The sequence below is a fragment of the Budorcas taxicolor genome, chromosome 8, assembly GCF_023091745.1.
Source record: "Budorcas taxicolor isolate Tak-1 chromosome 8, Takin1.1, whole genome shotgun sequence".
NCBI lineage: Eukaryota > Metazoa > Chordata > Mammalia > Artiodactyla > Bovidae > Budorcas > Budorcas taxicolor.
This window is the reverse complement of record NC_068917.1, coordinates 97,842,263-97,914,351: the sequence shown is the minus strand read 5'-3', so window position 1 is coordinate 97,914,351 and position 72,089 is coordinate 97,842,263. Positions and strand designations below refer to the sequence as shown.

Below are 72,089 nucleotides of genomic sequence, written 5' to 3'. Positions count from 1 at the left end.
AGGAGCCTGGCAGGCTACAGTCCATGGGATCACAGAGTCAAACATGACTGAGTGACTAAGTATAGCATAGCACAGGGAATCGGTAGTTCTCGCTTAAGTAGATTAAAGCAGATGCAAGATGTTAGCGGAAAACATATCTTGTGAAAGAAGCTTATTGATTACTTTCTTCTCATTGCTTAGAGTTTAATTTTGGTAAGTCTTTTGATACTTTTCCTTTCTTCCCTCTCTCTTTCTTCCTATCCTCCAGAAATAACAATGAAACCTAGATAATCTTTCAGTGTAGGAAGCTAAATTTAAAAGGGACCATAAAATTTCATTTTTCATTACTCCCTTGTTATAGTTATAAACACTTAGTTAAAAGCTTTCCTTTTCAAATAGGATAACTTCTTTTCTAAAAGAAGTTTAAGGAACTTCATAATGATATTTTGAAAATTCATCTACTCTTGCCTTGATGAGACTGTTGTCATGTTTAACTTGGCAGATTTCCTGGATTTAAAAAATATTTTTTAATATTGGAAAAAAATCTATTTCAGGGAATTTTGTGAAGACTGCTTTAATAAAGAGTAGTTTCTTGGTGTTATGATGAAAAATCTTTCAATCCTTTATCTTTTTGTTTAATTTATAAATTTAGATATTTGAAAATTTTAATTAGTAAGTCACACAAAATATTGTCTTGTTTCCTCAAAAGAAGAAAATGAACTAGCTTCTTCGTCAATGTCACATTTATCTATTTTCATTTAAATGCCTGAAAGAGTTACCAAGTTTTATCTAATCATGTTGATATTTCAAAGCCTGAGTATTTGTCACCACATATTATCATTTATTTTTATAATTATGAGACATTTAGTTTCTTCTTATATTGGGTACAAACTTGATAGCATTTTTTTGGTCAGAAATATTTCTATGATTTATATAATCACAAGTGAAGATTCTTATCACTATGTCACCTTTTAAATTTCTTAAATCTTTTGGAATGGTCTTGCCATTGGACAGCATGGCAAAATGATTTTAACTTCTAGTTTTGCAAACATAGTGTATCTTTTGTTTTATTTTACTATTACATTGTAAATAGATGTGATCTAAATTTCTTTTATCAGTGAGAGTGTCAGTGGTATAATACAGAAAGTAGAAGGTTAGTGTGAAATTGGAAACTGATTTTCAGCTCAGACTCCAATCAAGATACAACTCTTTGTAGCAGTAGAATTGTATCAATTATTAATCACCCAAAGTCAAAAAATCCAATCAAACAATAATGGATCATGAAAGAATACACTTCCTAGAGTCCTAGCACATAGATTTTGATATAAAAAGAGCTTCATCATGAGGGAAAGAGGAGGGAGAGAGGGTGGGAGTAAGAGGGAGGGGGAGAGAGAGACAGAATGTTCTATCACTTAAAAGAAGTTTAATTTAAAAATGAAAAGAAGTGTAGCTTTGCTTGAACATATGATGTAGAATAGTGGGGAGAGGTAAAAATTGGCTGAAAGATGAAGCTGAAGAGTTGATAGGGTCTAGATCTTGGATAATTTGAAGGTGATTTTAAGAATTAAAAACTTTTTTTTTTTTACTGCTTTAGTGAAGTATGATTGACACGTAAAAAGCTGTAAATATTTAATTTGTACATCATAATGTGTTTGCAAATCAGTATATACTCATAAAACTAACATCACTATCAATACCAGAAACGTATTCATCACCTGCAGTTTTCTTCTGCCCCTTTTGCTTTTTTTTTTTCTTTTTCCTTTTGTGGTAAGAGCACTTAACACAAATTTTAACCCATTCAGTAAAATTTTTAGTATTCAACAGGCTTCCCAGGTGGCTCAGTGGTAAAGAATCTGCCTGCCAAACAGGAGACAAGGGTTTGATCCCTATGTCTAGAAGATCCCCTGGAGAAGAAAATGACAGCCCACTCCATTATTCTTGCCTGGGAAATCCCATGGACAGAGGAACCTGGCAGGCTACATACAGTTCATGGGGTTGAAAAGAGAGTCAGACATGACTGAATGACTAAGCAGCAACAAGATAATATTTTTACTTGTAGGCCCTATTTTGTACAGTGGATCTCTATTACTTGTTAATTCTATGTAACTGAAACTGTATACCATTTGATTGATACCTTCTCATTTCCTCCTTCTTGCAGTTCCTGGTAACAATCATTTTATTCTTTGCTTTTATGTATTTGACTATTTTAGATTACATAGTATTTGTCTTTCTGTGTCTGGCTTATTTCACTTAACATAGTATCCTCCAGATCCATTTGTGTTGTTACAAAAGGCAGGATTTCTTTTTTCTTTTAAAAGGCTGTGTAATACTCCATTGTATGTATACATCGCATTTTCTTTATCATTTCATCTGTTGATGGACATTTAGGTTGTTTCCATATTTTGGCTATTATGAATGATGCCTCAGTTCAGTTCAGTCGCTCAGTTGTTTCCAGCTCCTTGCAACCCCATGAACTGCAGCACGCTAGGCCTCCTTGTCCATCACCAACTCCCGGAGTCCACCCAAACCCATGTCCATCGAGTCAGTGATGTCATCCAACCATCTCATCCTCTGTTGTCCCCTTCGCCTCCTGCCCTCAATCTTTCCCAGCATCAGGGTCTTTTCCAGTGAGTCAGCTCTTTGTATCAGGTGGCCAAAGTATTGGAGTTTCAGCTTCAGCATCAGTCCTTCCAATGAACACCCAGGACTGATCTCCTTTAGGATGGACTGGTTGGATCTCCTTGCAGTCCAAGGGACTCTCAAGAGTCTTCTCCAACACCACAGTTCAAAAGCATCAATTCTTCGGTGCTCAGCTTTCTTTATAGTCCAACTCTCACATCCGTACGCTACCACTGGAAAAACCATAGCCTTGACTAGACAGACCTTTGTTGGCAAAGTAATGTCTCTGCTTTTCAATATGCTGTCTAGGTTGGTCATAACTTTCCTTCCAAGGAGTAAGTGTCTTTTAATTTCATGGCTGCAATCACCATCTGCAGTGATTTTGGAGGCCCCCCCCCCCCCAAAATAGAGTCTGACACTTTCCACTGTTTCCCCATCTATTTCCCATGAAGTGATGGGACCAGATGCCATGATCTTTGTTTTCTGAATGTTGAGCTTTAAGCCAGCTTCTCACTCTCCTCTTTCACTTTTATCAAGAGGCTTTTTAGTTCCTCTTCACTTTCTGCCTATAAGGGTGGTGTCATCTGCATATCTGAGGTTATTGATATTTGTCCCAGCAATCTTGATTCCAGCTTGTGCTTCCTCCATCTGATGCTTCAATGAACATAGAAATGCAGATGTCATTATGAGATGGCAGGTTTCAATTCCTTTGGATATATACCCAGAAATAGGATTGCTGGATGGAATGGTAGTACTGTTTTTTAATTTTGAGGGAAATCTCTGTGTCATTTTTTATAGATGGTACACCAATTTACACTTCCATCAAGTGTGTATAAGGGTCCCCTGTTTATCACAACCATGCCAAAACTTGTTATCCTTTGTTTATTTGATTAATAACTGTTTAGCAGTTGTGAGGTGATATCTCATTGTGTTTTTAATTTGCATTTCTCTGTTGATTAGTGATGGTAAGCATGTTTTCATATACCTGTAAGCCATTTGTTTGTCTTCTTTGGAGGAGGTGATTATCCATTATTTTTACTAATTTTAAAATTGAATTGTTTGTGTTTTTTTCTTATTATTGTGTTGTAGCAGTTTGTTATATATTTTCGCTGAGGGCCTCAAAGGCACAGATATGAACCTATGTTTTCCATAGCACTTTGGAACATCTGTAAACAGACCTGAAAATATGCTATAAAAAAAGAGCAGTGTGTAGAGGCTTTCACAACACAATACAAAGTGCAGTTATAAATATACACCCTAGAGTTTGGAAACTGATATTTCTCTAAATGGAGGAAAGAATTTTAGAGAAAAATAAAAAGTGCAGTGCTGAACAAGGACATAAAATAAGAAAAGAGGGTATAAAATGCTATGAATGAAAGACTTAGAAGACAGATGCTTAGGTACAACTTACAAAATAAAATGTTATTTCAACAGTATTGGCATGACTATACACACATTTTTTTTTTAAAGATGGTTAAACATACTTTATTAAAAAACTGTAATTAATAATTACAAAGTTAATCAGGAAGAACAAACAAGTAAGAATATTAAAAAAAAAACTGAAAAATAAGAGCTCCTGAGAGGAGCCACTAGACTCATCTGATAATAAAGTATACTATAAAGCCTCTATAAATAAAATAGAATGATAAGACAGACCAATAACAGAATATAAAATCCAGAAAGAGACCCAATTTCATATGCAAATTTAGTTTAAAATAAAAGTGGCAAATCTTCAAATCAGAGAGGAAGATATGGGCCTTGTTGTTCAGTTGCCAAGTTATGTCTGACTCTTTGTGATCTCATGGACACTCTGTGTCCATACAGCATGCCAGACTCCTCTGTCCTCCACTATCTCCCAGGATTTACTCAAATTCATGTCCACTGAGTCAGTGATGCCATCCAACCATTTCATCCTTTGTTGCCCCCTTCTCGTTTTACCTTCAATCTTTCCCAGCATCAGGGTCTTTTCCAATGAGTCTGCTCTTCACATCAGCTGACCAAAGTACTGGAGCTTCAGCTTCAGCATCAGTCCTTCCAATGAATATTCAGGGTTGATTTCCTTTAGGACTGATTAGTTTAATCACTGTGCAGTCCAAGGGACTCTCAAGAGTCTTCTCCAGCACCACAATTCGAAAGCATCAGTTCTTGTGCACTCAACCTTCTCTGTAGTCTAACTCTCACATCCGTACATGACTACTTGGCTTACTGAAAAATTATACTGGGATAACTAGAGAGCCATAAGGAAAAAGGATAAAATTGGATCTATTCTTCATGCCATAAATAAGGTAAATTCCAACTGAATCAGTAATTTAAATGAAGCAAGCAAGCAAACATTTATCAGTACAGGAACTATTGGCAATTTCCTCTATAACCCAAGAATGAGGAAATCTCTCCTGTGACTCAAAATCCAAAAGAAAAAAGGGAAGATAAATTTAATGACATAGAAACCTTTAAAACTTGCATGTCCAAAAAAAAAAAAAATAAGCAAAGTAAAAAATACAAGATAGAAGACATTAACATCCTGTCTAGAAGCTTGAGAATGGAACAACTTGTCCTACTAGACACTAAGGCATCTATCTAAGACTACTAGGATCATTGAAAAGCAGCTACACTCCAATTAAAAAAAAAAAGGACAAAAATAGATTACTGGGATCTTGTCAGATTGAATGGTCTCAATCTACAATGATGGGATAATTACAGTCAATGAAAATATTAGCTGCAGTAAACTGAAATCCATCAAATATCTTTAAGTCCAGGGGTTCATGATTAGGTTAAAGGAAAAACAACTGGTCATTATTGAAGGATGCTAGTGAACCAATTCATTATTTTGAAAAATGGTAAACAAAGGGAAGAATTCATGTATTTTATTCAGCTTTTCCCATAAACACTGGACCTCAGCATAACCAAAGAGTAGATAGAAGGGGCTTGTATTCTCTATAAAAATATTCCAGCTAATAAATGGAGAATGAATGTTAGGACATCATCATTTTGCAACCGTTAGTGAGTTAATATTTCTAGGTATTGATCATAAGTGGTGGGTGGTTAATACTCTAAAAGAGAGAACCAGACCCTAGGTGCTTTCTGATTAAAAAAAAAAATCAACAAAATCACACAGTGGGAAACTCTTCAGATCAAAGGATTCAGTTTCTTCAACAAATAAGTAACAATAAATTAAGAAATAAAGAGGAAACCTACAAATTAAGTCAATGGAGACACCTAGGGAATAATTGCACTGTATGGTCCTCTTTTAAATGCTGAGGCAAAGAAGCAATGCAAGAAAAGGGTACTTATGAGACAACTGGATATATGAACACTAACCTGATATTTGATTATATTAAGAAACTATAACACTGTAGGTACAATAACAGTATTGTGATTTTAAGTGTACTTATTTTTTAGAGACATATAATGAGATGTCACTGATGAACTTTCTTTAGTCAAATTTAACTCATCAAAATATTATCTGCCTTGAAATTATATAAGTGGAGAGAAATGGGTGAGCATAAAAATGAAACAAGATTGGCCATGAGTTGATAATTGCTGAAGCAGATAATGAATGAGGTGAGGTGAAGTCGCTCAGTTGTGTCTGACTCTTTGCAACCCCGTGGACTGTAACCTACTAGGCTTCTCTGTCCATGGGATTCTCCAGGCAAGAATATTGGAGTGGATTGCCATTTCCTTCTCCAGGGGATCTTCCCGACCAGGGATTGAACCCGGGTCTCGCGCATTGAAGGCAGACGCTTTAACCTCTGAGCCACCAGGGATTGATCAGATAATGAATAATGAGGACTTATTATGCTAGTAATGGTGTACTGAAACTGGCTAAGACCTACTCAGGAGAGCCTATTTTTTAATTTTCAGGAATTCTGACACCATTCTGGTATCTTGAAATTGGCCATGGTGGAAGTATTTCCATCATGAAAATCAGCACATGGCACAAATCAGCTCCCTCCTCCAAGAGTTGGATGTTAAAATGCTTATGAGCACACCACTGCTATTCTACTTTTGCATGTGCTTTTTATTATTTTTTCTTTTTTAATATAAATTTATTTAATTGGAGGCTAATTACAATATTGTAGTGGTTTTGCCATACATTGACATGAATCCACCACGGGTGTACATGTGTCCCCCATCCTGAATCCCCTTCCTACCTCCCTCCCTATCCCATCCCTCTGGGTCATCCTAGTGCACCAGCCCCAAGCACCCTGTATCATGCATCGAGCCTGGACTGGTGATTCTTTTCACATATGATAATATACATGTTTCAATGCCATTCTCCCAAATCATCCCACCCTCGCCCTCTCCACAGAGTCCAAAAGACTGTTCTATACATCTGCCCTTTTGCTGTCTCACATATAGGGTTATCATTACCGTCTTTCTAAATTCCATATATATGTGTTAGTATACTGTATTGGTGTTTTCCTTTCTGGCTTACTTCACTCTGTATAATAGGCTGCCGGGAGCCAGTGTGAGGAATCCCACCCGTGACAAGGTCATGTGGTAGAGGCCTGATGGGCAAGGCAAGTCAGGCCTCAGGTTTTCCCCCTGGTATTTCCTGAGCATGTACCCCAAAAATAAAAATCTGCCTGCCTTATTGTATTGTACTTTTCCACTCTTCTGACACTCTCTGGAAAAAGTTAATTCAGGGCTTCAGTCTCCTGCAAAAGAATGTCTCAGCTTAAAACCCTCTCTGATAGCTCTCTAATGTGCCTAACAGGTTCTCCCGGACCTCTTACAGCTTGTGAATTGCTTACAGCCCCCCAGCCATGAGAGGCACAAAGCTTAAAGCATCTTAAAGATACAGAGCCTTTTTCTAAAGAGCTAAAGATCATATTGGTGACAGGATTTCACTGTTGACTCAATGATTGCTGCCAGGCCTCCATATTCTTTATCTTTTAGGCACCTGGGAGGATGTTAATCAATGTAAACGGGATATGGAAAAAGATATATAATAGTTTTGATGATAGCAACACTAGACTTTTGAGTTAATTACTTTTCTTTTGTTATAAATCACTGTACTCTTTTTACTTGCTATAAATTGCTGTATCTTTGCTATGTAAGAATGTAACTTTATTTAGTACTTTCTGAGAGTGGCACCAGACTTTGAGAAAAACAACACAAATAAGTCTTCTGGTTGACAAACCCTTATCAGAAAAAAGGCTGTAAAATGTTAATTGGCCCTTTTGGCCGGAAGATGATGTAAATCACCTAAGACTTGAGTATACAACTAGGTATGCAGAGAGAAAGCCTGGTTTTGATAACAGTCTGGGCTGCTAACGCTGCATAATTTTGTATTACCCATTGATCTCTATGTACAATCAAAAAGGTATAAAAGGCCTTTCTAGACAATAGAGGCCAGGCCAGTCATTGGAAGGACTGGTTTCCCCCGTGTCTCCTCTTTACTCTATTTTCTGGCTGAATTCCCATCTGGGGTGTGGAGGCCCGCCATGTCTACTTACTTGCCCCGGCTTCTAAGATCCACGAGAGAGGGAGCCCAAGGTGGGGCACCCCCAGCTATTCAAGAGGACGCTGGCGGCCTAATGTAGATGGTGCAAGTTCCTTGTCTGGAACTTTATTGGCTTTCCACATAAACCAAGTTATTCAGAATCTTTTCTCCACTTAATTTTCCTACTACACTATTTCTTCCTAATCTAATCTTCTATTTATAAATAAATAAGTTTTTTCCTCGCCTACTCCGTCTCCCCTTCGAATCATCCTGGATCCACTGGGGCTGGACCCTGGCAATAGGCTCCAGTTTCATCCACCTCATTAGAACTGATTCAAATGTATTCTTTTTAATGGCTGAATAATACTCCATTGTGTGTATGTACCACAGCTTTCTTATCCATTCATCTGCTAAGGGACATCTAGGTTGCTTCCATGTCCTGGCTATTATAAACAGTGCTGTGATGAACATTAGGGTACACGTGTCTCTTTCAGTTCTGGTTTCCTCGGTGTGTACACCCAGCAGTGGGATTGCTGGGTCATAAGGCAGTTCTATTTCCAGTTTTTAAAGGAATCTCCACACTGTTCTCCATAGTGGCTGTACTAGTTTGCATTCCCACCAACAGTGTAAGAGGGTTCCCTTTTCTCCACACCCTCTCCAGCATTTATTGCTTTTAGACTTTTGGATAGCAGCCATTCTGACTGGTGTGAAATGATACTTCATTATGGTTTTGGTTTGCATTTCTCTGATAATGAGTGATGTTGAGCATCCGTTCATGTGTTTGTTAGCCATCTGTATTTCTTCTTTGGATAAATGTCTGTTCAGTTCTTTGGCCCATTTTTTGATTGGGTCACTTATTTTTCTGGAATTGAGCTGTAGGAGTTGCTTGTATAATTTTGAGATTAATTCTTTGTCAGTTGCTCCATTTGCTATTATTTTCTCCCATTCTGAAGGCTTTTTCACCTTGCTTATAGTTTCCTTTGTTGTGCAGAAGCTTTTAATTTTAATTAGATCCCATTTGTTTATTTTTGCTTTTATTTCCAATATTCTGGGAGGTATACACAGATTTTAAATGTGTTCAAATATGTTATATTTTGCAATGCAATTTAAAAAATTTTGATATTCAATCTCATGTTTTGTGTTTATGTATGTTATGTTTATATTCATCTTATTTTTTGTTATTTCATTTTCTATGGTAGAATTGCCTTATAGCCAATTGATTATGCCACAGAAATGTTTTAGCAAAAATATCTATGACAAAGATGCATATGGCAAAAATACCTAGAACCATTTAGCAGGGATGGGGAACAGTGATATTCTGTATTAAACTCTTTTTTAAAAAAACTGCATCCCTTAAGTTTGTTCCCAAGTAAAGAGATCTGTTAAACATGACAGCCTCTTGAATGTGTGTGTGTTTATAACAGTACTTGTATACACTCTTTGGGGGACAAAATGAATTGTAGAGAGCTTAAATACAAAGGAAAAATAATAGTTATAAGATTGTCAGAGAAAAATGTTGGAGAAGTACAATAGAACAGTCTGGGAAAAAAATTTTCAAGAGGTAGTAAAATGTGTGCTTTCTTGCAAAAAAGAGATTGTATTATTGTAATTTAGCTACTAAAGGAAAAGGTAACTCCTGAATGCTAGAGTATTTTGGACTATCTGTGATTACTAAAAATGAAAAGTTGCTGTGACAAAGAAAGAATGACCAAGCAAAAGTGAGAAAGTGATGGAAAGAGATAATCACTAAATGACTGAGGGATAGATAATATTAGAATACATTAGGAAAAAGGAATATACAAAGGAAAATTAGTTCTGGGAGCTAGTCGGGGAGAGGAAGTGGGTGACATAAGGTGAGAGAATGTATTAATCAGAGTATAGATAGTTTTAAGCAATGAAAATCTATTCAGACTGTTATTTAAAAGAACTCTACTGGCTACATAACTGAGAAGTCTATTTATGGTAGTTTTTAGACCCAGCTTTCCAGGATTAATACTGACATCAAGCACACTCTAGTTCCTTCCCTCAGCCTACTTTCCTATTGGGTGATTTCATTCTTACTCTGGCTCTCCTCACATACTCATGAAGATAAGCAGGAGAAAACCCAGCTTATCCTTGAAAAAAAGAGTGATTCTTTTTTGATACTCAGACAACATTCCAGCAATGAAGACTGGAGCATGCCTTAGGTCACATGCCATCCTGAATAAATCACTGTGGAAAAGGAGGATGTTTATTTTTTCATTGACCAATTTATGTTTCTTGATTATCCTTCAATCAAGATAATGTAGTGGGATCAGGCCTACCCAGCAAAATATGGACTTAGACTGGGACACAGTTGATTCCTTAACATGAAAAGATGCATTCTTTGATAAGATGGGATGCTGGATAGAACAAAACAGTAAATATATCAAGGAGACTTGCCAACATCTGCTGGATCATGGAAAAAGGAAGAGAGTTCCAGAAAAACATCTATTTCTGCTATACCAAAGCCTTTGACTGTGTAGATCACAATAAACTGTGGAAAATTCTGAAAGATGGGAATACCAGACCACCTGACCTGCCTCTTGAGAAATCTGTATGCATGTCAGGAAGCAACAGTTAGAACTGGACATGGAACAACAGACTGGTTCCAAATAGGAAAAGGAGTACATCAAGGCTGTATATTGTCACCCTGCTTATTTAACTTATATGCAGAGTACATCATGAGAAACGCTGGACTGGAAGAAACACAAGCTGGAATCAAGATTGCTGGGAGAAATACCAATAACCTCAGATATGCAGATGTCACCACCCTTATGGCAGAAAGTGAAGAGGAAATAAAAAGCCTCTTGATAAAAGTGAAAGAGGAGAGTGAGAGTTGGCTTAAAACTCAACATTCAGAAGACGAAGATCATGGCATCTGGTCCCATCACTTCATGGGAAATAGATGGGGAAACAGTGGAAACAGTGTCAGACTTTATTTTTTGGGGCTCCAAAATCACTGCAGATGGTGACTGCAGCCATAAAATTAAAAGACACTTCCTCCTTGGAAGAAAAGTATGACCAACCTAGATAGCATATTCAAAAGCAGAGACATTACTTTGCCGACTCATGTCCATCTAGTCAAAGCTATGGTTTTTCCTGTGGTCATGTATGGATGTGAGAGTTGGACTGTGAAGAAGGCTGAGTGCTGAAGAATTGATGCTTTTGAACTGTGGTGTTGGAGAAGACTCTTGAGAGTCCCTTGGACTGCAAGGAGATCCAACCAGTCCATTCTGAAGGAGATCAGCCCTGGGATTTCTTTGGAAGGAATGATGCTAAAGCTGAAGCTCCAGTACTTTGGCCACCTCATGTGAAGAGTTGACTCATTGGAAAAGACTCTGATGCTGGGAGGGATTGGGGGCAGGAGGAGAAGGGGACAACAGAGGATGAGATGGTTGGATGGCATCACTGACTCGATGGACGTGAGTCTGAGTGAACTCTGGGAGTTGGTGATGGACAGGGAGGCCTGGTGTGCTGCAATTCATGGGGTCGCAAAAAGTCAGACATGACTGAGCCACTGAACTGAACTGAAGAGAGAAGATAAGGATGAGAGTGAAGAAAGAGAAAGGTTTATGAAGGAGGGACGAGAGAAGAAGGGGAAAGAGAGTGTTACAGAGAGTGAGATACAGAGTGAGAGATAGGGGCTTCCCAGGTGGCGCTAGTGGTAAAGAACCTGCCTGCTGATGGAGGTTAGATGTAAGAGATATGATTTTTATCCCCGAGTTGGGAAGATCCCCTGGAGGAAGGTATGGAAATCCACTTCAGAATTCTTGCCAGGAGAATCCCATGGTCAGAGGAGCCTGGTGGGCTGCAGTTCATAGGTTTGTAGAGAGTTAGACACAACTGAAGTGATTTAGCACATGATGAGGCAGAACATGACAAAGAAAGCTGGAAGTCTGGGTGTTGGAAAGTCCCATGAGATAGAATTCCGATGTAGTATAGTAATTCTCCTTGACTATGCCAAAGCCTTTGAATGTGTGGATCACAATAAACTGTGGAAAATTCTGAAAGAGATGGGAATACCAGACCACCTGACCTGCCTCTTGAGAAACCTGTATGTGCCGGGGTCCAGCACCTGCAGGATCCAGGGGAACCCTCAGGAGAAATGGCGTCGGCAAATGAATGAATGAATGAGAGAGGAAAGAATAGAGGCTGATATTCCTTGATTTACACAGAAAGCCAGTAAAGTCCCAGACAAGGGACTTGCTCTGTTCACGGAGGCCGCAGGCGCCCTCTTGCCGGAGTGAAGATGCAGAGCACCTTCTAGCTGGAATGAAGACACAGAGCACCTTCTCCATTGGGTCTTAGAAGCCCAGGCAGGAAAGTGAATGCAGAGAGCCTCTGTACTCCAAGGGATTAGCCTGAAAAAGAGCGGGAGGGAGAGGGAGAAAGGGGGAGAGAGAGAGAGAATGATTGACACAGGGAGACCTAGCTTCTTCGGTGAGCGAGGCCCATAACTTTATTTTCAAAAAGAACTTTTATACCTTGACTTGTACATAGAGGGAAATGAAAGATGCAAAGTCATACAGAGTCAGCCCAAACATTACATCTGTTTTGTCTTTATTGAAACCAGGATTTTTTTCTGCATATCTTCCCCATAAACAATATTGTGTACATTATCTTCTGGCCTTGGAGGCCTGTGGACATTTTATGACCCTCTTTCGATAAAGGCTGCTCAATCAGAAAACTTATTTTCCCTTGAAGTGTTTTTTCTTTATATTTCTAATCTACGAGCCTCAGAAAGTATTAAACAGAGTTACGTTTCTCACAGAGCAAAGGTGCAGAGAGTTACAACAAAGAAAGAACCAATTAGCTCAAAGGTCTGATGTGGTTAATTTCAAGGCTACACCTGTTTTTCTTACATTCCAACTATGTTAACTAATGCACTCCCAGGTGCACAGTGGATAAGAGATATGGGAACTTAGCAGCAAGCATTGGCTCAACAATGAAATCCTACACCAGCACTATTCTAATAGCTTTTAACTCTTTGAAAGGCTCTATATTTTTAGAATATTTTAGACTTCCCACGCCTCTCACAGTTGGGAGGCTATGAATAATCACATGCATAGCTGCAAGAGTCTGGATAAACCTGCCAAGCAAGCTAGAATGCCAACAGAGGGGGTTTGAATTGAAATACTCCTTTCATGTCCAGGAGACTTATTAGCTAGAGCCCTAAGTTGATTTTCTCCAGAGAAGGGTGGTCGGGGATAGCCCCCTGTTAATGTCAGAAGAGTTGGTGAATGGCACAGAATAGTAAGACAGACAGATTCTGGTTTTGGGGTAGATGCTCGAGCAGGTCCAGGGAGCCCCTAGAATCCTGATCCTCCTTTGCCTGTCAGGTCTTCTCCGCATGACCTTTGTCATGGGTGGGACCTCCTGTGGTGGCTCCCGGCATATATGCAGGTCAGGAAGCAACAGTTATAACTGGACATGGAATAACAGACTGGTTCCAAATAGGAAAAGGAGTACGTCAAGGCTGCATATTGTCACCCTGCTTATTTAACTTATATGCAGAGTACATCCTGAGAAACGCTGGGCTGGAGGAAGCACAAGTTGGAATCAAAATTGCTGGGAGAAATATCAGTAACCTCAGATATGCAGATGTCACCACCCTTATGGTGGAAAGTGAAGAGGAACTAAAAAGCCTCTTGATGAAAGTGAAAATGGAGAGTGAAAAGTTGACTTAAAGCTCAACACTCAGAAAACAAAGATCATGGCATCTGGTCCCATCACTTCATGGGAAATAGATGGGGAAACAGTGTCAGACTTTATTTTTTGGGGGCTCCAAAATCACTGCAGATGATGATTGCAGCCATGAAATTAAAAGACGCTTACTCCTTGGAAGGGAAGTTATGACCAACCTAGATAGCATATTCCAAAGCAGAGACATTACTTTACCAACAGTGGTCTGTCTAGCTAAGGCTATGGTTTTTCCAGTGGTCATGTATGGATGTGAGAGTTGAACTGTGAAGAAAGCTGAGTGCCAAAGAATTGATGCTTTTGAACTGTGATGTTGGAGAAGACTCTTGAGAGTCCCTTGGACTGCGAGGAGATCCAACCAGGCCATCCTAAAGGAAATCAGTCCTGAATATTCATGACAAAGACTGATGCTGAAGCTGAAGCTCCAATACTCTGACCACCTGATGCAAAGAGCTGAGCCATTAAAAGACCCTAATGTGGAGAAGAGCAAACACCTATCCTACTCAAACTCTTCTAGAAAATTGCAGAGGAAGGTAAACTGCCAAACTCATTCTATGAGGCCACCATCACCCTAAGACCAAAACCAGACAAAGATGCCACCAAAAAACAACAACAAAAAACTACAGGCGAATATCACTGCTGAATATAGATGCAAAATCCTCAACAAAATTCTAGCAAACAGAATCCAACAACATAGTAAAAAGATCATACATCATGACTGAGTGGGCCTTGTCCCAGAGATGCAAGGATTCTCAATATATGCAAATCAATCAATGTGATACACCATATTAACAAATTGAAAGATAGAAACCGTATGATTATCTCAATAGATGCAGAGAAACCCTTTGACAAAATTCAGCATCCATTTATGATAAAAACCCTCCAGAAAGTCGGCATAGAAGGTACATGCCTCAACATAATAAAAGCCATATATGATAAACCCACAGAAAACATTATCCTCAGTGGGGAAAAAGTGAAAGCATTTCCCCTAAAGCCAGGAACAAGACAAGGATGCCCACTCTCATCACTACTATTCAATGTAATTTTGGAAGATTTAACTACAGCAATCAGAGAAGAAAAGGAAATAAAAGGAGTCCAGATTGGAAAAGAAAAGTAAAACTCTTACTGCCGATAACATGATCCTCCACATAGAAAAGCCTAAAGACACCACCAGAAAATTACTAGAGCTTAATCAACGTATATAGCCAAGTTGCAGTATATAAAATCAACGCACAGAAATCCTTTGCATTCCTATACACTAACAATGAGAAAACAGAAAGAGAAATTAAGGAAACAATCCCATTCACCATTGTGATGAAAAGAATACTTAGGAATCAATCTACCTAAAGAAACAAAAGACCTATATATATAAAACTATAAAACACTGATGAAAGAAAGCAAAGATGACACAAGCAGATGGTGAAATACACCATGTTTATGGATTAGAAGACTCAATATAGTGAAAATGATTATACTACTCAAAGCAATCTATAGATTCAATGAAATCCCTATCAAGCTACCAATGGTATTCTTCACAGAAATAGAACAAATAATTTTACAATTTGTATGGAAATACAAAAAACAGCCAAAGCAATCTTGAGAAAGAAGAACGGAAGTGGAGGAATCAACCTGCCTGACTAGACTACAAAGCTACAATCATCAAGATAGTATGGTACTGGCACAAAGACAGAAATATAGATCAATGGAACAAAATGGCCTAGAGGTAAATCCAAGCACCTATGTACACCTTATCTTTGACAAAGAAGGCAAGAATGCACAATGGAGCAAAGACAATCTCTTTAACAAGTGGTGCTGGGAAAACTGGCCAACCACCTGTAAAAGAATGAAACTAGAACACTTTCTAACAGCATAAACAAAAATAAACTCAAAATGGATCTATGAGCCATCTTCCAGAGTAATGGAAATAAAAGCAAAAATAAAGAAATGGGACCTAATTAAACTTAAAAGCTCTTTCACAATGAAGGAAACTATAAGCAGGGTGAAAAGACAGCCTTCAGAATGGAAGAAAATAATAGCAAATGAAGCAACTGACAAATGATTAATCTCAAAAATATATAAACAGCTCCTGCAGCTCAATACTAGAAAAATAAACAACCCAATCAACAAAGGTCCGTCTAGCCAAGGCTATGGTTTTTCCAGTGGTCATGTATAGGTGTGAGAGTTGGACTATAAAGAAAGCTGAGCACTGAAGAATTGATGCTTTTGAACTGTGGTGTTGGAGAAGACTCTTGAGAGTCCCTTGGACTGCAAGGAGATCCAACCAGTCCATCCTAAAGGAGGTCAGTCCTGGATGTTCATTGGAAGGACTGATTATGAAGCTGAAACTCCGATACTTTGGCCACCTGATGTGAAGAGTTGGCTCACTGGAAAATACCCTGATGCTGGGAGGGATTGGGGGCAGGAGGAGAAGGGGACGACAGAGGATGAGATGGCTTGATGGCATCACTTACTCGATGGACATAGGTTTGGGTGGACTCCAGGAGTTGGTGATGGATGGACCAGAGAGGCCTGGCATGCTGCGGTTCATGGGGTCGCAAAGAGTTGGACACGACTGAGTGACTAAACTGAACTGAATCAAATACTGGGCCAAAGAACTAAACAGAAATTTCTCCAAAGAAGACATACAGATGGCTAACAAACGTGGTGAAAAGATGCTCAACATCACTCATTATCAGAGAAATGCAAATGAAAACCACAATGAGGTACCATCTTATGCCGATCAGAATGGCTGCTATCAAAAAATCTACAAACACTGAATGCTGGAGAGGGTGCGGAGAAAAGGGAACCCTCTTACAGTGTTGGTGTGAATGCAAACTACTACAGCCACTATGAAGAACAATGTGGAGATTCCTTAAAAAACTGGAAATAGAACTGCCATATGACCCAGGAATCCCACTGCTGGTACACACTAAGGAAACCAGAAATGAAAGAGACATGTGTACCCCACTGTTCATTGCAGCACTGTTTACAATAGCTAGGACATGAAAGCAACCTAGATTTTCATTGGCAGGTGAATGGATAAGAAAGCTGTGATACATATACACAATGGAATATTACTCAGCTAGTAAAAGGAGTGTATTTGAATCAGTTCTAGTAAGGTGGATGAAACTGGAGCCTATTATACAGAGTGAAGTAAGTCAGAAAGAAAAACACCAATACAGTATATTAATGCATATATATAGAATTTAGAAAGATGGTAACGATGATCTTATATGCGAGACAACAAAAGAGACACAGATGTAAAGAATGGACTTTTGGACTCTATGGGAGAAGACAAAGAGGGGGGTGATAATTTGAGAGAATAGCACTGAAACATGTATATTACCGTATGTGAAATAGATCACCAGTCCAAGTTTGATGCATGAAACAGGGCACTCAAAGCCAGTGCACTGTGACAACCCTGAGGGATGGGATGGGGAAGGAGGTGTGTGGGTGGTTCAGGATGGAGAACACACGTATACCCATGGCTGATTCATGTCAATGTATGGCAAAACCCACTAAAATATTGTAAAGTAATTAGCCTCCAATTAAAAAAAAAAAGACCCTAATGCTGGGAAAGATTGCAGGCAGGAGGAGAAGGGGATGATAGAGGATGAGACGGTTGGATGGCATCACTGACTCAATGGACATGAGTTTGAGCAAGCTCCAGGAAATGGTGAAGGACAGGGAAGCCTGGTGTGCTGCAGTCCATGGGGTTGCAAACAGTCTGACACAATTGAGCAACTGAACAATAACATTTTGATTTTGAGAATATTTCTGGAAATCAGGAAAGTCCTGGGTATAATTTTAACTTAGTTGATGATGAAATTAAAGCATGACAGATCTAATACTTTATAGGGCAATGTAGTAAGAGAGGCAACGCTACCAATAACCCCAAGAATTGTGCTATGAAGTGTTAGTCCTCTATTATAACAAGAGAGACAACAAAGTTCTAAAATCTAGATATAGAGGAATCTCATTATTAATGAATATTTTGAAATGAAACCTTTTTTTAAAAATAAAGGACACTTGTTTTATTTTAAGAATAATACATAGTTGGTAAAGCAATGTCAGCATTATGGCAGTGTGAATCATTACCCTTTGCACTCTCCTTTGATTTGCAATGAATCAAACATCCATAACTGAAAAAGTGGCCTCTGTACATCACACCAGGACGCCTGAGAGATCCATTTGTCTGTGCAACTAAGAGTGGGTGGATTAGACCACAGAGGAAGTAGTAGAGCAAGAACTGTGACTGTGGAGCTGGTAGCTGCAGAGGCAGTCACAGCAGGGAATGCAGCTGCCAGTTGGGCAGGGTGCCAGTCCTTCTGGCAGAGAAAGTGGTGGGTGGAGGTGGTGAGTGGGAGGTCTGCCCAGCCACATATTCTGCAGCTAGAGGGACTAGTTGCTGTCTCTGAAGAGAGAACACAGTGACTAGGGGAACAGGAAAAAAGAAAGTAGGTAGACGAAGAGTACTGAAGGACAGCATCCCTTACGTCTTCCACAGGAGTGAGGAAGACTACCTGTGGACCTCTGGGACCACCCCATTTGAGGATCCTCCTATTGGGCCATGGGAACCCCCAAAGCCCTAAATGCTAAGTACATACATTCTTTTTCTCTACTGCCACCTTTTTTTTTTTAATGTGCAGTATTGTAAAGTAATTATCTTCCAATTAAAGATAAAATATTATAAAAATATGTCAAATTTAATATAAATAAAAAAAAATGTACATGCTCCCAATCTTGGCAGAGAGTCAGCTCTGGTAATAGAAAACAAATATGTGCTATAGTGCCATCTTCGGAAGATAAAGGGAAGGCTCCTAACTCCCAATCTGTTAAATTATTAGAATGACAGTAAATAAAGCCTTGCCTAAATAAGAAAGATATTTGGTCCTTCAAATACAGTAAAAGAGACACTTATCATCAAATATGAAAAATCATAGTAATATGGCTTCCCCAAAAGAAATTGTTTTCCAACAACTAGACACAAGGGTATGGAATATTGTGATCTAACTAATAATTTAAAATAGCTGTTATGAAGAAATTCAGTGAGCTACAGGAAGATTCAGAAAGTTAATACAGTGATCTCAGGAATAAAATTATGAACAGAAGAACTGCCTTATTAAAGAGCTATAAATTTTATAAGAAGAACTAAGCAGAAATTCGGGACCTGAAAAAGTTGATAAATGGTATGAAGGATGTATTAGGATATGCTGAAAATAGAGCAGATTATATGAAAGAGAATTAGCAAGCTTGAGGCTAGATATGTTAGATACAGAAAAATTATTCAGGTAGAAGAAGAGACAGAATTAAGATTTTAAACAAATGAATTTCTATGAGAACTATCTAAAAGCCAATATAAAAATAATGGGTATCACACTTCAGTCCTACTCCTAGGCATTTATCAGGAGAAAAACATGGTCCAAAAGGATACTGGCACCCCAGTGTCCACTGCAGCACTGTTTACAATACCCAAGACATGGAATCAACCTAAATGTCCACCAACAGAGTAATGGAAAAAGATGTGGTACTTATATACAGTTGAAAATTACTCAACCATTAAAAGGAAAGAAATAACACCATTTGCAGCAACATGGATGGACCTAAAGATTGTCATACTGAGCAAAATAAGTCAGACAGAGAAGGAGAAATATCAGATGACATCCCTTATATGTGGAACCTAAAAAGAAATGATACAAATGAACTTACTTAAAAAACGTAAACAGACTCACAGACTTAGAGAACAAACTTTCGGCTGCTGCGGGGAGAGATGGGGGAAAGGGACAGTTAGAGAGTCTGGGATCAATATGTACACACTGCTTTATTTAAAGTGGATAACCAACAAGGACATACTGTAAAGCACAGAGAACCTCTGCTCAAGGTTACATGGCAGCCTGGATGGGAGGGGAGTTTGAGGGAGAATGGATATATGTAAATGTATGGCTGAATCCATTTACTGCCCACCTGAAACTATAATATAACAACACTGTTAATCAGAATACTTCAATACAAAATAAAAAGTTTAAAAAGTAACAGATACCACAGGAAGAGAAGAGAAAGAGACGGGAGCAGAGGGTGTGCTTAAAGAAATAATTGCTGAGGACTTCATCTATTTGGGGACGGAACTGGATATATGAGTCCACAAAACTAATAGACCACCTTATTATCTCAAGGCAATAAGATCTTCTCCAAGACACAATATATTAAAACTGTCAAAAGTCAACAGTAAAAGCATAATTTTAAAATGCAACCAGGGAAAAAACAGTAACTTACAGAGGAACCTCCATTAAAATAGTAGATTTCTCAGCAGGTCAGAAGAGAGTGGAATGACATATTTAAAGTGTTAAAAGATAATAGCTGCTGATTATGAATACTGTATCTGTCAAAGTTATCCTACAGATGAGAAGGAGAAATAAAGGCTTTCCCAGACAAATAAAAGTTGAGGGAATTCACCACCACTAGGTTTGCCTTATAAGAAATGTTGAAAGGAACTCTTTAAACTGAAATGTAAAGATGGAAGTACAAAAAACTGATTAAGGTGCTGCTGAGAATTATTATACTGTAACTCCTTTTAAGATAGTATATCATACTCTTAAAAAAATCATAAAAGTTAAAGGAAAGGAGCATCATAAATAACCAAATCTGCTATAACTTGGTAATGAAATCACAGCATAAAAATAGACAATTTATGACATCAGAAATATAAAACAAAGTGGTTTAAAGTGGAATATTTATAGACAAATGAAGATAAATTGCTATCAGCAGAAAAAGGACTACTTCATTTATGAGATGTTCCCAAGTGACTTGGTGGTAAAGAATCTGCCTGCCAATGCAGGAACCACAGGAGATGCAGGTTTAATCCCTTGACCGGGAAGACCCCCTGGAGGAGGAAATGGCAACCCACTCCAATATTCTTGCTAGGATAATCCCATGGATAGAGGAACCTGGCAGGCTATAGTCTGTGGGGTCACAGAGAGTCAGACACGACTGAGTGACTGAGCACCATGAAGCAACCAGTATGCTGTAAACTTTATGGTGTGTGTACTGGACCACTTATGGCAACTGAACACAAAAATATAGAGCAGAGTCATTAAATTAAAAGTGAATCATTAAAATAAAAAGTAAAGGGGGTAGAGACAAAAAAATCATTATTGAAAACCACCAACTTACAAATGTAGACAGAAACAGAAGATAAAAGAAAAAATGGAGAGACAAAATAACTATAAGGCAAAAGATAAAATGGCAATGGTAAAACCTTACGTATCAATAATCACCCTAAATATAATATAAAATATAAACAGATTGAGCTCACCAATGAAAAGGCACAGAGTGACTTGCTAGATAAAAAACAAGATCTATTTGCTTCCTGCAGGAGTCTCATTTCAGCTGTAATATACATTTATACTCAAAGCAAAAAGACGACGATGATATTCCAGTGGAAATTCACCAGAAACCGTAGCCATACTTACATCAGAAAAAATAGATTTCAAGCCCAAAAGGGTAATGAGATAAATATCTCTTTTCATGATAAATTGGTCAGTACATCAAGAAGCTTAACATTGGTATTAATAAATACATATGCTCCTAACACTGAAGCAGTGAAATATATTAAGCAACTAGTAATGGATCTTAAAGGAGAAGTAGATAACAATACAATGATTGTTCAGTTCAGTTCAGTTCAGTCACTCAGTCATGTCTGACTCTTTGCGACCCCATGAATCGCAGCACGCCAGGCCTCCCTGTCCATCACCAACTCCCGGAGTTCACTCAGACTCATGTCCATCGAGTCTGTGATGCCATCCAGCCATCTCATCCTCGGTTGTCCCCTTCTCCTCCTGCCCCCAATCCCTCCCAGCATGTAGGGTACTTCAGTAACCCAGTATCAGCAGTAGATATATTGTCCAGGCAGAAAATCAACAAGGAAAAGTTGTAATTCAATCACACTTTAGAACAAATCAACTATATATATATATGTATATATATATATATACATATATAGTTGATTTGTATATATACATATATATACATATATATATATACACACACACATAATATACTATACTATATTATATACTATATATATAACTATATATATATACACACAGACACATATATATGCATATATACATATACACACACACATACACAGAACATTCCATCTGACAGCAAACAGATTACACATGCTTCTCCAGTGCACGTGGAACCTTCTCTAGAACAGAATACACGATAGGCCACAAAACAAATATTAGCAAATTTAAGAAGATTGAAATCATATAACTATTTTCTCTGACTGCAGTGGTATGAAATTAGAAATCTAAAAAGAGGAAAGTGAGAAGATCTACAGATATGTGGAAACTCAGCAGTGCAGTTCCATTGGGTCAAAGAAAAATTCAAAAGGGAAATTAGAAAAAGCTTTCTTAAATGAAAATGGAACCAAAGCAAATCAATCCTTTTGGAATGCAGCAAAAGCAGTTCTAAGAGATGAATTTATAGCAATAAATACATATATTAAGAAATCAGATTTCTTTTTTTAAAATATAAATTTATTTATTTTAATTGGAGGCTAATTACTTTACAGTATTGTAGTGGTTTTGCCATACATTGACATGGATCCACCACGGGTGTACATGTGTTCCCCATCCTGAACCCCCCTCCCTCTTCCCTCCCCATACCATCCCTCTGGGTCATCCCAATGCACCAGCCCCAGCACCCTGTCATGCATCAAACCTAGATTGGCGATCCTTTTCACATATGATAATATACATGTTTCAATGCCATTCTCCCAAATCATCCCACCCTCTCCCTCTCTCACAGAGTCCAAAGGACTGTTCTATACATCTGTGTCTCTTTTGCTGTCTCACATGTGGGGTTATCGTTACCACCTTTCTAAATTCCATATATATGCATTAGTATACTGTATTGGTGTTTTTTTTTCTGGCTTACTTCACTCTGTATAATCGGCTCCAGTTTCATCCACCTCATCAGAACAGATTCAAATGTATTCTTTTTAATGGCTGAGTAATATTTAATGAGCCATATTTAATGGCTGTGTATATGTACCACAGCAAGAAATCAGATTTCAAATAAACATCCTACTTTGCATCTCAGTAAACTAGAAAAAGAACAAATAAGACCAAAATGAATAGAAAGAAGGGAATAAGATTCAGAGAGGAAATAAATAAAATGGAGACTAGAATAACAATGGAAAGGATCAATCATACTTAAAAGAATTACTGCACAAATAGAATTGTAAGAGACTACTTGAACAATTATATGACAACACATAACTCAGAAGAAATGGATATATTTCTAGAAGAAACCTACCAAGACTGAATCAAGAAGAAATAGAGAATCTGAGCAGATCAGTAATGAGTAAAGACATTGAAACTGTAATCAAAACAACTCCAAACACAGAAAACTCTAGGACCAGATGTCATCACTGGAGAATTCAATTAAACTTTTAAAGAAGAATTAATACCAATTCTTCTCAAATTGTTCCAAACTATTGAGGAGGAGGGAACATTTCCAAACTCATTCTAAGAGGTCAACATTATTTTGATACAAAAACCAAATAAGAATACCACAAGAAAAGAAAACTATAGACCAATATTCCTGATGAATATATAGGCAAGAGTTCTTTTCCAAGTATTAGAAAACTGAATTCAAGAACATATTGAAAGGGTTATATGTCATGATAAAGTGGGATTTATCTCTGGGCTCAGCATATACACCAATCTGTGTAATCCATCATGTCAATAAAAATAAAGATAAAAACGTCATGACCATCTCAATAGATGCAGAAAAAGCATTTGACAATATACAACATACTTTCATGATAAAAACCTTTAACAGACTGGTTATAGAAGGAACATATCTCATGTTAACAATATATAAATGTATCACAGCAACAAGCTGTGTACTGTAAAGTTATGCAGTGTTACATATTTTTATTCAATAAAAGATAGTACATCATGTATAACTAACACCATATAATTTAGCTTATGTGGGACTTTGGATAAGTTACTTCAATTTCTGAGACTCACTTGGGTCGTGGTAAAATGTGGGAGGAAAACTGCCAATTTGTTGTGAGAGTTAAATATCTTAGATGCCTCCTATAATATGTGGTTAAAATACTGTATCTGGAGTTATACTTTTGTAATTATATCTTAATATTATGTTTATTTAATTTTTGATTATAATTATTAGATCTTGTTGGCTTAAAATGGAAATTTTATATATTGTGTTTAAGGTGGTGGTACTGAAATTTGAATTCATAATGGGCAGACACAATATTATCTCTTCTCAGATGGGCATCTATTGAGTCTTTCAAGGACCAGTTGTGAGTTAATCTGGAAATATTTGTGATTGGTTGTGAGGACCTTCCCATAGACCAAACAGCCTGCATCTGCATTAAGTACAATTTTTTAGAATCTGGAATTTCACCTCCCTTAGTGTATAGGTTATCTTCATAACATTTGCATTCCTCTAAATTCTGTAATTCCTCTGTTTTTTTTTGGGGGGGGGGTCATGAAACTCCTAGGTGCATATATTTTTTACAGGTAAATTAATATAGTTTTACTCAGTACTGAGTGATAATTTTTTTCCCTGTTCATATGTATGTAAATGGTATCCAACTTCTGATGTTTTGACTTGTTTGTTCGACTTGATGGTGGTAACAAAGTCCTACCACTCAGAGGAAAGTGTACTTCAAATTTTGAATTTTTATCTTTCCCTGGCCTAGTGATACATGACACTCTCCTGAGATACTGGGTAGCAGCCACCACAGCTCACAGTCAGCCAAGCAATCATGAGGGTTAGCAACTGATGCAACCATTCTGAACCCAGACAACTCTTCTGCTTTTCACTTTAAGTACAGTATTCAATAAGTTACATGAGAATATTAAACACTTTATATTATAAAATAAGTTTTGTGTTAGATGATTTTGCCCAACTAAAGACTAATGTAAGTGTTCTGAGCTTGTTTAAGGTAGGCTAGGTTAAACATATAATCATTAGGGATTTGATTTAGGTCATACCTGAATGGTCTAGTGGTTTCCCCTACTTTCTTCAATTTAAGTCTGACTTTGGTAATAAGGAATTCATGATCTGAGCCACAGTCAGCTCCTGGTCTTGTTTTTGCTGACTGTATAGAGCTTCTCCATATTTGGCTGCAAAGAATAATTTCGGGGTTGACCATCTGGTGATGTCCATGTGTAGTCTTCTGTTGTGTTGTTGGACAGTGTGTGTGCTATGACCAGGGTGTTCTCTTGGCAAAACTCTCTTAGCCTTTGCCCTGCTTCATTCTGTACTGCAAGGCCAAATTTGCCTGTTACTACAGGTGTTTCTTGACTTCCTACTTTTGCATTCCAGTCCCCTATAATGAAAAGGACATCTTTTTGGGTGTTAATTCTAGGAGGTCTTGTAGGTCTTCATAGAACCGTTTAACTGCAGCCTCTTCAGCGTTACTGGTCAGGGTGTAGACTTGGATTACCATGATACTGAATGGTTTGCGTGGAAACAGAGAGATCATTCTGTCATTTTTGAGACTGCATCCAAGTAATGCATTTCGGACTCTTGTCGACTATGATAGATACTCCATTTCTTCTAAGGGATTCTTGTCCACAGTAATAGTAAATGGTCATCTGAGTTAAATTCTCCCATTCCAGTCCATTTTAGTTTGCTGATTCCTAAAATGTTGATGTTCACTCTTGGCCATCTCATGTTTGACCACTTCCAACTTGTCTTGATTCATGGACCTAACCTTCCAGGTTCCTATGCAGTATTGCTCTTTACAGCATTGGACCTTCCTTCCATCACCAGTCATATCCACAACTGGGTGTTGTTTTGACTTTGGCTCCATTTCTTCATTCTTCCTGGAGTTATTTCTCCACTGATCTCCAGTAGCATATTGGGCACCTACCCAGCTGGGGAGTTCATCTTTCAGTGTCCGATCTTTTTGCCTTTTCATACTGTTCATGGGGTTCTCAAGGCAGGAATAGGAGGTGGTTTGCCATTCCCTTCTCCAATGGACCACATTTTGTCATTTTCAGGGGCTAGATCTGATAGAGAGTGTGCCTGAAAACTATGGACGGAGGTTCGTGACATTGTACAGGAGACAGGGAAAAGACCATCCCCAAGAAAAAGAAATATAAAATAGCCAAATGGCTGTCTAAAGAGGCCTTGCAAATAGCTGTGAAAAGAAGAGAAGCCAAAAGCAAAGGAAGAAAGGAAAGGTATACCCATTTGAATGCAGAGTTCCAAAGAATAGCGAGGAGAGATAAGAAAGCCTTCTTCAGTGATCAGTGCAAAGAAATAGAGGAAAACAACAGAATGGGAAAGACTAGAGATCTCTTCAAGAAAATCAGAGATACCAAGGGAACATTTCATGCAAAGATAAGCTCAATAAAGGACAGAAATGGTCTGGACCTAACAGAAGCAGAAGATATTAAGAAGAGGTGGCAAGAATACACAGAACTGTATAAAAAAGATCTTCATGACCCAGATAATATCGATGGTGTGATCACTCACCTAGAGCCAGACATCGTGGAATGTGAAGTCAAGTGGGCCTTAGGAAGCATCACTATGAACAAAGCTAGTGGAAGTGATGGAATTCCAATTGAGCTATTTCAAATCCTAAAAGATGATGCTATGAAAGTGCTTCACTCAATATGCCAGCAAATTTGGAAAACTCAGCAGTGGCCACAATAATGGAAAAGGTCAGTTTTCATTTCAATCCCTAAGAAGGTGATGCCAAAGAATGCTCAAACTACCGCACAATTGCACTCATCTCACATGCTAGTAAAGTAATGCTCAAAATTCTCCAAGCCAGGCTTCAACAGTATGTGAACCGTGAACTCCAGATATTCAAGCTGGATTTAGCAAATGGAGAGGAACCAGAGATCAAATTGCCAACATCCGCTAGATCATTGAAAAGCAAGAGATTTCAAAAAGCAAGAGTAAGAAACACCTATTTCTTCTTTATTGACTATGCCAAAGCCTTTGACTGTCTGGATCAGAATAAACTGTGGAAAATTCTTAAAGAGATCGGAATGCCAGACCACCTCACCTGTCTCTTGAGAAATATGTATACCGGTCAGAAAGCAACAGTTAGAACTGGACATGGAAAAACAGACTGTTTCCAAATTGAAAAAGGAGTACGTCAAGGCTGTATATTATCACTCTGCTTATTTAACTTATATGAAGAGTACACCATGAGAAACGCTGGGCTGGATGAAGCGTAAGGTGGAGTCAAGATTGCTGGGAGAAGTGTCAATAATCTCAGATATGCAGATGATACCACGCTTATGGCAGAAAGTAAAGAAGAACTAAAGAGCCTCTTGATGAAAGTGAAAGAGGAGAGTGGAAAATGTTGGCTTAAAGCTCAACATTCAGAAAAATAAGGTCATGGCATCTCGTCTGATCACTTCATGGCAAATAGATGGAGGAACAGTTGAAACACTGGCTGACTTTATTTTTGGGGGCTCCAAAATCACTGCAGATGGTGACTGCAGCATGAAATTAAAAGACGCTTGCTCCTTGGAAGAAACGTTATGACCAACCTATACAGCTTATTAAAAAGCAGAGATATTACTTTGCCGACTAATGTCTGTCTAGTCAAGGCTATGGTTTTTCCAGTAGTCATATATGCATGTGAGAGTTGGACTATAAAGAAAGCTGAGCACCGAAGAATTGATACTTTTGCACTGTGGTGTTGGAGAAGACTCTTGAGAGTCTTTTGGACTGCAAGGAGGTCCAGCCAGTCCATCCTAAAGGAAATCAGTTCTGAATGTTCATTGGAAGGACTGATGTTGAAGCTGAAACTCCAATACTTTGGCCACCTGATGCGAAGAAATGACTCATTTGAAAAGACCCTGATGCTGGGAAAAATTGAAGGCAAGAGGAGAAGGGGACGACAGAGGATGAGATGGTTGGATGGCATCACTGACTCAGTGAACGTGAGTTTGAGTGAACTCCGGGAGTTGGTGATGGATAGGGAGCCCTGGCATGCTGTGGTCCATGGGGTCACAAAGAGTCAGACACACACAACGAAGTGACTGAACTGAACTGTACTGAGGCTAAGCTGTATTTGGTAGGATGAGTTTATCTGGATGTAGCCCTACTATACGTTAAGGAATACCCAGGAATTTGTCTCTAAATCTCTGTAATATTTTTATTTTATGACAAAGAACTTTTGATAATATATAAAATATCCTTATCACAGTGTGGCACAAAAATCTTATTAATGCTGATAAGTATTAATATGGCTGGATCAATGATAGCTGGCTAATATTTATTAAGAACTAACTCTGTGCCAGATACTGTGATAAGCACTTTATTAAGTCATTTATTATTTCACTGCAAGCCTGTAAGTGTTATATATAATAATAATATGATAAACTATCATTATTACTCTTTTACAGAGCAAACAGATAAAGGGAAGTTAAAGTAGCTTTCTCAAGATCATATAGCTAGAACCAGGATTTAATAACTGGCAGTCTGGATCCAGGGCTTCCCTGGTGGCTCAGTGGTAAAGAATCTGCCTGCTAATGCAGGAGCTATGGCTTTGTTTCCTGAGTCAGAAAGGTCCCCTGCAAGAGGTAATGGCAACTCATGGCAGTAATCTTGCCTGGGAAATCCCATGGACAGAGGAGCCTGGTGGGCTACAGTCTACAGGGTCACAAATGAGTCAGACATGACTTGGCACCTAAACAACAACAACAAAGGAACCTGAATTTCTCACTCTTGGAAATTATACTGTGGTTATGTAAGATATTAACATTAGAGTTTAGTTGAGAGATGTAAGGGCCTTTGAATTAATTCTGTAAATTTTCTAAACCTTTAAAATCAGCTCAAAATATGTAAAAATCAATTATTTAAAACTTATGATCCTAAAAGATGATGCTGTGAAAGTGCTTCACTCAATATGCCAGCAAATTTGGAAAACTCAGCAGTGGCCACAATATTGGAAAAGGTCAGTTTTCATAAAAATCCAAAGGAAAGGCAATGCCAAAGAATGCTCAAACTATTGCACAATTGTACTCATCTCACATGCTAGTAAAGTAATGCTCAAAATTCTCCAAGCCAGGCTTCAACAGTATGTGAACCGTGAACTTCCAGATATTCAAGCTGGATTTAGCAAATGGAGAGGAACCAGAGATCAAATTGCCAACATCTGCTAGATCATTGAAAAAGCAAGAGAGTTCCAGAAAAACATCTATTTCTGCTTTATTGACTATGCCAAAGCCTTTGATTGTGTAGATCACAATAAACTGCGGAAAACTCTGAAAGAGATGGGAATACCAGACCACCTCACCTGCCTCTTGAGAAACCTATATGCAGGTCAGGAAGCAACAGTTAGAACTGGGCATGGAAAAACAGACTGTTTCAAAATCAGAAAAGGAGTACATCAAGGCTGTATATTATCACCCTGCTTATTTAACTTATATGCACAGTACATCATGAGAAATGCTGGGCTGGATGAAGCCCAAGCTGGAATCAAGATTGCCGGGAGAAATATCAATAACCTCAGATATGCAGATGACCCTACTCTTATGGCAGAAAGTGAAGAGGAACTAAAGAGCCTCTTGATGAAAGTGAAAGAGGAGAGTGAAAAAGTTGGCTTAAAACTCAACATTCAGAAAACTAAGATCATGGCATCTGAGCCCATCACTTCATGGCAAATAGATGGGGAAACAATGGAAACAGTGTCAGACTTTATTTTTTGGGGCTCCAAAATCACTGCAGATGGTGACTGCAGCCATTAAATTAAAAGACACTTGCTCCTTGGAAGAAAAGTTATGACCAAGATAGACAGCTTATTAAAAAGTAGAAATATTACCTTGCTGACAAAGGTCTGTCTAGTCAAAGCTATGGTTTTTCCAGTAGTCATATATAGATGTGAGAGTTGGACCATAAAGAAAGCTGAGGGCCGAAAAATTGATGTTTTTGCACTGTGGTGTTGGAGAAGACTCTTTAGAGTCCCTTGGACTGCAAGGAGATCCAACCAGTCCAACCTAAAGGAATCAGTCCTGAATATTCATTGGAAGGATTGATGCTGAATCTGAAACTCCAATACTTTGGCCACCTGATGTGAAGAACTGACCCATTTGAAAAGACCCTGATGCTGGGAAAGATTGAAGGTGGGAGGAGAAGAGGACGACAGTGGATGAGATGGTTGAATGGCATGACTGACTCAATGGATGTGAGTTTGAGTAAACTCTGGGAGTTGGTGATGGACAGGGAGGCCTGGCGTGCTACAGTCCATGGGGTCGCAAACTGTGGACACTACTGAGAGGCTGAGCTGAACTGATAATTTCCGTTTTTCTTTCTTTTTCTGAAATGAATCTTTACAACTCTTTCCCAGTACTTCCTATTTAATTTTTGTAATATTCATACCTTCTCCACACAGAACAGGTAGCATGTCCTGTTGGAACTTCGGTTTCTAAAAATGCTGCAGTTTTAGATACAAGAACACTCATCACTATATATCATTCCTTATTTCATTCCAGTATCTTACCATCTTCTTTGTATCCAGAGAGTAAGTTCAATTTTGACCTAAGTGTCACAGATTACTACCATGTCTTTCCATCAGATATAGTCAATTCTACTTTTCATGTCGATGATTTTACCTGGCTAGGAATTCTAAATTTGTTCTTCCCAAAGGGTGTAGAATCAGAAGATTTGTTTTGTGAGTTAGCTTAGTTAAATTATATTAGCAACTTTGTTTTAATTGCTTCTAAGGGACTTCATCCCCAAAGTACTAGAAATTTTGTAAATTCTACTCAAACCATACTGTGAACTTTAAATTGCTTTTGGGATTAAAAACATCCTCAAAGCAGCAAAGATCTTAAGTTGTTTTGGTACTCCATTGGCTGTTCTTTTACTAGTGAAATAAATGACTATAAAAAGCTCTAGCTTTCATTTTTACTGAAAACCAGTTCTGTTTTGCTAGTGGTTAGTTGCCTTTTTTTCCCACAATGTAGAAATGGCAGCTACTTTGTATTAATGAAAAAAGTGATAAACAGATACTTCTTCTTTTAGTTGTTTTACTAAATTTTACTGAACTTACTGGGTTGGAATTTATGAGACTAGCAATCTCATAAAAAAGTAAGTCGACTTCTGTTTCTGTTTTAATATAAAAATACTAATACAAGTAATTATAACATATTGCTAATGCCTAAGAATATTTTAGAATGACTCACCTCTCTTTATTATAGGTTTTCTGAATATGTAGTGAGAGGATCATCAGCAGAGCAGCTCTTAGAGCAAAAGTTAAGCTGCTAGATTTCTGTGGAGGGAGAAGCTAATCTATATTTTCTCAAGCATGGAGGTAAAAGAGTAAATTCCCTGTCCCTTAAATCTTTCAGTTCATATATATATATTTTTGTTTTGAGTGGAGATTATGACAGGTGCACTAAAGTTTTCTGAGATCAACTTGTTATTCTTTATCTGGCAGGAAAATAAAGTTACCTAGATGTCCCAATTTGTACCAAAAGAGACTAAGAAGAATAATTGTATATAAAATATTTTCTTTTATAAGTATTGCTGCTGCTACTGCTGCTAAGTCGCTTCAGTTGTGTCCGACTTTGTGCAACCCCCTAGATGGCAGCCCACCAGGCTCCCCCGTCCCTGGGATTCTCCAGGCAAGAACACTGGAGTGGGTTGCCATTTCTTTCTGCAATGCATCAAAGTGAAAAGTCAAAGTGAAGTTGCTCAGTCATGTCCCACTTTTCGTGACCCCATGGACTGCAGCCTACCAGGCTCCTCTGTCCATGGGATTTTCCAGGCAAGAGTACTGAAGTGGGGTGCCATTTATAAGTATTACTAATGCCTTAATTAATATTTTAGGATATTACAGGTATACATTTCTCCTCAAATTAGAAATTACCAAACATCCTTTTGCTAAAGATGTGTCTTTTCAGTTTGTTTTTCTAGTCGCAATCTATTTGCAACTGATGTTATATTACTGTTGATGCAGGATTACACATACCATTTGATTTTAGTAGCTGTAAAACAATTATTTTTGTTACGGATAACATTAGTTGTATTCTGTAATGTTTGATCAAAATGTTATGGTGACATTGCATTCAAAATAATTTCAAACTCATAATGTGAGACATAATTCTAACCCAGCTATATTTGTTCTGACTCTCTTCTAAAAAGGGCACATTTTCTTTTCTTTGAATTTAAGCCTTCTTCATGAGTTCTGAAAGTCTAACTGATTTTAGCTTAGAGGATTTTAGCATAGTCTCATGCTATCTGTGTATCCAATTATAGGTCCACATTACCCATAAGGGAAACCACTTAAGGCTGCAAACAACTCTTACTAACACTGTGATAACAGATCCACATGTGTTCCAACTGCTGCAGAATTTCTTTTGTTGAAAGAAAATGGGAAAGATCATTAGTTAATGGAAAGACCATTAATATGGGAAAGACCAATCAGTCTTCTGTTACAGAATTTGTCCTGCTGGGGCTTTCTGGCTACCCAGAGCTTGAAGCCATTTATTTTGTGCTGGTGTTATTTATGTACATGGTGATCCTGCTGGGAAATGGTGTCATCATCATTGTAAGTGTCTGTGCCTCTCACCTGCATACCCCCATGTACTTTTTCCTCAGTAACTTATCATTCTTGGATATTTGCTACACCAGTTCTTCTATCCCCTTATTTCTCAGCAGCTTCTTAACTTCAAAGAAGACCATTTCCTTCTCTGGATGTGGAGTACAAATGTTTCTCTCCTTTGCTATGGGAGCCACGGAATGTGTCCTTCTAAGCATGATGGCATTTGACCGCTATGTGGCCATCTGCAACCCTCTGAGATACCCCATCATTATGAGCAAGAATTTGTATGTGCCTATGGCTGCAGGGTCCTGGATTGCAGGGGGTGTCAATTCTGTGTTGCAGACCTCTCTTGCAATGCGGCTTCCTTTTTGTGGGGATAATGTCATTAATCATTTTACTTGTGAAATCTTGGCTGTCTTAAAATTGGCCTGTGCTGATATCTCCGTAAATGTTATCAGCATGGTTGTTGCTAATATGATTTTTCTTGTGGTCCCAGTACTTTTTATTTTCATTTCCTATGTTTTCATTCTCTCTACCATCCTGAGGATTCCTTCTTCAGAAGGAAGGCGCAAAGCCTTCTCCACCTGCTCTGCCCACTTAACAGTGGTGATTGTATTCTATGGAACCATCCTCTTCATGTATGCAAAGCCCAAGGCTAAAGATTCCTCTGGTATAGACAAAGTCCAAGTCACAGACAAAATCATCTCTCTCTTCTATGGAGTTGTGACGCCTATGCTCAATCCCCTCATCTACAGTTTGAGGAACAAAGACGTGAAGGCAGCTGTGAAGAATATACTCTGTCAGAAATGCTTCTCAGGGGGAAAGTGAATGTTGCTTTAAAAAATTCATTTACTCTGAATGCAGGACTAGTTCTCACCTGCAAGTTCCAAAATAAATGTAAGGATTGGTAGCACCATTGATTCTTCAAATTCTCATTTTTCTGTTCCTAGGGTCTAAATGTGAGAGAAATCTAAGGCCCACGTTCTTCATGACTCTCTTAAAGAGAAAAGGGAAAGAAATCTATGGGTAGAAAAGATTCTCACCCAAACCACAGTTAGTTTAAATCTAGAATGATGAGTTCTATAATCTTATATAATCAGAAGTAGCATTTAACTAGTTTAACCTCTTACCTTCTATGTGCATCAATTTTCTAGTTTCAAAACTTTCCTAGGAAGGTAAAGTACAAAGTGCCTTTTAAGGGTCAGCATGCTAAATAAATTCAGCACTAAATGATTCATAATGGGGTAGTGTTTGACCTTAGAGAGGGATGACCACTTTTGGATGTTAGATACCTGGCTGTGTGTATATCATAGGAAAGAGTAGAAAAATGATGCTATTTTTCCTAGAGCTGATATTCTCTTGCCTGCAATCTGGCAAGCATACTTCTGTACAGAGTTGTCTGAAGGAATGTGAGGCTTTGTGCATACATGCCAACTGATGAGGAAATTTGGTCTATTTTTGTTTCAGCAGATGAGCAGTGGTGACTTTGAGTGAAAATTATAATTACTGTTAAGTGACATAAAAATTACTTAGTTTCTGAAGAACTTGGGAACTTGGTAATAATGGATTTAAAGTGTCACAGATTAGGTGTTTTTATTGTTACATGAATTTCCTGTAAAATATGAGCTTTCCATTCATTCAAGGAGTCATCTCTTCCTTAATTCAATTATTCAATCAACCAATGTTTACTGAGTATCTACTTTGTTTCAGGCATTATGCTACCTGTTAGCAATATATATATATTGCAATATAAATATATATTTACATAAATATAAATATAAACAACATGGAAATGAAAATCAAAACATCACCAAGGGGTGCACAATCTTGTGGAATATAGACTGACTTGAACAAAATATGAAGAATATTTAATATTAAATATTTTCCTTCTCCACTATTTTCTAAACTGGTTCATTTGAATGCAAACAAATGCGTTCATAGTATGTTGGATCTTTATTGCACCGAAGGAGTGAGGGTAGAATAGGACATTCTAAGAAGTCAGATCTCTGATACCCCCTAACCCTCTAGCTGGCTGTGCCTTTGTTTCTTATGTTCTGTGTTTCTTAATATTTTATTTGGGAAAAATAAAAGTTGCTGGGAAAAGTTTTAAAACTACTATGGTATACTATAGCATCCAGTAAGAGCTGTAAGAAAGAACTGGATACTTTTGAATTGGTGTTTTAGAGGGGTCATTTTGGAACTGCAGAGGATGAAGTGGTACACCTCCTGCTGATAAATTCCTTGGTCACTTTCACATTTCTTGACCAGCCACTTGCCCTTACCTTGTTTTCCTTCCTGTAGGCTTCAGAGTACTGAGATCCACTCATTTCCTTGCAGTTTTTATTCCCATCCTGATTGGTTATGGAACAAGGTTTCTCAAATAACTTTCATGATTCATTCTTTCCTTTAAAGTTTAGAGGCAACAGAGAAGAAAAAAAAGATAGCATGAATGGGAACATTCCACAGGTTTAGAAAATCTTCCAGACTTTACCAGAATTAGCTCTGATATAAGAGAACCAATTTGACTCCTGAATGCAAATTTCTTTCCTCATTCTTTCCTTATATTTCTGTTCCTATTTTGGTTTTAAACTTCACTAAATACTTAATGTATTTTTTTTTTTGTCACTAACACTATGCTCTGTATTATTTCCCCCCAACTGTTCGGTATTTACATTATTCTACCTTGTTCATTTGTGTTTACAAATATATTCATATATGCAAATGTAAAGAACATTTTAAGGAAACCTGGAGTCAAATAGTATGTTGTTAGACCATCTCTGAAATCACACATTCTCTGAATTCTACGGTTATTAAAATCCAACTTGAAAAAGATCAGTTGGTCAATGTGAGGTGAGTATAGAGTGCAATCCTTTATATGAAAATGTTAGAAAACTTTAAGGTACTAGAGAAATGGGAAATATGATTATTTTATTTATTAGTTTCTCAATAGCAGATCAGATCTCAAAACCAGATCCTGTATCACTATGAACTTCCCTATTAGAACTAATTTTGCATCCCATCAATTTTGTAAGGTAGTTATTCATTGTCATTTATATCTGATTTCCTCTTTTATTTCATTGTGGACCCATTGGTTTTTTAGTATCATGTTGTTTAGTCTCCATGTATTTGTTTTTTCCTATTTTTCTTTCTGTTTGATTTCCTAGTTTCATAATGCTAGGGTCAGAAAAGACACTTGAAATAATTTCTGTCCTCTTAAATTTGTAGAGACTTATTTTTTGTCCTAGTATGTGGTTCATGCACACTTGAAAAGAATGTATATTTTTGAATGTAGTGTTCTGTAGGTGATGATTAAGTCTGTCTGGTCTATTGTGTCTTTTTTGTTTGTTTGTCTCTTTAAAAAATTTTTTAAATTGGAGGATAATTTGAATATTGTGTTGGTTTCTGCCCTACATCAACATGAACATTCCTCCCATCTCCCACCCCATACCTCCCCTGTAGGTTGTCACAGAGCACCAGATTTGATTTCCCTGCATCATAGGGCAAATTCCCACTGACTATCTGTTTTACAGACAATAATGTACATGTTTCAGTGCTACCATCTCAAATCCTACCCCTCCTTCTTTCCCCTACTGTGTCCGAAAGTCTGTTCTCTATGTCTGCATCTCCTTTGCTGCCCTGCAAATTTGTTCATCAGTGCCATCATTCTAAATTTCACCCATTATGTTTTGATTAGAGCAGTTAGTCCAGTGCCATTGAAAGTAACTATTGATAGATATGTACTTATTGCCATTTTAACCCTGTTTTCCCGTTGATTTTTTAGTTCATTTTTGTTTCTTTTTTCTTTTTCTTTTTTGATTTGATGGTTTTCTTTGATTTTTATGCTTGAGTTATGTTTTGTATGTGTGTGTGAATCTATTGTACGTTTCTGATTTCTGGTTACCCTAGTTTTCAAGAATGTTAACCCACAATAATACCTATATGCTTCAGACTAATAGTCATATAAATTAAAATGCATTCTAAAAGATCTGTGTTTTTTTACTTCCCTCCCCCAAATTTTGTGATTTTTCTTTCCTACTTTACATGTTCATGTTTATCTACTTATTGTAGCTATAATTGCTTTTACAAATTTTTGTTTGTTTGTTTTTTAAAATCTATGTACTGGCTTAGAGTGATCTTCAGTTCAGTTCAGTTCAGTTCACTCACTCAGTCGTGTCCGACTCTTTGCGACCCCATGAATCGCAGCATGCCAGGCCTCCCTGTTCATCACCATCTCCCGCAGTTCACTCAGACTCACGTCCATCGAGTACGTGATGCCATCCAGCCATCTCATCCTGGGTCTTCCCCTTCTCCTGCCCCCAATCCCTCCCAGCATCAGAGTCTTTTCCAATGAGTCAACTCTTCGCATGAGGTGGCCAAAGTACTGGAGTTTCAGCTTTAGCATCATTCCTTCCAAAGAAATCTCAGGGTTGATCTCCTTCAGGATGGACTGGTTGGATCTCCTTGCAGTCCCAGGGACTCTCAAGAGTCTTCTCCAACACCACAGTTCAAAAGCATCAATTCTTCAGTGCTCAGCCTTCTTCACAGTCCAACTCTCACATCCATACATGACCACTGGAAAAACCATAGCCTTGACTAGACAGACCTTAGTTGGCAAAGTAATGTCTCTGCTTTTGAATATGCTATCTAGGTTGGTCATAACTTTTCTTCCAAGGAGTAAGCATCTTTTAATTTCATAGCTGCAGTCACCATCTGCAGTGATTTTGGAGCCCCCAGAAATAAAGTCTGACACTGTTTCCACTGTTTCCCCATCTATTTCCCATGAAGTGATGGGACCGGATGCCATGATCTTCGTTTTCTGAATGTTGAGCTTTAAGCCAACTTTTTCGCTCTCCTCTTTCACTTTCATCAAGAGGCTTTTTATTTCCTCTTCACTTTCTGCCATAAGGGTGGTGTATTTGTCTTTCCTGTTGTGATTTTTCCCTTCCCTATAGACTCTTGCTTCTTTGCTGTTTGGAGAGGACCGTTCAGTATTTCTTTTAAGTTAGGTTTAGTATTGTTATAATCTTTTAATTTTTGCTTGCCTGAGAAATCCTTTATTCTTCCTCCTAGTTTTAATAATAATATTGCTGAGGAGAGTATCCTGGAGTTCAGGTTTTTTTCCTTCCAGGATTTTGAAGATTTCATGCCACTCCCTTTCTGCCTGAAAAGTTTCTGCAGAGAAATCAACTGATAGCCTTATGGGTGTTCTCTTGTAACTATTTATCTCTTGCTACCTTTAGAATCTTCTCTTTAATTTTTTGTCATTTTAATTAGTTATGATATGTCTTGATGTGAGTCTGTTTGATTTCATCTTGTTTGGGACCCTCTGTGATTCCGTCATCTAACCCTTTTTTAGATTTGGTAAGTTTTCAGCCATAATTTCTTTATATACATTTTCAATCACCTTCTTTTTCTGTTCCCCTTCTGGAACATATTATGCCTAGGTTGGCACTCTTTATATCTTATCATAGATCTTGTATATTGCATGTATTATGTATATATGTATCATATATATGACAGTGCTGCTGCTGATGCTATGTTTCTTCAGTTGTGTCCAACTCTTTGTGACCCTGTGGACTGTAGCCCTCCAGGCTCCTCTATCCATGGAATTCTCCTGGCAAGAATACTGGCGTGGGTTGCCATTCCCTTCCTCAGGGTATCCTCCCAACCTAGGGATCAAACCTGAGTCTCCTGCATTGCAGGCAGATTCTTTACCATCTGAGTTACCTTGGAAGCCCATATATGGGACAGTAACAGTTGACAAAAATAGACAACATATTAAAAAGCAGAGACATTACATTTCTGACAAAGGTCTGTATAATCAGCTATGGTTTTTCCAGTAGTCATGTGTAGATGTGAGAGCTGGACCATAAAGAAAGCTGAGTGAGTGGGTGAGTGAAGTTGCTCAGTCGTGTCCAACTCTTTGCAACCCCATTTCCTAAAGGAAATCAGTCCTGAATATTCATTGGAAGGACTGATGCTGAATCTGAAACTTCAATAGTTTGGCCACCTGATGCGAAGAACTGACTCATTTGAAAAGACCCTGATGTTGGGAAAGATTGAAGGCAAGAGAAGTAGGGGACAACAGAGGATGAGATGGTTGGATGGTGTCACCGACTTGATGGACATGAGTTTGAGCATGCTCTGGGAGTTGGTGATGAACAGGGAAGCATGGTGTGCTGCAGTTCATGGGGTTGCAGAGAGTTGGACACAACTGAGTGACTAAACTGACTGAAGGAGAGAGAAAAGAGAATGATTCATGGTGCCATGATGTTGATATTGTTCCAGGTTTTGAATTCTTTATCACCTCTATTTGGGCTTCCCTGATAGCTCATTTGGATCATCTCTATTCTTTTGTTAAACTGATTCTATGAATTTAAAATTTTTGATATTATAGTAATACTTTCCAGTTATAGACTTCCATTTGGTTCTTTCTTTAGTTATTTCTCCACTGAGATTTAGTATTTTTTCCTTCTTTGTGAATGTTTTTTCCTTTACTTTATCTAAATAGTTTTACTAGTTGTTTATCATCCTTTCTTATAATTTCAACATTTGGGCTATCCCAGAGTTTTGGTTCCTACTGACTGCCTATTATCTTGAAAGTGTGTCATCTATTTCAGCTTCTTTATATGATAAGTAATTTTGGATTGTTACCTGGACAATGTGACATTTGGAGACTATGAATTACAATAAATTCATATGTGCTGGTTTTGTGATGAACCTGGTTTGAATCAGGCTGTAAATGTGGTATTTTTGTTAACTGTTCATATTTTAGTTAAATGTACATTTTTCATCTTTAGCTGAGTTGTGCATACATAGCATAGGAGTCAGTCAGAGAACCTGGTTAAGATTTTAACATAGAACATGATGCTTTTTCTGTACCTCTCCTTTCTGGAATTCTCTCCTTAAGTTAGAGTGGCTTTGATTTCCCAGAACACAATTGGCTTGTTCAGAGAAAGTGCTAGTTTAATATCAGAGTTTTTCCCATTCCATACAATGCCTAGTTCAGCCACTAGCCTGAAATGTGAAACTCACATAAAAACATTACTTCTTCTGAGTAATTTTTTTGATACTTTGTACAAAGTTTATAGTTGTCATCTCTGAGAATCTTGAGTTTTATAGGAACTCTTTCAGTTACAGTGAAAACAATAGAAAAATTAGAAGCTCCCACCACATATTTTATGACTAAGAAGGTTTACACCTCTTCCTTTCTGTGAGATTGCCCTCTTCCTAATTCACTAACTAATCATATTTATGTCATTTCCTAATATACGGCAAAAACAAAGTAATGCTGATATTTGGAATGGAGAATATGCTATAATGAATAAGGATTTTGAAATTCTCCTGAGGCCAGATTTGAGCATACCATAAGGGTTAAACGTAACTTAATAGTGAAATTTGAATATATTATTGTCTTCAGTTCAGTTCAGTTCAGTCGCTCAGTTGTGTCCAACTCTTTGTGACCCCATGAATCTCAGCACACCAGGCCTCCCTGTCCATCAACAACTCTCGGGGTTCACTCAGACTCATGTCCATCGAGTCAGTGATGTCATCCAGCCATCTCATCCTTTGTCTTACTAAGGGTTAAATGAGGCATTATTTGAAAGCATATGACTCCTAGGAGGGCCTCATTACATTTTGTATTTCTCTTTTTACTCTGTCTGGCTTGTTAGTCTCTTTCCACCTCAAGTCTCCCCATCATCTATTCCTTCCTTAATCAGGTAAAATGAAGGCTGAACTCCCGAGTTTACTTCCTTTGGTCAACTCTTCCTCTTTAGTCACTTCCTACTAGTGCTTCCTCTGATTTGCACTTAACTCAAATGGAACCACTTAGGAATTCATAATTAACTACCTTATTGTCCAAAACTCAGAGAACAGTAGATAATTGGTATGTACATAAGCGGAGAAGGCAATGGCACCCCACTCCAGTACTCTTGCCTGGAAAATCCCATGGATGGAGAAGCCTGGTGGGCTGCAGTCCATGGGGTCAGTAAGAGTCAGAAAAGACTGAGTGGCTTCACTTTCGCTTTTCACTTTCTTGCATTGGAGAAGGCAATGGCTGCCCACTCCAGTGTTCTTGCCTGGAGAATCCCAGGGACGGGGGAGCCTGGTGGTCTGCCGTCCATGGGGTCGCACAGAGTTGGACACGACTGAAGCGACTTAGCAGCAGCAGCAGCAGCAGCATGTACATAAAATGTACTAGGTAAAAAAAAAATAATAGTAAGCTCATTATACTATCTTAAAGTTTCTTTTAATTAAGTAATACCAGTGAAAAGTGCAGCATAAGATTGTCTCTCACTGCCTCATTCAGGTACAGACACCCATGAATCACTGCTTAACTTATTTATTTTCAAAAACTAGAGAGCAAGTAAGGAAGGCAATAGGTGGAAGAGGCAGTATAATTTAATTAATTTATAAGACATCTTTGTGGTGTGCTAGGTGTCTTGTATATATCATCTTTAAAAAAATTTTATTTTTTAATTGAAGGATAATTACTTTATGAATTTTGTTGTTTTCTGTCAAACCTCAACATGAATCAACCATAGGTATACATACATCCCCTCCCTTTTGAACCTCCCTCCCATATCCTTCCCCATCCCACCCCTCTAGGTTGATACACCATCTTTTAAAATTAGTTTCATTAATTAATAATGATAGATAGTGTTAATGAAGTGCTGACTCAGAGTTGATTTCTTCTTTAATTTATTCAACATTGTGGATGTATCTTGTGTGGACTAGGGATTCATTATAGATATGAGATTTTCCCTACTCTTAAGGATTATCACCAGATAATGTTGTAAGATAGATGAGAAAACTCAGGCTTGAATAAAGATCACACAGGTTGTATATGGTGGCCAAGACTTGAGCCTGTATTCCCTACATTACTTTTAGAATATATTTGAAGAATAAGCTAAATATGAGCAAATATTTCAGGAAGACAAGAATAATTGTGAGAAATTGTTAAAAAGAAAAATAAAAGGCTGTCTATTGGTCTTACTTCCATTTCTCTGAAGGAGTATTACAATTTTGATTCTTAATTTTTATTTTGAATCAGAGGAATCTTTCCATTTGTGCTGCAAACTGAATTTCTTTCATGGCAAAACAAAACAACAAAAAATCTTTATCTTCTATAGACATTTGACAACATTCTTATCACCAGCATATATGTGGAATTAACTTAAAATTTGTTCTTAAAAGTAAAACCTGAGTTTATAGTGCAGAATTAGAGTGGAAGTATAAAATAAGAGGGTCAATGAGATCTTAAGAAACACCACCATGTACTATAACTCCTTAGTCAATCAAAGGGAAAAATGTTAACTTCTTCAGCATGTTCTACTCAGTTGTTTATCTTCCTTTGTTTTATGTTCCCTCCATATAAAGATTATGTTCTATTTTATAAAAATATTTGGAATTGTGGTTTGGGGGATTAAATAATATATAAATTTTTCTTATTGTGCAATATTTTAGATACTTAGATTTATATTTATACTATTTTTTTCATTTTAACTAATTCAGTGGTTAATGATGGCCTACTATTTTTAATTAACTTGGCACTGCATTGTGGTTGGAGAAGATGCTTGGCATTAAAAGGTTGTTGTTGAATCACAACGCCAGGATTCTTGGCCCCCGGAGGAGAAGAATTTAATCCGGGGCCAGAGACGAGGCTTGATCGCTCAGAGCTTTTGTGTAACAAAGTTTTATTAAAGTATAAAGGAGATAGAGAAAGCTTCTGACATAGGCATCAGAAGTGGGCAGAAAGAGTACCCCCCTGCTAGTGTTTAGCCGGATGTTATATAGTCATCAGCAGTCTGTTAATGAAAGAAAGGAATGTCTCAAAACTTAGAATGGCACCAGGCACCATACCCATAAGATGTATTTTAGGATAATCTTGGCTCCAAATGGTTCATCTTGGGCCATAAAAGGATTAACTTGAATCTTGAAGAAGGGCAGAGCACCATACAAATAGTGTTATTTACATAGATTAGAGGAACAATATCGGAGTATAACATACTGGTTTATCAAGTAGGTTCTGAGCCAAAAGGCAGAACCGACTTGAAGACAGAGTTTGGGGTAAATGCATAGTACATTAGCATAGCTTAAGATGAACATTTCCATAAGCAAAAGGCATTGGTTAACTTCAGGTGAAACCAGGTGTCATGACAACACAGAATTTTAAGAGAAACCTCCTTTTAAATTTGTATAGAGAAGGAAAAAAAATATCCCTAGTTTGTTTCTTCCTGCCGCTTAAGGGAGATAAAAATGTCTGACACTTGTAGGCCATTTCCTCCATTTGGAGACCCCTGGCCTTCCTGCCTGTTACCCTCTCAGCATGATTTCAATTTTCTTAAATTTACTGAGGTTTTATTTGTGACCCAAGATGTGGTCTATCCTGGAGAATGTTTCATGTGCACTTGAGTGAAGGTGTATTCTTCTGCATTTGTATGCAATGTCCTAAAGATATCAATGAGACCCATCTGATCTAATATATCATTTAAGACTTGTGTTTCCTTATTCAATTTCTGTTTTGATGAAATGTCCATTGGTGTGAGTGGGGTGTTAAACTCTCCTACTATTATTGTGTTACTGTCAATTTCTCCTTATATATATGTTAGTGTTTGTGTTATGGATTGAGGTGCTCCTATGTTGGGTGCATAGATATCTACAATTGTTATGTCTTCCTCTTGGATTGATCCCTTGATCATTATGTAGTGTCCTTCCTTATCTCTTGTAACCTTTATTTTAAGGTCTATTTTGTCTGATATGAGGATTGCTACTCCAGCTTTCTTTTGCTTCCCATCTGCATGGAGTATATTTTTCCATTGTCTCACTTTCAGTCTGTATGTGTCTTGAGGTCTGATATGGGCTTCATGTAGACAGCATATATATGTGTCTTCCTTTTGTATCCATTCAGCCACTCTGTGTCTTTTGGCTAGAGCGCTTAATCCATTTACATTTAAAGTAATTATTGTTATATATGTTCCCATTGCCATTTTCTTAATCATTTGGGGTTGATTTTGTAGATCCTCTTTCTTCTGTTGTTATTTCTTGACAATATAAATATCCCTTTAAATTCGTTGTAAAACTGGTTTGGTGGTACTGAATTCTCTTAACTTTTGCTTGTCTGAAAAGCTTTTTATTTCTCCATCAATTTTGAATGGGATTATTGCTAGGCACAGTAATCTTGGTTGTAGATTTTTCCCTTTCAGTACTTTAAATATATCCTGCCATTCCCTTCTGGCCTGAAGAGTCTCTGCTGAAAGATCAGCTGTTAAGCATATGGGGTTTCCCTTGTATGTTACTTGTTGCTTTTCTCTTGCTGCTTTTAATATTCTTTCTTTGTGTTTAGTCTTTGTTAGTTTGATTAGTATGTGTCTTGGCATATTTCTCCTTTGGTCTATCCTGTATGGGACCCTTTGTCCCTGTTGGACTTGATTAACTATTTCCTTTTCCATGTTGGGGAAATTTTCAACTATAATCTCTTCAAAAATTTTCTCATAATCTTTCTTTTTCTCTTCTTCTTCTGGGACCCCTATTATTCGAATGTTCATGCATTTGATATTGTCCCAGAAGTCTCTGAGACTTCCTCAGCTCTTTTCATTCTTTTTACTTTATTCTGGTCTTCAGAAATTATTTCTACCTTTTTATCTTCCTGCTCACTGATTTGTTCTTCCACTTCAGATATTCTGCTATTGATTCCTTCTAGAGTATTTTCAATTTCAGTAATAGTGTTCTTTGTCTATGTGTGTTTATTCTTTAATTCTTCTAGGTCTTTGTTAATTGATTCCTGCATTTTCTCTATTTTCTTTTCGAAGTTTTTTTTTTTTTTTAAATCATCTTTACTATCATTATTCTGAATTATTTTTCTGGTAGTTTGCCTATTTCCTCTTCATTTATTTGGACTTCTGTGTTTCTAGTTTGTTCCTTCATTTGTGCAGTATTTCTATGCCTTTCAGTATTGTTTTGTTTTGTTTTAAGTGATTGTATTTGAGGTCTCCTTTCCCAGGCTTCAAGGAAAGTTGAATTCTTTCTTTGAAGCAGGTTGAATTCTTTCTTCCTTTTGGTTTCTGCCTTCTAAGTTTCAGTTCAGTTCAGTTGCTCAGTTGTGTCCGACTCTTTGCGACCCCATGAATCGCAGCACACCAGGCCTCCCTGTCCATCACCATCTCCTGGAGTTCACTCAGACTCACGTCCATCGAGTACGTGATGCCATCCAGCCATCTCATCCTCTGTCGTCCCCTTCTCCTCCTGCCCCCAATCCCTCCCAGCATCAGAGTTTTTTCCAATGAGTCAACTCTTCGCATGAGGTGGCCAAAGTACTGGAGTTTCAGCTTTAGCATCATTCCTTCCAAAGAAATCTCAGGGTTGATCTCCTTCAGGATGGACTGGTTGGATCTCCTTGCAGTCCCAGGGACTCTCAAGAGTCTTCTCCAACACCATAGTTCAAAACCATCATTTTTTCGGTGCTCAGCCTTCTTCACAGTCCAACTCACATCCATACATGACCACAGGAAAAACCATAGCCTTGACTAGATGGACCTTAGTCGGCAAAGTAATGTCTCTGCTTTTGAATGTGCTATCTAGGTTGGTCATAACTTTTCTTCCAAGGAGTAAGCGTCTTTTAATTTCATGGCTGCAGTCACCATCTGCAGTGATTTTGGAGCCCCCAGAAATAAAGTCTGACACTGTTTCCACTGTTTCCCCATCTATTTCCCATGAAGTGATGGGACCGGATACCATGATCTTCGTTTTCTGAATGTTGAGCTTTAAGCCAACTTTTTCGCTCTCCTGTTTCACTTTCATCAAGAGGCTTTTTATTTCCTCTTTACTTTCTGCCATCAGGGTGGTGCCATCTGCATATCTGAGGTTATTCATATTTCTCCTGGCAATCTTGATTCCAGCTTGTGTTTCTTCCTGTCCAGCGTTTCTCATGATGTACTCTGCATATAAGTTAAATAAGCAGGGTGACAATATACATCCTTGGTGTACTCCTTTTCCTATTTGGAACCAGTCTGTTGTTCCATGTTCAGTTCTAACTGTTGCTTCCTGACCTGCATACAGATTTCTCAAGAGGCAGGTCAGGTGGTCTGGTATTGCCATCTCTCTCAGAATTTTCCACAGTTTCTTGTTATCCACACAGTCAAAGGCTTTGGCATAGGCAATAAAGCAGAAATAGATGTTTTTCTGGAACTCTCTTGCTTTTTCCATGATCCAGCGGATGTTGGCAATTTGATCTCTGGTTCCTCTGCCTTTTCTAAAACCAGCTTGAACATCAGGAAGTTCACGGTTCATGTATTGCTGAAGCGTGGCTTGGAGAATTTTGAGCATTACTTTACTAGCATGTGAGATGAGTGCAATTGTGCGGTAGTTTGAACAGTCTTTGACATTGCCTTTCTTTGGAATTGAAATGAAAACTGACCTTTCCCAGTCCTGTGGCCACTGCTGAGTTTTCCAAATGTGCTGGCATATTGAGTGCAGCACTTTCACAGCATCATCTCTCAGGATTTGAAACAGCTCGATTGAAATTCCATCACCTCCACTAGCTTTGTTCGTAGTGATGCTTTCTAAGGCCCACTTGACTTCACATTCCACGATGTCTGGCTCTAGATGAGTGATCACATCATCATGATTATCTGGGTCGTGAAGATCTTTTTTGTACAGTTCTTCCATGATTTCTTGCCACCTGTTCTTAATATCTTCTGCTTCTCTTAGGTCCAGACCATTTCTGTCCTTTATTTAGCCCATCTTTGCATGAAATGTTCCCTTGGTGTCTCTCATTTTCTTGAAGAGATCTCTAGTCTTTCCCAATCTGTTGTTTTCCTCTATTTCTTTGCATTGATCGCTGAAGAAGGCTTTCTTATCTCTTCTTGCTATTCTTTGGAACTCTGCATTTAGATGCCTATATCTTTCCTTTTCTCCTTTGCTTTTCGCTTCTCTTCTTTTCACAGCTATTTGTAAAGCCTCCCCAGACAGCCATTTTGGTTTTTTGCATTTCTTTTCCATGGGGATGGTCTTGATCCCTGTCTCCTGTACAATGTCACGAACTTCATTCCATAGTTCATCAGGCACTCTATCTTTCAGATCTAGGGCCTTAAATCTATTTCTCACTTCAGCTGTGTAATCATAAGGGATTTGATTTAGGTCATACCAGAATGGTCTAGTGGTTTTACCTACTTTCTTCAATTTCAGTCTGAATTTGGTAATAAGGAGTTCATGATCTGAGCCACAGTCAGCTCCTGGTCTTGTTTTTGTTGACTGTATAGAGCTTCTCCATCTTTGGCTGCATAGAATATAATCAATCTGATTTCAGTTTGGTCCAGTGGTCTGTGTAAACTTCCTATAGGGTGAGATTTGTGTTGTTTTTGTTTGTTTGTTTGTTTGCTGTTCTTCTGATGAGCAAGGCTGAGTGAGGTGGTAATCCTCTGCTGATGATTGGGTTTGTATTTTTGTTTTGTTTGTTGTTTAGTTGAGGCATCCTGCCTAAGGTGCTGTTGGTGGTTGGGTGGTGCCAGGTCTTGTATTCAAGTGGTTTCCTTTGTGTGAGTTCTCACTATTTGATACCCCCTAGGGTTAGTTCTCTGGTAGTCTAGGGTCTTGGAGTTAGTGCTCCCACTCTAAAGGCACAGTGCTTGATCTCTAGTCAGGAACAAAGATTCCACAAGTGGTTTGTTATGGCATTAAGTGAGATTAAACAAATATCCAAAAACTGAGAAAGCAAAGATGAACCCCAGACAAATGGCAGTTACAAAATTAGGCAAATAACAATTAAAATAATGGAATATACACATATATATGTACACCCATGAGCAAAGTCAAGACAGTGCAACAAAAATAAAGTACAGTAGATTGACCTGGCAGACAAAGGAAATCAAAAATTATAATTAGCAGTTAAGAACAAAACTAACTTAAGCACAAACTGGAAAACAAAACTAAAGCAAGACACCAAGGGGGGAATAGAGGAATGAAAACAAAACTAAAAATATGTTGAGAGGAAAGAAAAGAAAGAAGAATATATATGCAGTTAAACAGAGGTAGATGAAGAAGATTTATATACATTAAGGATTAACTGCAGGAGGAGAATAGTAGGAAGGGCAAACAAAGGAATAAATGTATAAAAAGTATAATAGGTTTAAAAAATTAAAAGTTAAAGTTATAGAAAAGAAAAAAAACAAAAACAAAAATCAGAAGAAGTTAAAAAGAAGGAAAACTCCACAGAACTGCAAAAGCCCAATGTAGAGGCAGAGGTTTATAACAATAAGGGAAAGTGTGACTGGATACATACCCATCAGTTTAGTTCAGTTCAGTCGCTCAGTCATGTCCGACTCTTTGTGACCCCATGAATTGCAGCACGCCAGGCCTCCCTGTCCATCACCAACTCCTGGAGTTCACTCAGACTCACGTCCATCGAGTCAGTAATGCCATCCAGCCATCTCATCCTCGGTCGTCCCCTTCTCCTCCTGCCCCCAATCCCTCCCAGCATCAGAGTCTTTTCCAATGAGTCAACTCTTCACATGAGGTGGCCAAAGTACTGGAGTTTCAGCTCTAGCATCATGCCTTCCAAAGAAATCCCAGGGCTGATCTCCTTCAGAATGGACTGGTTGGATCTCCTTGCAGTCCAAGGGACTCTCAAGAGTCTTCTCCAACACCACAGTTCAAAACCATCAATTCTTCGGCACTCAGCCTTCTTCACAGTCCAACTCTCACATCCATACATGACCACAGGAAAAACCGTAGCCTTGACTAGACGGACCTTAGTCAGCAAAGTAATGTCTCTGCTTTTGAATGTGCTATCTAGGTTGGTCATAACTTTTCTTCCAAGGAGTAAGCGTCTTTTAATTTCATGGCTGCCGTCACCATCTGCAGTGATTTTGGAGCCCCAGAAAGTAAAGTCTGACACTGTTTCCACTGTTTCCTTATCTATTTCCCATAAAGTGATGGGACTGGATGCCATGATCTTCGTTTTCTGAATGTTGAGCTTTAAGCCAACTTTTTCACTCTCCACTTTCACTTTTATCAAGAGGCTTTTTAGTTCCTCTTCACTTTCTGTCATAAGGGTGGTGTCATCTGCATAGCTGAGGTTATTGATATTTCTCCTGGCAATCTTGATTCTGGCTTGTGTTTCTTCCAGTCCAGCATTTCTCATGATGTACTCTGCATATACTCATAGGCAAAATCAAAACAGTTCAACAAAAATAAAGTATGATAGATTGACCTGGTGATAAAAAGAAACAAAATATTATATCTACCAGAACAAAATTAAATAAAGCACATGGTGAAAAACAAAACTAAAGCAGGTGCCATTTGGGGAATAAAGCAATGAAAATAACAGTAACAAATATCTTGAGAGAAAAGGAGAGTAAGGAAAGAAAGAAAGGATAGCTATACAAAGTTAAATAGAGATAGGAAAAGAAGAATTATATATGTTAAAGATTAACTGCAAGGGGAAAAGAATAGTAGGAAAAGCATACAAAGGAATAAATGTAGAAAAAATAATAATAAGTTAAAAAAATTAAAAATTAAAATTAAAAAAGGAGAAAAGAAAAAAAAAAAGAGGAAAACTCCACAGAACTGCAAATACCCAATGTAGAGGCAGAGGGTTGTGACAACAATAATAAATGTGACTGAAGGAAAGAAAAAAAGCTCAAAAGCTTAACTGGATTTCTTAGTGCATGTAAAGTCAACAAGTACAAAAGAGGGTGGAAAAAAGGGAAATAAAGTAAAAAAAAATCCAAAAGAATCTACTGAACAAGTCATAAAATAAGAATAATAAAATGTTTTTCTTGAGGCACTGCTGCCAGAGTCCTTTCCCTTGCTGGGAGTCACAGTCCCCCTTACCTCCCTAGGACTCCCTCCCACACTGTGCTGATCTTTGGGCCTGCTGTGGGGGCTCTGAGATTCTAATCTGGTCCTACTCCTCTGTGTTCCTGCCTCCAGTGTCCACAGCTATTAGAAATAGTGCATTTTCTTTTGTGAGAGCTCTCTTTTCTGGCCTTTTATATATTCCATAGACAAAGAGTCTGCTTAGTTGATCATTTGGATTTAATCTGCAGGTGGTGGGAAGGTTTTGGGTGTTCTTTGTTAGCTGCACTGCCCTTGGGTTTCAATAGTGGTTTTATTTCCTCCTCTACATGTGAGTCAGCCACTGGGGTTTGCTCCTGAGGCTGCCCTGGAGGACTTGGGTTTACCCCTGTGAGGACCAGGTGTGGAGGTGGTGCAGCTGATTGGGTCGCAGGGATTCTGCCACAGCAAGTACTCAGGGGAGTTAGCGGCTAGGGCAGCAGGAAATATAGTGCTCTAGAAGGGTACGGCAACCAGTATTGGCCAATATGCTCAGTATTCTTGCCTGGAGAACCCTCCTCTCTGACAGAGAAGCCTGGCAGTCCACAATCTACAGGATTGTAAAGAGTCAGACATGACTGAAGCGACCCTGTGTACATAGACACAAGATTATTTTTGTCTGTGGCAGCTCTGTCCCCGTGAGAGTTGAGCATGAAGGTGGAGCAGCTACTTGGCTTGCAGGGACCCTGGAGGTGCCAAGTGTACAGGGACATGGACTACCTATGCCACAGGTGTTATGGCCCTATCAGAGTCTTTTTTCAAGCTTCTTGTAGTTGGCGATCAGAAGCCCTCTTTAGCCAGTCTTTCTCCGAACCCTGCTTAGAAAAATATTTTTTTTAAATTGGGGGATAATTGCTTTCCAATTCTGTATTGATTTTTACCATATGTGCATGCATCCTAAGTCTCTTCAGTCGTGTCTGACTCTTTGTGACCCCATGGAGTGTCAGGCTCCTCTGTCCTGGGTTGCCATGCCCTCCTCCACAGGATCTTCCCCACCCAGGGATCAAACCCAAGTTCTCTTAAGTCTCCTGCATTGGCAGGCAGATTCTTTACCACTGTGTCACTTGGAAAGCTTCAGCCATAGTTTACATGTTTCCTTTCCCTCTTAAGCCTCCCTCCCACACCCCCACCCCATCCAACCCCTCTAGGTTGTCTCAGAGCACTGGGTAGGACTCCCTGTGTTATACAACATCTTCCCACTAGCTATCTGTTTTACATATGGTAATGTAATGTGTATGTTTCAATGCTGCTCTCTCAATCCATCCACCCTCTCATTCCCCCACTGTGTCTACAGCTCTCTTCTCTTTGTTTCTGTCTCTATTCCTGCCCTGCAAATAGGTTCATCAGTACCATTTTTCTAGATTTCATATATATGTGTTAATATACAATACTTGTTTTTCTCTTTCTGATTTAACTTCTCTGTGTATAACAAGCTCTAGTTTAATCCACTTCACTAGAATTGACTCAAATGTATTCTTTTTTATGGCTGAGTAGTTTTCTGTTGTAATGCATTCTGCAACTTTTTTATCCATTCATATGTTAATAGACATCTATATTCTTTCCATGTCCTGGCTATTGTAAATGAACCCTGGTGTACATTTGTCTTTTTGAATTATTGTTTTCTCAGGATATATGCCCAGCATCTGGGATTGCTGGGTCATATGGTAGTTTTGGGACTTCCCTGGTGGCTCAGATGGTAAAGCATCTGGCTACAATGCGGGAGATCCAGGTTTGATCCCTGTGTTGGGAAGATCTTCTGGAGAAGGAAATGGCAACCCACTCCAGTACTCTTGCCTGGAAAATCCCATGGATGGAGGAGCCTGGTAAGCTACAGTCCATGGGGTTGCAAAGAGTTGGACATGACTGAGCAACTTCACTTTCTTTTTTTCTATGGTAGTTTTATTCCTAGTTTTTTAAGGACTCTCCATATTGTTCTCCACAGTGGCTGTATCAATTTACATTCCCACCAACAGTGCAAGAAGGTTCCCTTTCCTTCACATTCTCTCCAGCGTTTATTGTTTGTAGATTTTTTGATGATGGCCATTCTGACTGGTGTGAGGTGATAACCTCATTGTAGTTTTGATTTGCATTTCTCTAATAATGAGTGATGTTGAGCATTTTTTTCATGCATTTATTGGCCATCGGTTTGTCTTCTTTGGAGAAGTGTCTGTTTAGGTCTTCTATCTACTTTTGATTGGGTTGTTTTTTATTCTGATACTGAGCTGCATGTACTGCTTGTATATTTTGGAGATTAATCCTTTGTCAGTTGCTTTATTTGCAATTATTTTCTCCTGTTTTGAGGGTTGCCTTTTCATCTTGTTTATGGTTTCTTTTGCTGTGCAAAAGTTTTTTAGTTTAATTAGGTCCCATTTGTTTATTTTTGTTTTTATTTCCATTACTCTAGGAGGTGGGTCAAAGAGGATCTTGCTGAAATTTATGTCAAAGAGTGTTCTGTGTTTTCCTCTAAGAGTTTTATAGTTTCTGGCCTTACATTAGGTCTTTAATCCCTTTTTAAGTTTTTCATATGTATGGTGTTAGGAAGTGTTCTATTTTCATTCTTTTATACATAGCTGTTCTGTTTTCCTAGCACCACTTATTGAAGAGGTTATCTTTCCTCCATTGTATATTCTTGCCTCCTTTGTCAAAGATAAGGTACCCATAGGTGCATGGGTTAACCTCTGGGCTTTCTATCTTGTTTTGTTGGTCTATATTTCTGTTTTGTTCCAGTACCATACTGTTTTGATTAGTCTTACAATTTTATGAGATTACAGATGTTTTCAGAACATGATATAATTAGACTTGTGATCATGACATTTCTAACTCTGAAATTCTATAATTCTACATATGACTTTATTTTGTTCTGCTTATATTAAAACTCTTGCCTTAAAATACATAAGCTTTTTTTGTTCATAAACTCAAATATGTGAGTTTCTTATCATTTTCTCCATAACCAGGGTTTACTCACTATTTTTCTCATAGGGCCTCCTTGTTTTCAGGCTATAGATGATAGGAGTGATTATGGGAGTGACTACCCCATAGAACAGGGTAATCAGTTTGTTCAAAATCATTCTTTGGACTTTAGCTTCATGTCCACAAAGAGGGTTGTTTCGTAAAACACAATCACCACTTCTCAGTACGGCATAGATGATGAAAATATAGGCAACAAATGAGCTGTAATGGAGTAAATGAAAATATTACATTGCTCAACATTATTATACTCATTAAAAATATTTATGCAGACAGCTTTATTAAAGGCACTATTTCACAAAAATTATTAATTATATTTTTTTCACAAAAGAACACTCATAATGTGAGTACACTTTGTGCCAATCCATTGAGAAAGTTTAATCCCCAGATAGCTACCATCTAAACACTAAGTGTCTTATTTACAATGATGAATTATCTCAGAAATTTGTTTATGGCCATGTAGAAATCTTATGCCATCACTGCCAGGAACACACACTCTGTGAACTGCATTACATAGAGAGATAGGCATTTTTAAAGTTATGAATGAGATAGGTTTTTTTAATAATAGGAAGGGGGACAAGAGAGGATGTGTGCCAGATGTCCAGGAAGGAGAGGTTACCAAAAAAGAAGTCCATGGTGTTCATGGCATGTGGAGGAAGGATTGTTAGAGGGTAAAAATGACTAAGGTACTGTTTTCAGGGTTTATCAGGCACATCACTAAAGACATGACAAAAATGAATTTTTGTCAGTTCCTTGGTACTCAGAAAGGTCTTTCAAAATGAATTCAATTTCAGTTGTCCAGATGATTCTTTGCATTTTCTGTTTCTTTCTTGAAATGATCCAGAAAAAGAAATAGCACGTAAGTTAAATGAGTTGTCCTATGTTACATAAAGTAAGAGGTAAAAACTATGTGAGCACTATCTGGAGTATTGGTAATATCAGTGAGATCAGCTCATGGGATTTCTCTTCTAGAGCATAAAACAGCTGAGCAACATCAGTAACTTATTAAAATACAGGCTGCTATATTCCATTTCCTGGGACTGTGATACACAAAATCTGAAGCAGGGAAGAATGATTAGTATTTTTAATAAATATCTTATGAGATAGGTTAAAAAAATATAAACTAAAATTTATCTGTCAAAAATGTGAAAGAATAATTTCATTTGCTTGAAACATTGTTCTGATGTTACTTATTTGGGTGCTTCACTTAAGTAATGTTGGACATAGGATTTTGAGGACCCCTGTCACTTGGGGCGAAGAAAGGAAGAAATAATTGAAGAGCTCTGTTCTTGGAGAGGAGCTTAATCATATGGTGACAGACCAGGACCTAATATGACATTCAGGAACAAATTCCTTGTAATCAGGTCAATAAACTTTAGAAACAATGATGTTGGATACCCAGTTTTAATTACTTCCCTGTTCAATTGCTGTTTTCCCCCCATTATCTTCAGACTCCTAGTCAAAATTTGTTTTACCTATTTAGTGGTTTGTGGTAAACAAACTGTATTTACTATTTGTGTGAAGCAGTTCAAGGAAAGGTGAGTTCTGCCTGCAAAAGTCAAAAAACAAAACAAAAACAGCTCAGGGTACTTGGAATATATATGTATTCACCATTACCTCCTAATTGGTAAGTTAGATAGTGACTATATGTCAGTTAATTTGGGTGTATCTCTTTGGGTAAATTCTTTGGAGATTCTTTTTTTTTTAATTAAATTTTTATTTTTACTTTATTTTACTTTGCAATACTGTATTGGTTTTGCCATACATTGACATGAATCCACCATGGGTGTACATGCATTCCCAAACATGAACCCCCCTCCCACCTCCCTCCCCATAACATCTCTCTGGGTCATCCCCGTGCACCAGCCCCAAGCATGCTGTATCCTGCATCGGACATAGACTGGTGATTCGATTCTTACATGATAGTATACATGTTTCAATGCCATTCTCCCAAATCATCCCACCCTCTCCCTCTCCCTCTGAGTCCAAAAGTCCGCTATACACATCTGTGTCTTTTTTGCTGTCTTGCATACAGGGTCATCATTGCCATCTTTCTAAATTCCATATATATGTGTTAGTATACTGTATTGGTGTTTTTCTTTCTGGCTTACTTCACTCTGTATAATCGGCTCCAGTTTCATCCATCTCATCAGAACTGATTCAAATGTATTCTTTTTAACGGCTGAGTAATACTCCATTGTGTATATGTACCACAGCTTTCTTATCCATTCATCTGCTGATAAAGTTGCAGGATATAAAATCAACACACAGAAATCCCTTGCATTCCTATACACTAATAATGAGAAAGTAGAAAAAGAAATTAAGGAAACAATTCCATTCACCATTGCAACGAAAAGAATAAAATACTTAGGAATATATCTACCTAAAGAAACTAAAGACCTATATATAGAAAACTATAAAACACTGATGAAAGAAATCAAAGAGGACACTAATAGATGGAGAAATATACCATGTTCATGGATCGGAAGAATCAATATAGTGAAAATGAGTATACTACCCAAAGCAATTTACAAATTCAATGCAATCCCTGTCAAGCTACCAGCCATATTTTTCACAGAACTAGAACAAATAATTTCAAGATTTGTATGGAAATGCAAAAAACCTCGAATAGCCAAAGCAATCTTGAGAAAGAAGAATGGAACTGGAGGAATCAACTTGCCTGACTTCAGGCTCTACTACAAAGCCCCAGTCATCAAGACAGTATGGTACTGGCACAAAGACAGACATATAGATCAATGGAACAAAATAGAAAGCCCAGAGATAAATCCACACACATATGGACACCTTATCTTTGACAAAGGAGGCAAGAATATACACTGGAGTAAAGACAATCTCTTTAACAAGTGGTGCTGGGAAAACTGGTCAACCACTTGTAAAAGAATGAAACTAGAACACTTTCTAACACCATTCACAAAAATAAACTCAAAATGGATTAAAGATCTAAATGGAGAGTCTTATATAATGGAATGGGATTGAGTTAAAAGTTAGGTTGTGGAGTTACAGAAGAAAACTGAATAGCGTGATGGCTTATAGGTTTCAATTACATGATTTCAAACTTTTGAATTAGTTGTGAATTTCAAAATGCCACTCATATTCACATAGCACATGTAAATTCTGAGTTTCAGAGCCAGATGAAATAATTGTTTTGTACAATAAAGCCCTTTTCTCTTTACTCACTAATTGATTTACAAATTAGAATTAAATAATATATATAAAATTCTTATAACAGTGCCTAGAAATTTGTCTTTTTATTATTATTTTTAATAACCAAGAGTTAATGTAGTTAAACAAGGTCTTTCTGCAATATTGTGAATAAGACAGTAGGATGAACGAGGGTGTGGATAAAAACATTAAAATATGTTTGGATTAAGGATTCCAGCCATATATCATAAGATTGAGAATGAGATAAGATATATTCTCAGTACTTCTGATTGGTTATTTGAAATACAGTAATGGATTTAATATAATTAAGTCTTTAGGGCATTATTCTTGAAATTTTCAAGAATTTTAAACATTTTCCCCTTGAGCAATTTAAACTTATGGCTTAGAAAATTTCATGAATTCCTGGAAATAAGAAATATTTAAATTGCCTTCCTGAGTCTGGAGAAGATTCTTTAGAGAAATTCCTGGGTCTTCACAATGGGGCAGTATTCCTACTTGGGTTTGAAGGGCAGATAAAATCTTCCATATTCTCAAATATTAACTTCCCTCTTACTTTTGTACTAGAAGAATCAAAATATACTTCCTTTGTAAACAATCTTATTTGGCTCTAATGTATAGGAGCTTTTAGGAAGAAAAACACCAATACAGTATACTAACACATATATATGGAATTAAGAAAGATGGTAATGATAACCCTGTATGCAAGACAGCAAAAGAGACACAGATGTATAGAACAGTCTTTTGGACTCTGTGGGAGAGGGCGAGGGTGGGATGATTTGGGAGAATGGCATTGAAACATGTGTAATATCATATATGAAATGAATCTCCAGTCCAGGATCGATGCATGATACTGGATGCTTGGGGCTGGTGCACTGAGATGACCCAGAGGGATGGTACAGGGAGGGAGGAAGAGGGGGGTTCAGGATGGAAACACGTGTATACCTGTGGTGCATTCATGTTGATGTATGGCAAAACCAATATAATATTGTAAAGTAATTAACCTCCAATTAAAATAAATAAATTTATATTTTAAAAAATAAAACAATTTGAAATAATGCCTTTGCTATTAAGTTTTCCAGAGAAGTCCTGTGATATTATGGCTCCTCGGTGGTAATACCTTCAGAAATTTATCAACCTTGTGGAAAATTTTGTGCAATAAGCTACAAATAGAAGACCAATGCAAAGCAATCTGCTATGTCTTGCAACCTAGGAGGCAAGTTGACCTTCCATTTAAGGTAATAACTGAGAACATACTAAAAACATATTTCCAAGGGGATATTGAACTGAGTCAAAGTAAGCCATGTGTTTTGGAGATGGAATATATTTTTATCATGAACTGTCTATAAAGAGTAGGAATTAAAAAAATTCTAAGATGATATTTTCATCAATATACTGAAGAGAAAAATGAAAATTAGAACCAAAACAGTAATTTGAAATCTGAAGTAATTTGACTATCCTAAAAAGCTGTATATTTAGGTCAAGAATCCATCATTTAATCAGAATATAGTTTCCTGGTCTTTGGTTTGGTGTAAGTGAGTACATGTCTACTGGTGTCATTTCCAACTGGTCCAGTGAGGTTGCTGTGAAATAGGCAACAGATTTGCAGTCTTATCTAGAACATAAATTAAGCTGGTGTCACCGGAGTTCTGATTCTATAACAGTTTACCTCATGGGACCAATTCAGTTTTCTTTGGTTTGGTTTGCAAACATTTTTTACAGTGCTGATCATGAACAGACATTCCCTACCCTGCAGTCTCTCTATTTTGAAAATTTTGTTACTTGTTCTTGAATACATTTTATGATTTGTGTGAGAATGAACTGGAACAATGAGTCCTTGGCTAACAGAAGAATTTTGACTTTCATAGTTATTGTGTATGCATAAGTATTTTTGGAATTGTTTTGAGAAATTTTAATTTTTGTTGTTGTTGTTGCTGGTGATGCATTCCTGTGAAAACTTTAGACCCAGAGATCAAACCCATGAGACCATAATATTTGTGACACACACTCATTTAACATTTAACAGAATGAGTTGAAATAGCCTTTAAAAAAATCAACCTGTAAGTTCCTTGTTTTCAATGGTGTTGGCTTTTGCTACAGTGGTATATACTCTTCACCACCAAGTGAGGAAAGTTGGATATAACATGCATCAATGTTATATCATGTATGATGAAAATTATACATGGTTAGTTGGGTAAGAAGAGAACATATACCTGAACAGGTCTGATTGATAAAAATTTAGTGATACCTTTGTAAGATGTGAAACTGGGGACAGAAACATGAAAGAATTTGAAAAAATGAACAATTGAAGATGAAGGAAACCAAAATAGTGTTTACTATATGCCAGATGCGTTTATGCATTTAAACTTTATCTCTCTAAAGAACACCACAATGACGCTATTAAAATCTCCATGGTAACATTCAGCAGGGCAATATAATACTCAAAATTGAATATTCCAAAATATATTTACAATTCATACTATTCTTTATCTGTGTTGCTGCTGCCGCTGCTGCTAAGTCGCTTCAGCCGTGTCCGACTCTGCGACCCCATAGACGGCAGCCACCTGGAAATAGTTGCTCTGAAAATCATTCAGCCGCAAATCATCTTAATCAACTTTGCACAATAAAAGTTAAGGGATTGAAGATATCAAGAAATTATGTGTTAAAGAAAAAAAAATCCCCATGTGTAGGTGAGAATGTTGAGATATAAAAGTTATTTGTTCAGAGTCACATATCTAGTAACTGGTCCTGTTAGCAGAAAGGATATGGATGAAGGATCCTAATCCTGTGGTCACTGCTGGCCAGAAACAGGCTTAATCCATAGGGAAATCATGTATAGTGTGTGTTCATATGTTCTTCACAAAGATAGAGGCCTGTTATCCATCCAGTCCACATACAAGATCTTTTTCTTTTGAGCACTGTGCCAGATTAATAAGAAAGTCTGCGCTGAAGATCAGCTTTAAATATTGAAGCACACATCAGCCAGAAGGGAAGATGCTTGTTCCATGTGCTGAGGTAAATGGGAGCAAGATGTTAGCCATCTCTCTCTGTAATCTCAGATTTACAAAATTTATTAATGGGTCTCAACTAGGCCAGTAAACCAGAATAAAGATATTTACTTTAAAAAGAAGTAACTAGTTGGTAGGGAAAATGAGTTGAAGACATGAGTCCTGAATACCGAATAAAACTTTTGGTTATATATTCCAGACATTTACCTCAACAAATCCTAACCAAACATCTCTCAATTTAAAAAAGGCCAAGTTGGATTAGAAGTTCTCTAGGTCTATTCTGGCTTCGACATTTAGAAAGAAAGAGAGGAGTTAGTTGGGAAATATTTAATTATCTTAGCATTGGAATCAGAAATCATTTTAGGGAAAGATGAAATGTAAAATGTCTTGGAGTACTGAAGACTCTGACAAAGATCTAAGATAAGGACGAAGAAATGACTGGGACTCAATCTGGATGAGAAAAGGAAAAGACTTCATTGGTTTGCTTATGAGAGTGGACAAAAGAGTGGTGAAGTGAGACAGAAGGAGAGATGGGACATGAAGAAGGGGAGCCAGAGCACTGAAAAGAAAGGAAAACTGAGTGCTGGGTGGGGAAAGCCCAACAGAGAAACCCTCAGTGGAAGTGAAGGTATAGAGACCAGGCATGCCTAACTTTTGCCTTTCTGGAAATAATAAGTAAAGTGTTTTATTTTCACACATGGATTGGGGGTTGAAATTTTAACAGGTTGTGGAAAATGTGATAAATTTAAAAAATTTGACTCACTGTGGGCCAGCACAGGAGCAGCATTCAGGCAATTACGGTTCTGGAAAGTGGGGTGTCCTTGAAATCATAAATGTATTACTGTGATTCTCTGAAATATTAGAGAGACCATGAAATTGGGATTATGGAGTGAGAATTTCAAGCAAGTTAATCTAGATCTTTCATATCTGTACTAGGTAGGAATTATTTTCTTTGTGTAGATTAGGAAAGCAAGTTTCAAAAAGTTCAAGTGATGATTTGCCTAATTTTATGTATCAGTAAGAATCATGGTTTGATTTAGAGCCCAAATTTCACACTCTGAGTATAGCGTTCTAATTCTCTACAGAGGATGACTGGAAGCTCTTCTTTTAGTAAACGTGGTTTTCATCCTCTTTCCTTTCAGATTCTACATCAAATAAGGTTTAAAAGCTAATTCATCTACATTCTTTAATGTCACATGTAAGAAAGCAGATGTAAACTAATTGAGAAATCTTCAGGTTTTTATTTTGGCTTAGAGATATATGGGAAAATTGTATGCATTTTACATGTATCAGAAGTTAACATATTTGAGGAAGCAATGTGTTATTAAAAATCTTTAGTGCAAGTTATCATCTTGCTGGACTGTGGGGAACAAGCTCTTGAGCTCACAGTGCAAGGTGGGAAGAATAGAGACATGCACATCTGAGTATAGTTCATTGTGATATACTTCAATAACATATGTACAAAGAATGAAACTGCAATTAAGATTTTTGCACATGGTTTTGATGATTGAACAATGTTATTAAGAGTAATATTATGAAAGACAAGATTGCAGATGGGAAACAAAGACACTCCAAGGAGGTAAAATATATGTTAAAGACATAGAAATGGTAAATTCATGATGAGTATAGGAATGACAAGTCTGTTGCTATTTCAGAGCAGAAAGTGTGCATGGAAATAGAATATTGGGAGATGAGGGTAGAGACATAGATAAAACAGAACACAAGGCCTATGTATGTGAAGGCTCATCTAAGCCTGCTCTTCAGAAAGTGATTTTTAAACATGTCTCAATATATGATTGGTTGTAAGATATGGTGTAAGAAATTTTATTTGAATAATAAAATACTAAAACTTGGAAAGTGATTTTGTTTCTAAGAAAGGAAGGGGTTCAATATTATTTTCATATTCAAATTGCCTTCTTGAGGGGAGAAATTGGATGACATTATAGTTGGACGTGACTGAAGCAACTTAGCACGCACACACGCATAGTCATTGAACTCCAGCCAATCTTCTCAGTCTTATCTCCTAATGTTCCTTGTGTCAGTGTGTCTGTCTATTCATAAGATAATTTTCAGCTTTATGAAGGGCAAGCAAACTCTCTCTCATTATAACTTTTTAAAAAATTGCTCCTCACTTGGCACATCTCCTGTGGTCCTTGACCTGATTAAGTTCAGTGCTACTTTTGATTAATCATCTGCTCCCAACATAGAGATAGGGTTCTTATTGACTGTGCCCTATATTTGATTATGAACTGCCTGGAAGAAGGACTTGTGTTAACTCAGCTCTAGATTCTCAATGTATTTAGTAAATGTGGCATGAATGAGTGAATAATTAATATGATATTGCTAATAATATTGGAGGGCAATGCTCTTTTTAAAGTTCTCCTAACAAAAACCCCTTGAAAGTTGCTAGAATGTAAAATTTAAATATAGGCCGTGTATACTTTTATTCACTACTACTGATGGACCAGGAGGATTAAAATGGGCAAGACAAACTCAACAGTCATTTCTAATTTTTTTCTTTCTGGGATTTACTCACTGTCCCAAAGTTGAAATCACCATATTTGTGCTGTGCTTGCTGATGTACTTGATCACCTTACTAGGTAATAGTATTATGACTTCTTTTAGTGCCCTGGATTCTCACCTACATACATACATGTACTTCCTCAGCAACCTGTCATGTCTGGACATCGGGTATAATTCTGTCCTGATTCCAGTGCTGGCAAACTTTGTTTCAGGGAAAAACACCATCTCATTCTCAGGGTGTTGCTGCCCAGATGTACTTCTCTTTGGCCATGGGCTCCACTGAGTGTGTGCTCTTGTCCGTGATGACATATGACTGATGTGTGGCCATCCGTAACCCTCTGAGATACCTCATCATCATGAACAAGAAGGTTTATGTACAGATTGCAGCTAGCTACTGGGTGACAGGCTCCTTCACTGCTCTGGTGGAAATGGTTTCTGTGTTGCAGCTGTCTTTGAGTGGAAGTAGATGTCATTTCGTTTATGAGATTCTGGCTCTCCTAAAATTGGCTTGTGTAGACACTTCAAAGTTTCAGTTAATCATGTTGGTGATCAGTGTACTTCCTTCTTGTGCTGATTCTGCTCATTTTTATTTCTTGAGTGTCCATCCTCTCCAGCGTCCTAAGAATCAGCTCAATGAATGGTTGAAGCAAAGCCTTTTTAACATGTGCAGCCCACTTGAGTGTAGTGGATTTGTTCTATGAGACAGCTCTCTCCATGTATCTAAAGCCCTCAGCTGTAGATTCACAGGAAATAGATAAATTTATGGCTCTACTCTATGTGATTTTAACCCTCAAATTGAATCCAGTCATCTATAGTCTAAGCAACAAAGAGATGAAAACAGCTGTGAAAAAGATGCTGATTAAAAACCCCTTTTGTACTTTCTTAGTCCCCAGTGGCAAATAACATTGATATGCACATGTGAAAACACATAAATTTAAGGAATGTTTAGTGGTCAAGGTACATCAGAACTTTGGAATTGGGGAATACACTCATTTCAAATGTGACGTGTGGTTTTCTAAGTCTGTTTCTTGATCTATAATTGAAGTTGTTAGATAATATAAAAATATATAAGTATATCTCAAACTCTTACATAGATTTTATTTCAGGGAGTTAGAATATAAAATTAACTAATGTCAGTGTAGCCAATCATTAAGCATTCAGTATTATAAATATGCACTATATAAGCATAGTAACTAGTAGATTTTTGAGCTAATTTATGATTAACATTTTTCTGAATAGTGACATTTGATGATAGCAATCATATATTCTATAAATGTGTGGTTGTGTTTTACATATTTGGGTATGCTTTTATGTCCAGATAGATGTGTGGGAATGTCCATGTACAAATATAAAAAGTCTGCATAAAACAATCCTAAATAAAACTGCGGTGGAGATGTATCATTATGAACAAAAAAATCAGAGTTTAATGATATGTTGTTTGTCATCGAGTGCTGACTTTATATTATTAACTCAAAGAAACTGCAGAATACCTCAGTGAAACAATCAGCTCATTTCTGTTGTACTTTTTTCAGATGCCTGGTTGTTTAAATCCAAGAATATAAATGAACTATTAACATTTAGAGAATAAAGGCAAGATATTAACCCTATATTACAGAATTTACAATACCTCAGACTCATTAAATTGGCATAAAATATTGAAATGTATGAAGATATCTTATTCTATAAACCACAATATATGAGTAATTACAGAGTGTACAGTTAGCTTTTGTAACATTTGTATTCTGCCTGTGGACCAGTTGCTTAAATGTGAAGTTGATATGCACATCTAATTTACCCTTTATCATGGAGATGTCACAGAGCTAATGGAATTATAGTGATGGCTTTAACTCAAGCTGAAAATTACCACTCGCAGAAAGACAGAGAAGCTTTAGAGGGTAAATCTTAGAACAAGTGAGAAAATCACACTAAAGGTTGAATTAGTCTGTCCAAAGAGTAACAACCTCATCAAAACAGGCAGATAGGTTGTGGTTATTGTATTAATGCCTTGGGACAATGTTCTATGGCCATGGGAAGAGTAGAAGAATGAAAAAGTGGAGATAATTGTAGAGAAGAATGACTAGCACTCTGTGTGCCAAGGAGGAAGGAGAGTAAACATAAATAACAACTAACGCAGTGATTGGATTTAAAGCAATTATTAATTTCAGTCAATCATTCTTACTCGTTCTACCTTCATTCAGAGGTTTAATCTACACTTCTGTGGAAAGAACTATTACGCTTCTGGCTTACAAAATCAATACTTGTCAACTTAATTATTGCTACCACAGGAATATCTGTGTGGTGTTATGGAAAATCGTGGGCTTTAGAACCAAAGAACTCAGGATTGCATTTGTACTCCTCCATGTCTTAGCTGCGTGACCTTGGAAAAACCTAACTTGACATATCTATGGTTTGGTTATTTAGTTTGGAATATGGGCAGAGTACGCCTACTGACTACTGAGATGACAATCATGAGAAATAATTATGAGGCTGACATGACAGTCAAATGAGAAAATATTGAATAAATATGAAAGCAGCAGTCAATTGATAATGATTTTTTATTAGTCCCTGGGCTGGATGAAGCAGAAGCTGGAATCAAGATTGCTGGGAGAAATATCAATAACCTCAGATATGCAGTTGACACCACCCTTATGACAGAAAGCAAAGAGGAACTACAGAGTCTCTTGATGAAAGTGAAAGAGGAGAGTTGAAAAGCTGACTTAAAATTCAACATTCAAAAAACAACAATCATGGCATCTGGTCCCATCACTTCATGGAAAATAGAGGGGAGAAACAATGGAAACAGTGAGAGACTTTTATTTTTTGGTGCTCCAAAATCACTGCAGACATGAAGTTAAAAGACAGTGGCTCCTTGGAAGAAAAGCTGTGATAAACCTAGACAGCATGTTAAAAAGCAGAGACATTACTCTGCCGACAAACGTCCGTCTAGCCAAAGCTATGGTTTTTCCAGTAGTCATGTATGGATAAATTAGACTATAAAGAAAGCTGAGCACAGACAAATTGATGCTTTTGAACTGTGGTGTTGGAGAAGACTCTTGAGAGTCCCTTGGACTGCAAGGAGATCAAATCAGTCAATCTTAAAGGAAACCAGTCCCGAATATTCACTGAAGGACTGATGTTGAAGCTGAAGCTGAAGCTCCGATACTTTGGCCACCTGATGCGAAATCTGACTCCTTGGAAAACACCCTGATGCTGGGAAAGATTGTAGGCAGGAAGAGAAGGGGATGACAGACAATGAGATGGTTGGATGGCATCACCAACTCGATGGACATAAGTCTGAGGAAACTCTGGGAGTTGGTGATGGACAGGGAAGCCTGGCATGCTGCATTCCATGGGGTTGCAAAGAGATGGACACGACTGAGTGACTGAACTGAACTGAAAATAACACACTAACACTCTACTTCTTACAAGATGAAAATGATCACAAGTTCAATTTTACTTTCAGTATTTGTCCATATGCTTAATGGACAAAACTACAAACAAAATGTATGTGATAACATTTCTAAGAATAAGAAGAAGTTATAGGTTCTGGGAAAACTGTCCTTAATTACTCCCATCTCTCAGAATACATGCATATGCAAATCCTTCTAATACATGATTGAATTATGCTAGTGTATCTTTGTCTTCTTATTTTTATCTTTCCTTCTGTTTTATTAAAATATAGTTGATTTATAGTATTCTATTAGTTTCAGGAATACAAGATAGTGATTCAATATTTTAATAGAATATATTCAATTTATTTATACAAAACAATGGATATATTTCCCTCTTCTGCATAATATATCCTGTTTCTCACTTATTTTGTAAATAGTAGTTTGTGTCTCTTAGTCCTATAGCCTGTCTTGTTCCTCCCACACATGTTTGGTGATCAGACACTGGTGACCTCTAGTTTGTTCTCTGTATCTGTATCTTACTGTTTTGTTGCATACACTCATTTATTTTATTTTTTAGATTCTTCATAATAGTGACAACAGAGTATTTTTTGTTTTCTGACTCATTTCACTAAGCTCTAGGTCCATCCACGTTGCTACAAATGGCAAAATTTTATTCTTTTTGTGACTAACAGTCTCTCTCTCTCTCTCTCTGTCTCTCTCTCTCTCTCTCTCTCTCTGTATATATATATATATATATATATGCACACCACATCTTTCTATCCATTTATCTGTCAATGGACACCTAGGTTTCTTCCATATCTTGGCTATTGTAAATAGTACTTTTCCATTGAGTAAATTTTGGAAGGATTTTCAGAGTAAATAACACTCAAATTGTATTTAATTAGATGACTGTGATGCCACCATGGGGAATATATCATGATAGGAATGAACTGACATATACTATTGTCATTAAATGTGAAAGAACATGATATATTTGGATAACTACATAATGAATACAGCATAGTGTGTGCAGAGGGGGTGGGATAAACACAGAAAGGGAAAAAAGGAGGAAAAATTTGTAGTAGAAAAATTAGGTTGGGGCCAGATCCAGTCCCTGAGTAAAACAAAAATGAGTAATTAACAGAAAAAAACATGAACTCCTATAGTTCTCTCAAAAAGGGGAGTGAAATATGTTTTACTTGTTAAGTTTTTTTGGAAAACACAATTTCACATTTTTTTTTTCTTCTAAAAGTTTACTCCCACTTCTAACACTAGTTGTCCTTATTTTCATAAAAGATAAAATCAGATTATTACTTTGAAATTTCCTTCCAATTTTTAGATTCTGTGATTTTACATATATCCTTTAGTTTCTTTGTTCTGCTTGTATTGAAAACCTTGCCTCAAATATATGAGCTTATTTTGTGCATAAGCTCAAAGTTGTAAGTCCCTTATCCTTTCCTTCAGAAGCAGTCTAGTTGTCTATTTTCTCATGGCACCATGCACCTCTGTATTTTTCAGGCTATAGATGATAGGACTGAGCATGGGTGTGACTACTGCATAGAACATGGCAATCAGTTTGTCCAAAGAAGCGTCTTTGGACTTGGTTTATATACATTAAGATGACTGACACATAAAACACAGTCACCACTGTAATGTGGGCTGAGCAGGTGGAAAAAGCCTTTTTTCTTCCTCCAGATGAATTGGTTCTTAGTACAATAGAAAGGATGAAAATGTAGGAGATGAAAATCAATAGTAATGAAACAAACAAAAATAGTACACTGCCAAACATTAGAGTAATCTCATTCAAGGAAATATCTGTGTAAGCCAGCTTGAGAAAGGCCAATATTTCATAAACAAAATGATTGATGACATTTTTCCCACAGAAGGGTAAGTGTACTGCAAGAATTGTGTCAATGAGTTGAGAAAGCCCCATCTTCATGAGAGAGCTGCCATTTGAATACAAAGTGCCTTGCTCATGATGATAGGGTACCTCAAAGGCATGCAGATGGCTATGCAACAGTCATGTGCCATCACTGCTAGGATCACACACTCTGTGGAGGCCATGGTGAAGGAGACAGATATCAGAACAACACATCTAGTGAAGGAGATTTTTTTTCCCCTGATAGAAAGTGTGTCATTGTTGAGGGGATAAAGGAGGATGTGCACAAAATATCAAGAAAGGAAAGGTTACCAAGAAAGAAGTATATAGGGATGTAAAAGTGGGAATCCAGGAGAGTGAGGATGATCAAAGTGCTGTTCCCTAGGAGGATCGCTAGGTACATCACCAAGAGTATGACAGAAAAGAATTTTTTGGCTCTTGGGTACTCAGAAAATCCCTGAAGAATGAACTCAGTGCCTGTTGAATTGGTTCTTTCCATTTTACTTTTGCATACCTGAGTACTGCAGAAGAGATGTAGGTGTTAAGGGGTCTATACAATATTATCATATGAAGTAAGAGATCATTGAAGGAAGGGAAAGTAGCTGGTTGGTTTTAGTTGTGAAATTAGGTTTTTATATTCCTTTTCCTGCTTATAAATTATGGAGTAGAAGATACACAATATTTACATTGGTAGTTTCTTAAAAACACAAACTCCTGTGTTCTATTTCCTGAGATTGTGATAGAGAGGTTCTGAGACAGGGAAGAACTATTTGCATTTTTAAAAGTTTGTTATTTCTGACTTAGTTGAACCACAGATGTACTATGATAATTGTTATTTTGGAAATACCATTCTTAATATCTTAAGACTATTGATTTATTTGTTTGTATCATGTCAGTCATTAACAGTAGCATTGGTTTCAGGTTGTGTAATTTATTAATATGCTCACATGTATTACTTATTTAATCATTACTATAATTCCCTGAGGAAAATAAATTTCATAGAATATGTTTAAAAATTATTTTAACACATTTATACACAATAAGTAATAAATTGCTATTCATATCTACCTTTTCTGATTTATATCCCTCCTTTTTTACCTGCCTGGTTATTGCCCTCCCAAAATTATGCCAGTTGTCTAAGGAGTGAGAATAAGGCCTCTTTTAAAATAGTGCTCGCCAGATGATTCTATTGCACAACTGAGGAAGAAAACCACCCATCTAGTGGAGTGTTTAAAACTTTAATATACAGATGAGTCACATGGGAAATCTTTGTAAAAGATTCTCAGTCAGTGGATCTCAAGTGATATCTGAGATCTGAATTTATGAACATGTTTCCAGATGGTGTTGATGCTGATCGTCTAGAAGCACATGAATAGCAAGGCCTTTTAGGCCATCTCTCATTGATAACTTGGAGCATAACATTGGTGTTTCAATTCTATGTAGGACTGTAATTGAAGAGCAGACAATGCAAAACTAAATATATTGGTGAGACTTCTGAGTAAGTGTATTGCAATGAGTTTTGGGTTCTTTAGATTTTAAAAATACAAAGAACAAAATCACACACGAAAGAGTCACCTTTTAGTTCTGTCCATATAAAAGTTTTTCCTCTTCCATTTGTTGAATTTTCAGTTATGCTCAACATTTTCCAAAACAGAAATTAGAGATTGGCTCTAGATCTGAGTTGTGTGCCATAGAGTATGGAGAAAAAGATTTTAATTTGAAAACATTTAAAGAGTAAATATTAGCAGACGACCTTCTTTATAATAAATAAGTAAAAGAGCACAATTTTGAAAACAACTCTTCATCCTCAAGACAGTCTACCTAGCTTAATAAATATCCCTAGAGGTAACATCTTGATCCAATGTATGGGTTTTAGTTAGGTTTCTCAAACAGTAAGTATACTTCTGATATAGGATTGATGATTTCTGTCAGTAATAGTCACTTGCCAACAGGTTATGCTGCTTTCTTTGAAATGTCCAGTTTACAATGATGAGACAATTCAGTCAGCATAATAGCATGTTTATGTATCTATTTGCTGTGGAGAGGAGGACTCTCATCCAATTCAATCTGTTACCTACTTCATAAGTATACATTTCCAAGGGAGTATGAAGGGTTGGTTGGACAGGATATATTTTATTTGGTATAAATATTTAAGTTTGATTGACTGTAGGTACAATTTTCAACCTACATTTTCTCTGGGAATAAATATATGATAGAGGCCTTGAAAGTGCTGCACCCAATATGCCAGCAAATTTGGAAAACTCAACAGTGGCCTCAGGACTGGAAAAGGTCTGTTTTCATTCCAATCCTAAAGAAGGGCAATACCAAAGAATGCTCAAACTGCCACACAATTGCATACATCTCCACATGCTAGTAACATAGTACTCAAAATTCACCAAGCCAGGCTTCAACAGTACGTGAACTGTGAATGTCTAGATATTCAAGCTGGGTTTAGAAATGGCAGAAGAACCAGAGATCAAATTGCCAACATCTGTTGGATCATCAAAAAAGCAAGAGAGTTCCAGAAAAAATATCTATTTCTGCTTTATTGACTATGCCAAAGCCTTTGACAGTGTGGATGACAACAAATTGTAGAAAATTCTGAAAGAGATGGGAATGCCAGACCACCTGATCTGTCTCTTGAGACATCTGTGTGCAGGTCAGGAGGCAACAGTTAGAACTGGACATGGAACAACAGATTGGTTCCAAATAGGGAAAAGAGTACTTCAAGGCTGTGTATTGTCACCCTGCTTATTTAACTTACATGCGGAGTACATCATGAGAAATGCTGGGCTGGAAGAAGCTCAAGCTGGAATCAAGATTGCCGGGAGAAATATCAATAACCTCAGATATGTGGATGACACCACCCTTATGACAGAAAGTGAAGAGGAACTAAAAAGCCTCTTGATTTAAGTGAAAGAGGAGAGTGAAAACGTTGGCTTAAAGCTCAACATTCAGAAAATGAAGATCATGGCATCTGGTCCCATCACTTCATGGGAAATAGATGGGGAAACAGTGGAAACAGGGTCAGACTTTATTTTGGGGGGCTCCAAAATCACTGCAGATGGTGATTGCAGCCATGAAATTAAAAGATGCTCACTCCTTGGAAGGAAAGTTATGACCAACCTAGATAGTATATTCAAAAGCAGAGACATTACTTTGCCAACTAAGGTCTGTCTAATCAGGGCTATAGTTTTTCCAGTGGTCATATATGGATGTGAGAGTTGGACTGTGAAGAAAGCTGAGCACCGAAGAATTGATGCTTTTGAACTGTGGTGTTGGAGAAGACTTGAGAGTCCCTGGGACTGCAAGGAGATCCAACCAGTCCATTCTGAAGGAGATCAGCCCTGGGATTTCTTTGGCAGGAATGATGCTAAAGCTGAAACTCCAATACTTTGGCCACCTCATGCGAAGAGTTGACTCACTGGAAAAGACTCTGATGCTGGGAGGGATTGAGGGCAGGAGGAGAAGGGGATGACAGGGGATGAGATGGCTGGATGGCATCATGGACTTGATGGACGTGAGTCTGAGTGAACTCCAGGAGTTGGTGATGGACAGAGAGGCCTGGCATGCTGCCATTCTTGGGGTCGCAAAGAGTCGGACATGACTGAGCGACTGAACTGAACTGATGAGACCAGATGCTGTGAATTTAGTTTTCTGAATGTTGAATTTCAAGCCAGCTTTTTCACTCTCCTCTTTCACCCTCATCAAGAGGCTCTCTAGTTCCTCTTCACTTTCTGTTGAGTGATATCTTCTGCATATCTGAAGTTGTTGATATTTTTCTCAACAATCTTGATCCAGCCCAGCATTTCACATGATGCACTCTGCATGTAAAGTAAATAAACAGGGTGACAAAATACACCCTTATCTTACATCTTTCCCAATTTTGAGCCAGTTCATTGTTCCGTGTCCTGTTCTGACTGTTGCTTCTTGACCTGCATACAGGTTTCCTAGGAGTCAGGTAAGGTGGTCTGGTATTCCCATCTCTTTAAGAATTTTCCACAGTTTGTTGTGATCCACACAGTTAAAGGCTTTAGCATAGTCAATGAAGCAGAAGTAGATGTTTTTATGGAATTCCCTTCCTTTCTCTATGATCGAACGTATATTACCAATTTGATCTCTGGTTTTTCTGCTTTTTCTAAACCCAGCTTGTACATCTGGAAGTTCTCAGTTCACATACTGTTGAAGCCTAGCCTGAAGGATTTTGAGCATGACCTTACTAGCATGTGAAATGAGCACAATTGTCCGGTAGTCTGAAAATTCTTTTGGTAGTTTGAAAAGTGCCAAAGATTGGGATTGGAATGAAAACACCTTTTCCAGTCCTGTGGCCACTGCTAGTTTCCAAATTTGTGGGCATATTAACTGCAACACTTTAACAGCATCATCTTTTAGGATTTGAAATAGCTTAGTTGGAATTGCATGATCTCCACAAGCTTTGTTCATAATAATGCTTCCTAAGGCCCACTTGACTTCACACTCCAGGATGTCTGGTTCTAGGTGAGTGACCACACTATCATGGTTATCCCGGTCATTAAGAATTTTTTGCATATACTTCTGTGTATTCTTGCCAACTCTTCTTAATCTCTTCTTCTGTTAGGTCCTTACCATTTTTGTCCTTTATTGTGACCATCCTTGCATGAAATGTTCCCTTGATATCTCCAGTTTTCTTGAAGAGATCTCTAATCTTTGCTATCCTATTGTTTCCTCTACTTTTCATTTTTCATTGAAGAAGCCCTTCTTCTCTCCTTTCTATTTTCTGGAACTCTGCATTCAGTTGGGTGTATCTTTCCCTTTATCCCTTTCTTTTTGCTTCTTTTCTTTCTTCAGTTATGTGTAAAACCTCCTCAGACAACCACTTTGCCTTCTTGCATTTCTTTTTTTGGGATGGTGTTCATTGTCTCCTTTAGTTAGGAGCCTCCATCCATTGTTTTTCTGGCACTCTGTCTACCAGATCTAATCCTTTGAATCTATTTGTCACCTCCACTGAATAATCATAAGGAATTTGATTTAGGTCATATCTGAATGACCTTGTGGTTTTCTCTACTTTCTTCAATTTAAGAAATTGAATTCAATTTTGCAATAAGGAGCTCAAGATCAAACTTCACTGTTATTCCAGATATCTCTTGACTTCCTACCTCTGCATTCCAATCCCCTATAATGAAAAGGGTATCATTTTTTTGGTATTAGTTCTAAAAGGTCTTTGTGGGTCTTCATGGAGCTGATCAACTTCAGCTTCTTTGGCATCAGTGGTTCAGGCATAGTCTTGGATTACTATTTGGTGAAATGCTTGTTTTGAAAACAAACTGAGATCATTCTGTCATTTTTGATATTGCATCCAAGTACTGAATTTCAAACTCTTTTGTTGACTCTGAGGGCTACTCCATTTCTTTTAAGGGATTCTTGCACACAGTAAATATAATGGTCATCTGAATTAAATTCCCCCATTCCTGTCCATTTTAGGTCACTGATTCCTAAGATGTTGATGTTCACTCTTACCATCTCCTGCTTGACTACCTCTAATTTAGCTTGATTCACGTACCTAACATTGCAGGTTCCTATGCAATATTGTTCTTTATAGCATCAGAATATACTTTCACCACTGGACACTTCCACAGTTGAGCATCGTTTCTGGTTTGCCCTGTTTCATTCTTTCTGAAGCTATTAGTAATTGCCCTCTGCTCTTTGCCAGTAGCATATTGGACACCTTCCAACTTGGGAGGCTCATCTTCCTGTGTCATCTTCTTGCCTTTTCATATTGTTCGTGTTCATGGGGTTCTTGCAGCAAGAATACTGGAGTGGTTTGTCATTCCCTCCTCCAGTGAACTATGTTTTGTTAGAACTCTGCACTTTTGCCTGTCCATCTTGGGTGGCCCTGCATGGCATTGCTCATAGCTTCATTGAGTTACACAAGCCCCTTCACCATGAGAAGGCTGTGATCCATGAAGGGGAAAATGTTAATATAGTTAATTTATAAAAT

General features: G+C 37.6%; 1 protein-coding gene and 2 pseudogenes across 1 annotated transcript; 2 read left to right on the top strand and 1 right to left on the bottom strand.

Moving 5' to 3' along the window:
• Positions 1-32,192: 32,192 nt before the first annotated feature.
• LOC128052189 (olfactory receptor 13C7-like) lies at positions 32,193-33,155 on the top strand. The gene has a single exon (XM_052644660.1). The coding sequence runs from the start codon at positions 32,193-32,195 to the stop codon at positions 33,153-33,155; it is 963 nt and encodes a 320-aa protein (XP_052500620.1).
• A 27,641-nt stretch (positions 33,156-60,796) lies between these two features.
• LOC128052115 (olfactory receptor 13F1-like) lies at positions 60,797-61,744 on the top strand (annotated as a pseudogene).
• A 3,968-nt stretch (positions 61,745-65,712) lies between these two features.
• On the bottom strand, positions 65,713-66,611 carry LOC128052820 (olfactory receptor 13C3-like; annotated as a pseudogene).
• Between the last annotated feature and the right edge of the window lie 5,478 nt (positions 66,612-72,089).

What these genes read in the sequence shown, in the direction of transcription:
- LOC128052189 (XM_052644660.1), top strand. Translation starts at nt 32,193, where the DNA reads ATGGGAAAGACCAATCAGTCTTCTGTTACAGAATTTGTCCTGCTGGGG.